The sequence below is a fragment of the Rhineura floridana genome, chromosome 10 (genome assembly GCF_030035675.1).
Source record: "Rhineura floridana isolate rRhiFlo1 chromosome 10, rRhiFlo1.hap2, whole genome shotgun sequence".
Taxonomy (NCBI): domain Eukaryota; kingdom Metazoa; phylum Chordata; class Lepidosauria; order Squamata; family Rhineuridae; genus Rhineura; species Rhineura floridana.
In genome coordinates, this window is record NC_084489.1 from 85,482,697 (window position 1) to 85,554,785 (window position 72,089).

The window sequence follows — 72,089 nt, forward strand, 5'->3', positions numbered from 1 at the left end:
AGCAAGACTACCCCCTTGCCAGTGAATGCATAGGGTCGAGGGTTCTTGCTTTCTCCCTACCCCTGTATCTACACAGAGTCCTTGTATGTCGAATGTTAGCTCACAGGTTACCAACAGCAGTCGTCCAATTTTATTTATCTATTATATTTCTATATCGCCCCATAGCCAAAGCTCTCTGGGCGGTTCACAACATATAACATCCAATATACAATTTAAAAACATATATTAAACTTAAAAATTATACCAAAAATACCTAAACATAATTAAACAATGTGGGTGGAAGATAAAGGAGACCCCACTCAAGAATCCTTGAGTCTTGGGACTTCCGGGAAGGGTGACTTAGCCTGTGCCTGCTTTTGAGACGGGCTCCTGCCTCAAAAGAAGCTTATTCAGATATATCAGTCAGTTTTTTTTTTTTTTTTGACTGATTAAACTTCTCCCGGGTAGGGAGAAACGAAGAGATTAACCTCAAAGCCTATTTTTGTTGGGACGACCAGATCTCATTAATTTATGGGACGAGGTCCAGCCGACGAAGGTGGGACGGATTTTCAACAACAAGCTCTATCTGATAAAGCGAACGTTCATCTTATCTTCTAAGAGAGAACGCACTAACAGGCAAGCACCCTTCTTTCTATATTTTTCTTTTACTTGACTTAAATTGTTGCTGTTTAAAAGAGATTTGCCAGATTGATCGGTTTTTGACATCTCACTGGGGAGCCATAACTTCTCTCTGCTACTCACTAATTAATAGCTTATCTCTGTTTTTGTTGCAAAAAGCTGTCCTGGATTTGCATTCTAAAGATATACACAGAAGAGGGATTTCTATTCCAGATTTTTATTTTGAAGAATATTATATTGTCTGAGACTACTCTCTTTTTGGTCTATTTTATTTTGACGAATCTGTTTCCTGACGACCGCCATTAATTGTTTCGATCCTGGGAACTGCATTTTGTTTACTTAAGCATGGAGAGATAAGGCTGTCTGCTCTGTTTATACTGTGATGTCACCAAGTTTGGAGTATTAACCCAATTGTTGCTGAAATAAGAAGTGGTTTTCCTATATTTTTCTTTTAAAATGGCAATTAAGAAAGTGGCTGAGAATCTGGAAATAACTATGTTTCAGAAAATAATGGATGAGATTGAGATAACGAAACAAAACCTGCGACAGGGTTGTAAGGAGCTGAAAATTGAATTGAGTAAAATGAAGCAGGAGATTAAAGATATAGGGGTCCCTGTGAGAGAGGTGACCCTGGAAGGGGTCCCTGTGAGAGAGGAGACCCCGGAGATTGGAACAAACGTGGAACAGGAAAAAGATTTGGAGTCTATGGACTTTAGAAACAAAATCTATTGTTTGGAGACACAGGAGATTAAAGACATAGGGGTCCTTGTGAGAGAGGAGACCCTGGAGACTGGAACAGGGGTCCCTGTGAGAGAGGAGACCCTGGAGACTGGAACAGGGGTCCCTGTGAGAGAGGAGATCCCGGAGATTGGAACAAACGTGGAACAGGAACAAGATTTGGAGTCTATGGACTTTAGAAATAAAATCTATTGTTTGGAACTCAATGTTATCTCTGAAGAAATTAATGAAGATTCTAGAGATAAAGTTATCAATGGCATGGATAATCTTCTGGACTGGAATGATGTGATGGAGCCCAATATAGAGAAAATCTATGGAATTAACTGCAGCCATGTGACAATGGAAAAACTTTCAAGAGATGACCCAGTGTATTTTGAAAAAAAGAACAGAGATATGATTTTACAGCAGTATTTCAGCAACCTATTCAGAATGGATGGCAAGAAAATATTTGGGATAGAGGTAATTCCCATCAGACTCTTACTATATGACTATGGCTTTGACAGCAAGATTATTATGGAATACTGATAATGGAAGATTGGATACTGAAATTACTGGACTTAACAAGACTACTGAAGATGGAAGATGGAAAATGGAACTAATAGGGATAATAGAACAATGGCTACTGAAATTACTGAACCTAACAGATTCTGATGTGATGGATTAATTGAAATGTTTATTTTGACTATGGTTATGACAATAAGATTATCATAATTAGTAATGAGATGGATTAATCGATATGCTTATCTGGAAAAAAAATTGATAGATATATTTCTTAAAGAATTGAAACCTCTCTTTGACTTTTTGTGGAAAGAATAAAGTAATGTTTATGAGATTTGATGATTAAGTAAGATAACTACTGGAGGAAAGTGATTTTATAATATGACTTAAGAGACAGGATTGTTATATATTATAGACTTATAACTGATTTGATCTTTGACAAATGGGAAGTCAATATTTTACTCTTTATTTTTTTTTTTTTTCTTTTTTTCTTTTTGTTTAACTATTTTTGATTTTGTTTTTTGTCTTTGAATGTTTTATGATTTCGTCTTGTATGTTTTATGAAAATCTGAATAAAAATTATTGAAAAAAAAAAAAAAAAGAATCCTTGAGTCTTGGGAGGTACCAGAAATTTTCTATTTGGGAGTTAGACTTCAGACAGCAGAACAGTCTTTATAATATATGCTATCCATTCATATCTTGCATGCTACAACTAATAAAATGCATTCTAGGTGGCCTTTGCCCTCATTGCAGAAACAGAAAACAGAAAAACAGAAATATATATATCAGCACAAAAGAAATTGCTGGATATCCATTTAGCATCATAGTATAAAACTCTGAAGGCACATCTTGATTAAAATAAGTTGCAATAGTTGAAGTATTGAGTTAAACAGAGCCAAAGTACAAAGGACGTAGGAATGCATGCCATGATACATCACCCATCTGATGTTATGGATGGAATAGATGGATGGCGCTTCTCCTTTCCTCTAGCAGAGCTGAGGGGCCTTGAGTGCTATGAAACCTGGCTTTTTATGTACTTTCTTTTCTATGGGAAGGCGTGTTCCCATGGTCTTATCTGCTTTTTGCCACTTCTAATGAGGCTCTCATCAGATGCTCCAAAAGAGTATTTCTTTCTCAACTTGTCAGCTTAACTTCACCATATATGGATTTCCTCTTCCTTCATATTAACAGTTCACATGGCACACTGGGTGTCTGCCCAGACCTGTTATCTTGTACTTTTCTGCTTTCTCTGTTTCTCAGGAAAATTATAGCTTTAGCCAGGAGAAGGAGGAAAAAAGGGGGGCAGTTTCAAACTACTCCTGTTTTACTGTTTGGCTCTTATGCATTCAGCAGACTTAATAGACTTTCATTAATTCTTAAGCATCTTCTAAGCAAATTTAAGCATATGTAAATTATTTCAGCACATTATATGCATATTTGAAACTATCATATGGACTTTCCCATTACAAAAGGCATTTCAGTTTGTGTATTGTTTTTGGAAGTGCAAATTGGGCAAGTTCTCATTAACATGCAAACCAAACTGAATTCCCACCCCCCAGTCCCTATGCAGAAAACACCCCTCAGCCACTTCAAAAGGAAGGTAAGGACAACAACAACAACAAAAACCCTCACCCACCTGTAAGAATTTCATCTAAACTTTCTTCTACTTTTGATAATTTTTAACACAATTTCTTTTTTCATTAATTGGTAGAGAACAGTTTTTTTAAAAATCACAGGAGAATTTTTTGGCACAGCTCTAGTGTTAACGTTCCACACAATTAGATGGACTCGTGTAGAAAGGTTTAAACATTACTCTCCTCCACTGCCTGATTCGCCAATATGGGGAAGAGCTTTTGACAGGCAGGCAAAGGCAGTGAGTAGCATCTAAACCAGCCTCCCCCAAACTGGTGCCCTCCAGATGTGTTGGACTACAACTCTCCACAGCCTCAGCCACCGTGGCCAAGGGCCATGCTCATGGTGGGCGTCCAAAAAAATGTTAGGTATTGGTAGGATTTGTGCCTACCAAAACCTTCCGCCTCTGGAGATACAGTAGTGAGATTTTCAACACTGAGACTTAGCTGGGGCTGAACTGCATCTGCTCTACCCAAAGGCTAAAGACCTCAGTGCCTTACAGACAGCTGTATTATGCTAAGGGTTACCAGATTGTTACCCAGAAAAGTCATTGTACATTTATTTTATTATTCTGTTTATAAATATATTTGTAAACGGCTATTTCATTTAAAGACATTCAAGCGGTTTACAAGAAGTTACAAAAACAACTGTACAATAAAGACATGGAAAATACGAGAAAAACAAAGGCCGGCTATCGCGAAAAGACAACTTCATGACTGCCTGCATAAAGTCTGGCGGAACAGAAAGGTTTTCAGCAGGCATTTAAAAGTTAAAACAGAAGGTACCTTCTGAATTAAGCCTAATCTGAATCTAAGGGCCGCATTTCCTTCTGGGGGCCATCTGCCAGTGGTAGGTGCAGCTGAGGAGGGGGTGTGGCCTAGGGAGAGAGGATCTGGATCAACTCTCTCTCTCTCTCTCTCTCTGTGTATGTGTGCAGGAAGTTAACCCTTTCCACTATACAATTATCCTACTGACTCCACCTGCCCTGCGGCAGCTATTTGGTTGTATTCTCAGCAAGAGAATGATATGAGAAGAAGCAGTTAAACCCCCTCCCCACACACACCACACTGTGACCCCAATCTAGATCACTCCCCCTCCAACTGCTGTTTCATTTTTCTTTTTGTATTAAAGGAGAATAATCCCAAGGACAGGATTCAAATATGTGTTTGGCATCCTGTGGTTAGACCCTGAGCACCCCACCTGACACAGAGAGGTGCACTTCCTTCTGCACAGTTGTCTCCACAATCGGCACAAATCTGGATGGATCCCTGCATTGAGCAGGGGGTTGGACTGGATGGCCTTATAGGCCCCTTCCAACTCGACTATTCTCTTCTATGATTCTAGATTATGGTTGCAGAGGCTGGGGGTGGGTTTCCTTGTTGGAGGGTGTGGTTTCTAGATAAGCCCCAGAGCTCCAGCGCCTCCTTGTGTTTCAGAAATAAATCACAGGAAAGAGAGTTCCAGTCTAGCAAACCACAGTTGCCAGATTACAGACATCTGAAGAATAAAACCTGAGGAAAAGAAAGGGGTGGCAGGAAGCCAATTTGCCCAGATCCAAGTAGCATTGCTGGCAAGGAGAGAATCTTGAATATTGCAGAGGTATACAGTCCTTCCTTCTTCCATATATGGCTTCTGGGTGAATAATTGTTTGAAGGACAAAAGTAACAGTGGAAGATCACTGCTTCTGCCTTCAGTCACAGCAGATCTCCAGCCAGGTTCACACACACAGGTTCATCACCAAGCAGCAACCTGCATGTGTGAATGAGTCTTTGCAGATATGACACCAGAGACAGATCTCCTTGCATGGCTTCTAGGGCAATGCTTTTCTATTAGAGGCAGCTCCATCCCCCCTTCCTACAATTGATTCTTTATCTCATTTTTCCTCCAAGGACAAATATAATGGCAAGTTCAGAAGTGTGTGTGGAGGGTCCCTTCGTGATAGGCACAGCCACACCCCCTCCTCCTTTTTCTCTTTTGCTGCTGGCTTGAGAATGAATTCCTTGTGAATGCCTTCTCCCACAACAACAAACGTCCCTAGGAGCCAATCAGCATGAAAGGGGGAGAGTGTTAGCTACCGAAAAGAGGCTTCTCAGTGGCTGACTCACTTCCTTTCACTCTGATTAGCTCCAATCAGCGGAAAAGGGCAAGGAAGACTCTTCTCAGTGGCCAACAGACTCTCATAGGATGCTGGAGGTATAGGGATCCTGCTCCACTTGGACACCAAGTAATTGCTTTTGCTGTTCTTGTCCTAGATTTGAGGGTAGTTTTATTTTAAAGATCTTTTGCAAGCTGCATTGAGAGACCCTTGAGGCTATAAAGCAGGATATTTATTTTTATGAATTTCTTTATTAAATTTCTATCCTGCCCTTCCTCCCAAAGGAGCCAAGGGTGGCAAAGATCAAAATATTAAAGCAATACAATTAAAAATAAAATAAGAACATTTAAAAACGGTTAAGAACCTCCCAAAACAATTTAAAAGAACAACATACGCTCACAGCTAATAATTTTGAGGTGAGCCAGAAACAGTCTCTTTCAGCCATCAAAGGAGACACGAGCAGGGATTTGAACTCACAGATTCTGGACTCTCAGCCAGGCTCTCCTCCCCACTGTGCTATATCAGCTGTCCCAGTGAGACTTAAGACTTAGTAAACTAAGAAAAGCTACTTTATTTATAGAAATACATAGTAGATAGAAAGGCATACCTAGTTCTAACTAACTAAGTTGGAGGCACAATGCTCAGACGTGGGTATTGCCCTCATGGCTCAGGAGAGAGTGAGAGCAGAGACAAAAGTGTCTCCTCTCTCTCGGACAGTCGAAGAAGAGAAAAAGGGACAGGGCGGAAGGAGGAGGGGCAGATAAGCTTCCCTAAGCATATCAGTCTGCGACGGAAGGAAGTCAGTCACAGCATCACAGGTAAAGGTAGTCAAGCCTGTCCATCTGGAGGACCCTAACTCTATCTCCCTTCTGGAACATAAAACAAAAGAACAAAACAGGAGTTGCTCTTGCCCCACTTCCAACATCTTTCTCTTGTGATAGGTTCAGTGGCTCCCTGTCAAGTCCCTTGGCTTGAATGCTTCCACAGGTAGAGAGACAGGAAAATCTGGAGGAGATGAGGTGGGCACTTGCCTGGTGACACAGATTACCAAGCTTGTGGGTTTCCTTCGCGACAATCTGCCCAAGCCAAAGGAACACAGCAGACCTTGAAGCAGGCCGAGCATGAGAGGGAGGGCACTCTGGAGCATTTTCTGCGTTCCTGGGGCTTCAGAAGAGCTTTCTAGTCTGACATCCTCAGCCTTGAATCACCCCATCCTTCATCCATTCCCTTGTGGGCTGCCCATTACAGCACCACCACCAAGCAAGCCCACTCAGGAATGGGTGATGGGGACAGCGTGGGCAATGCGCTCTCCTAATGCGCTGCTATCAGGTAAGTCCTCTTGCATGGGGGAGAAGGACCCAAGTGGCCACAGGCTCTGGGGAGGGGGCTGGTTGGCACTGTGGGCTCATTGAAGGCAGTCTGCCCAGGGCTCTCCAAAAACTGGAGCCCAGTCTGTCTTGGAGCTTTACAGCAGGTAGCGACATGCATTTTGCTCTCTGGAACTACATACTTTTTAGACCAAGAGGATTGTGGTCTGTAGTTTTAGCATCCTGGCTTGAACTGCTGGATGGGTGAAAGAAGGAGTTGGTGCTTGACCCACAGTGCTTCTCATCTAAGCCTGGCGATGCCTTCATTGAATCTTGGCTTTCGGAAAGTTACCTCTGTTTGGGAAGCCCATGGCTTGGTACCTGAGTACCTAAGGAACTGCCTTGTGTATGTGCCCCCTTCCCCCATGTGCTCTGGCCGACATCAGAGGCTTTGCCCTGGGTGGCACTGCGAGTAGGTATTGACAGCCTTATCCTCCATGAATTTGTCTAATGCCTTTTTAAAGCCATCCAACTTGGCCGCCATCGCTACATTTTCTGGGAGCGAATGCCATAGTTTAACTACGCGCTGTGTGAAGAAGCACTTTCTTCCATCTCTCCTGAATCGTCCAACGTTCAGATTACAGCCTCAGGGGCCAAGAACAGTGCAGGCAAAAAGTTCTGTGGTGTTTCAGAGGAGCAGGCGGCAAGCTAGAAGCGTGCTGGGGGCCAGATCTGTGTGGTCATTGTGGGCGAACTGGGCGAACTCTGTCTCAGTTCCCCTGAAAAAAAATTGTCTTGGGGTTTTAAGCCCACTCTCCCGCCATTTAACAGATTAAAACAGGGATATACTAAGGGTAAACTGCCTGAATCCCACCCTCCAATCCTCTACACATTGCTGAAGGCTCTCCTCTGACTCTTGTGTGTTGTATTGCTTTACGGTGCTGTAGCCAGTGTGGTGTAGTGGTTAAGGTGTTCGACTATGTGATGTTCCTATATTAATGTATATATGGTAAGTGTTGTTGTTTTAGAAGATACATGGTAAGTGGAGTGAAAGAGGGGGAGTGAATGGGCAGTAGAATGCGAGATGATTGGCTGCGTGTTTAAAATGGCTGAATGTATAAAAGGAAGAGTGAGAGTGGAATCTGGGGGGGAGAAGAGAAAGAGTGGATTGCTTGGTGGGGTTTGAGAGAGTTGTTTGCCAGGAGAGCGTGGAGAAGGAGGGAGGTGGAGTTCGGATTAGTATTGAGTAAAACCATATGCTTATGTGCCTTAAGAAGAAATCTTGTTTATCTTGTTCGCTTTGTTATCTGTAATAAATACTTAATTTGGTTTACCAAAGGCCTGATCCTTGGCTGGGGTTTCACAGACCAGAAGGGAGGGTAAGGTAATGACCAAGGCTGAAGGGGAACAGTAACAAATGGTGGCAGCGGTGAAGAGAATAACAATACCAGTATTCAGAGTCTCTGGGAATACTAGTATTGGGACGTTACTGGTGGTTGCCTAGCAGGGGGATCTGTTGAGATCTGTGCTAGAGCGGATAGGTAAACCATAAGAGAGTGCGGTCCGGACTGGTGGAGTCCCTGGTGGTGCCTAGAGACAGGCAGTAACCACGAGCAGGTAGGAACCTGACAGGGAGAGCCAGGGAAGGACACATCACATGTGGTGGTAGCGGTGGGATACGAACAACAGAGAATCCAGATACGAACCAAAAGGAGACTACGTCACAGGTGTTGGCTGTAGCAGTGAGATACGAATACTGGAGAATCCCTAACAGTGGTGTGGCAAACAGAAATAACAAAACAAGATTACTTGTGAGAGTGACTGGCAAAGAGTGTGTGGCAAAGAGTGAGTGAACTCAAACACCATGGCTGAATATATAAAAATGAAAAGAGAGGAGCTGGTGGAGAAGTGCATAACATTCAATTTACCTCACGAGGGTAAAGGGGTAGATGAATTGAGGGTAGCACTTATAGGATTTGCAACTGCCCAGCAAAAACAACCTGTCAGGGAAGAGACCCCAGAAGGATATTTAAGCAATCCCGCTTATATAGAGTACTTGAGAGAGAAGTTAAGATGGGAGGCTGAGGAAAAAGACAAGCAGAGGGAGTTGGAAGCTGAGAGATTGAGGATGGAAGCTGATGGGAAAGACAAGCAGAGGGAGTTGGAAGCTGAGAGATTGAGGATGGAAGGTGCAGAGAAGGAAAAACAGAGGGAGTTGGAATTTGAGAGAATGAGAGTGGATGCGGAATTACAGGCAGAAAAGTTAAAATTTGAAAGAGAGAAGTTTCATTCTGATGAGACAAGGAAAGACAGAGATGGAGCAAAAATAAAAATTACTCCAAAGGACTTTGCTGTCTATGAGCCTGGTCAAGATCCTCAAATTTACCTCAGCACCTTTGAAAAAGCAGCTCAGTTGTGGGGGCTACCTGAAGATAAATACATGCAGTATTTATCAAACCTGATTAAAGGGGAATTGGCTGAGGTATACCAATATTTCCCCTCAGACAGGCCCGTCACCTATGCTGAATTCAAAGAAGCAGTGTTTAAAAGATTCAGACTGGGGCCTGATTATTTTAGAAAGCTTTTCAGAAACTGCCAGATACAGACAGGGAGGTCTTTTGTGGAACTGGGGGCAAAACTGATGGACATATTTGGGAAATGGCTGACAAGTGCAAAAGCTCAGTCTGTGGAGGAGGTGAAAAACCTCATGATATTGGATCAATTATACCATCAGTTACCACCAGAAATAAGGCTCCTGGTCAAAGACCGTTCCCCTACATCTGTGCAGGAGGCCGCAGAGATGGCGGATCACTTCGCCTCCAATAGAACTGGCTGGGTGGGGAAAACATCAAGAGAGTTTAAACCCAGACCATATAGTGCTGGCAGAAGGGATGTGGTACCACAGCGAGTGAGTCCTCCATTAAAATCTGAAGGGCACAGGACACCCCAGAGTGGATCTGTGTACCCTAAAAGTGAGGAGAAATTATGCTACAAATGTGGTAGACCGGGGCACCTACATTTTCAATGTGAGGTTGCCAACCCCATTAGTAATCCTGCTCAGACAAGGGCAGTGAAAACAGAGCCCAAGGCTTTAGAAACAGCGAAAAAGGTTCAGTTCTGCCAGATAAACTGGACAAAAGTAACAGACTTGGATTCGAGTCTAAGAGAGGAAGTGTGTGTTCAAGGGGCAAATTATTGGGCATTGCTTGATACTGGTGCCGCTCAGACATTACTGAGGCCAGATTTAATAAAATCTGAGGTAATATTACCTCAGGAAACTGTGACTATCCAAGGAGTGAGGGGTCAACCAGAAAGTTTGCCTGTGGCCCTGGTGGATATGACTTGGAGAGGCCGAGAGGGCCGATATAAAGTAGGCATTAATGCCCAGCAACAAGAACCAGTAATACTGGGAAGGGATGTAATGGGCGCCCAAGGAAAGATCTATGTAGTGACCAGACAGCAAATTGGCAGAGAAAAAGAAGCCATATTAAGGGGGGCTGAAACAAACAGGGTGGAATCTGTTAACCAGCCTCAGGTCACCATAGCAACCACTAGCAGGCCTGCTGAAGAAGACAAACTGTATCAAGTGGTCTCTGGGGAAGAAGCAGATCAATTCAGGGAAGAGCTGCATAAAGATATAAGTTTGAAGCAGATAAAGGAACAAGCCCTGACCCAACAGATTCCTTTCACTGACAAACTGAGGAATCAAGTTGTGTGTGAGAATGGGATTTTATATAGACTGTGGTTGCCTGCTGAAAGAAAGGATGAATGTGAACCAGTGAAGCAATTGATAGTACCTAGCAAATACAGAACCAGATTTAATGGAGTTTTGAAGGGCATGATGGGATGCTTCTTATTTGCATACAGAGAAGTCCCTCAGGAGTCAACAGGCTTCTCACCTTTTGAACTAATGTTTACTAGAAAAGTGAGGGGACCTTTGGAACTGCTAAAAAATTCATGGGAAGGAACTCTGGGAGAGTACAAAACTTCTGTAGTAGATTTTGTATTGGAATTCTGCAATAAATTAACATCAATGATGGAAGTAGTGAAAGAGAATTTGAGTCATGCACAGGAGAAGCAAAGTTACTGGTATGACAGAACGGCCAGAGAACGTGTGTATGATGTGGGAGATATGGTTATGGCGTTCATACCCAGGAAACATGACAAATTACAGGCTAACTGGGAAGGACCATATACCATCAGAGAAAGGCTTGACACAGTGACGTATGTAATCACCACAGACCAATTAAACAAAAGCAAAGTGGTTCATGTAAATATGTTAAAGCTTTACCATACCAGGGATGCAAAGGTGTTGCAAGTTACCTTATTCCCTGAGGGAAGTGGGCCTGAACTTCCAGATTTGGTACAGGAAAGCAAAGACAAAGGAGGGGTAGATCAAGTGGAATGGTCAGAGGAGGTGAAGGAGGAAGTAAAAGAGGAGATTCTGAGAGTTTTGAAAACCTATAGGAATCTCTTTAGCAACAAACCTGGCCGAACCAGTATAGTTATACATTCCATTGATACTGGAGATCATGCCCCAATCAGATCTGTTCCGTACCGTGTGAATGGGAAAGTTTTGAATGAGATCAAAAAGGAGGTGGAAGATATGCTGGAATTAGGAGTAATCAGGGAATCCATCAGTCCCTGGGCCTCAAGTATTGTCCTGGTTCCAAAAAAAGATGGAACGACAAGGTTTTGCATTGATTATTGGCTAATCAATAAAATTACTGTCCCAGATGCGTATCCTATGCCTAAGGTAGACGCAATGTTAGAGTTATTGGGGGCAGCAACCATTATCTCTACATTAGATCTCTGTAAAGGATTTTGGCAAATGGAACTAGACGAGCAATCCAGAGCCAAAACTGCCTTCAGTACACCAGATGGGTTATATGAGTTTGTGACCTTACCCATGGGACTAAGGAACTCACCAAGTTCATTTCAGAGGCTAATCAATACTGTGTTGCGAGGCATGTCAGATTTTGCAGTGGCCTATATCGATGACGTGGCCATTTTTAGCAAGTCGGTGCCTGAACATGTCCAACACCTGACAACAGTATTGGAGACCTTAAGAAAAGCAGGCCTCACAATAAAAGCTAAGAAATGCCAGTTTGGACTAAAGGAAGTAATCTATTTAGGACATAAGGTGGGGAGTGGGAAAATCACCCCGTTATGGAGCAAGGTGGAGGCAATACAAGCGTGGCCGATCCCCTTAACCAAAAAACAAGTAAGGGCATTTCTGGGTGTGGCTGGATTTTATAGGAAGTTTGTGAGAAATTTTGGGGAAATAGCAACCCCCTTGCATGAATTAACAAAGAAGAAGTGTTCTGAGCATGTGGTATGGACGGATGAATGTCAGAAGGCTTTTGATCTACTGAAGCAAGCCTTGTGCCAAGGACCCATATTAATAGCACCAGACTATGAGCAACCATTCATCGTGGCTACAGATGCGTCGGACCTGGCGCTGGGAGTCGTCTTGCTACAGGAGAGAGAAGGCACCAGACATCCAGTGGCGTACCTGAGTCGCAAGCTGACGCCGAGGGAGAAAAACTATTTGTCGGTCCAGAAGGAGTGCCTAGCAGTCGTGTGGGGACTGAACAAGTTGCGCCCATACGTGTGGGGACGAAGATTCACAGTGACTACGGATCATCGGGCCTTGTTATGGTTGCAGACTATGAAAAACCATAACACTATGCTGCAGAGGTGGTCCTGGGCCCTACAGGACTATCAAGTGGACTTCCAGTTCATAAAAGGCAAGGACAATGTACTGGCCGATGGACTTTCCAGGCAAGTGGCTGGGACTGCAGTGACGTGACCAGACAGAGGAACAAAGAAAGACATTTTCCCCATAGAGACTTTTATTTGTTAACGCGACGTATAAATCCTGGAACAGGAATAATACTCTGCTGTTGTTTAAGGGGGGGGAAATGTGATGTTCCTATATTAATGTATATATGGTAAGTGTTGTTTTAGAAGATACATGGTAAGTGGAGTGAAAGAGGGGGAGTGAATGGGCAGTAGAATGCGAGATGATTGGCTGAGTGTTTAAAATGGCTGAATGTATAAAAGGAAGAGTGAGAGTGGAATCTGGGGGGGAGAAGAGAAAGAGTGGATTGCTTGGTGGGGTTTGAGAGAGTTGTTTGCCAGGAGAGCGTGGAGAAGGAGGGAGGTGGAGTTCGGATTAGTATTGAGTAAAACCATATGCTTATGTGCCTTAAGAAGAAATCTTGTTAATCTTGTTAGCTTTGTTATATTTAATAAATACTTAATCTGGTTTACCAAAGGCCTGATCCTTGGCTGGGGTTTCACAGACCAGAAGGGAGGGTAAGGTAATGACCAAGGCTGAAGGGGAACTGTAACAAATGGTGGCAGCGGTGAAGAGAATAACAATACCAGTATTCAGAGTCTCTGGGAATACTAGTATTGGGACGTTACTGGTGGTTGCCTAGCAGGGGGATCTGTTGAGATCTGTGCTAGAGCGGATAGGTAAACCATAAGAGAGTGCGGTCCGGACTGGTGGAGTCCCTGGTGGTGCCCAGAGACAGGCAGTAACCACGAGCAGGTAGGAACCTGACAGGGAGAGCCAGGGAAGGATGCATCACAGACTACGGCCTGGGAGACCAGGGTTCGAATCCTCACATAGCCATGAAGCTCACTGGGTGACCTTGGGCCAGTCACTGCCTCTCAGCCTCATGAAAACCCTCTTCATAGGGTCGCCATAAGTCGGAATCGGCTTGAAGGCAGTGCATTTATATTAGCCTACCCCACAGGGAAGGGTACCACAGCTCAGTGGCAGAGAACACCTGCTTTGTATGTAGAAGGTCACAGGTTCAGTCCCTGGCATCACTAGTTCAAAGGATTGATTAGAAGGAGATGGGGAAGAGCTGTCCCTGCAAGAAACCTTGGGAAGCAGCTGCCAGTCAGAGTGGCCAATGCTGGGCAAGATGGAGCTTGGAAAAGTTACTTTTTTGAACTACAACTCCCATCAGCCCAATCCAGTGACCATGATTGCCGGGGCTGATGGGAGTTGTAATTTAAAAAAGTACCTTTTCCAAGCTCTGGTTCAAGATGGGCAAAGAGTCTAACTTGGTATAAGGTGGTTTCTCATGTTCACCCATAACACAATGCACATTGTGAAAGTCTATAGTAAATGAATAGTAAGCGAAATGAAAGCTTTTTTTAAAAAAAAGTTTTTAAGGATGTTTTGTTTAAATTTTGAAGTATTTTAAAGTCTGTTTTAATGATGTTTTGGGTTGTTTTTGGTGCTTTTGTTTGCCGTCCTGGGCTCCTGCTGGGAGGAAAGGCGGGATATAAATGGACCCTGTGAATAGGGTTTTCATGGTAAGCGGTATTCAGAGGTGGTTTTACCATTGCCTTCCTCTGAGGCTGAGAGGCAGTGCCTGGCCCCAGGTCACCCAGTGAGCTTCATGGCTGTGTGGGGATTCAAACACTGGTCTCCTAGGGCGTAGACTGACATTCTAACCACTACATCACAAATCAAACAATTGTTGTTGTTATGTGCCTTTAAGTCGACTACGACTTATGGCGACCCTATGAATCAATGACCTCCAACAGCATCTGTCATGAACCACCCTGTTCAGATACTGGATTTGGATTGGGGACACCATTGCTCAGCGGTAGAGCACATGCTTTTCATGCAGAACGTTCCATGTTTATTTTCTGACATCTCCAGGTAAAAGGATCAGGTGGCTGGTAATGGGAAATGCCTTTCTCCACCCAGAGACCTGCCATCAATCAAAGCAGAGTAGACAAACAGGCTAATCTTTCGGGTGTTCTGGTGTTCTTTCAGTTCAAGATATGCTACAAATACATGGTGGTTTATAGAAGCCTTCCAGATAGTTTGGACTACATCTCCCATCAGCCCCTCCCAGCACGGCCAATGAAGGTTGGTTTATATGACAGCATGTGTAGTGGGAAGCTGTACATTACAGGACACTTCAAAAATGTCCGTCTGCGCGCATTTTATATGTGCATGAATTAGAGACAACAAGAGGCATTGTCCATCCCCCAGCTCAAGAGGTTAGACTTCTCCAGAGCTGGTGGAAGAGGCTGGACCTTAAGGAATGGCAATTCTAGCAGCTCCTACTAACAAAAAAAATCAACAAGGCATATGCAAAAGGCAAAAATAAGTAGACAATAAGCAGGAGCAAATACAAGAGAATGGAAACTTCTCCGGGTAAATAGGGATATGCTGGAGGATCCCCACTTTGTGCTCATCTCACTGGGTTTTATCACATGCTGATTTTTTTACTGTGCCGAAACCCAAGGGCTAGAAACATCAGATCATTACGGGAATATTGTCACTGGCATCCTACGCTAGCAGCGTGGCAAGGCGCTTCTTAAAATGTATTTTCCTTTGGCGTTTTTGTTTGCCTGTCTTTGTCTGAAGCGCAAGGCTGCTGGCGAAGGGGCTTGTGGCGTGTTTTCAACACTAGGTGGAGCAACAGGCCTAAAGAAGAGGAATCAGGAATACTGTCCCTGCACGGTGAGCACTTTTTCTGTGTGCAGACCAGCAGTGTAGTGGCAAATTCAGAAGTGCAGGGGTCCCTTCATATTAGTCACAGCCTTGCCCACTCCCCCCTTTTTGAGGGGCTGAGAATAAGATCCTTGTTAATGCCTTCTCCGTTAACAACAGACATCCCTGGGATCCAATCAGCATGAAAGAGGAGAGTCTTCTCAGTGGCTGTCTCACTTCCTTTCACTCAGATTGGCTGCAATCAGCAGGAAAGGACAAGGAAGCATGCTAGAAGACTCTTCTCAGTGGCTAACCTCTTTCATACTGAGACATAAGGACCCTGCTGAAGACATAAGGACCCTGCCAGGACCCTTCTCCTAAAAAAGTAAGGGGTCTAAGACACACACACCCAGGACGACTACACCCCTGATGCAGAGCCTTACTAAAAAAGGAACACCAGAACATCTGCCCTTGGGCTTATCATGAAATCTTGTGAGAGCCGCTACCACTAAGAATAGGCCACATGAGGCTAGATGGACCAATGATCCGCCTAGCAAATCCCTAGGAGTCTGCAGAAAGGCCCCATAGCAACTGCTGGCCCTGTTGCAATAGGTCTTCCCTCCCCACCCCACCCTGGCAATGTGAGCCTTGCATTTGCCCATCGGAGGCTGTAGCAACTGCTTCTGAAATTCACAGGAGCACTGCTGCACTGCCTCAGATGGACCACTGTCAGGATCCGGCAAGCTTCACACCAGGAAATGTCTGGCATGCGGATTGCCTGCTGCCCCTTGCAGGGGGCCCCTTGGAGCTGCAGAGTGGCGAGTGAAAGGGCAGTGTGTGACTCTTCCAAGCCTCCAATCCAAGGACCCCTTTGGTTTCTCAAGTATTTGTTTATTACCTTTATATCCCGCTTTTCCACCAAAGAGCCCAAGGTGGACAAGTACATGGTTCTCCTCCTCTCCATATCAACACAACAACCCTGCAGGCCAGACAGTTGGTCCATCTAACTCACTATTGTCTACACTGACCGGCAGCAGCTCTCTGGGGTTTTCAGGCAGGAACATTTCCCAGATGGACCTGGGGAAACCAGGAATTGCACCTGGGACTTTCTGCACGCAAGGCGGGTGCTCTGCCACTGAGCTACGGCCCTTCCCCATCGCATTTTCATATTTTATTGCCTCCTTGGTTTTTCTGGCAAGGACCCAAGACCTGGAGAATTCTCCTGCTCTTGAACATTCCACAGAGAGCTCAACTGCCAAAACTTCGCCATCCTGCTCTTTGAAGGACCATGTCCTGCATACCTGGCTCTGCATAGGCTTGGTGCCTATGGGACACTGGATGTGAGCAATACCTCTACTTTGAGCTTGGGAAGGGCCATAGCTCAGTGGCAGAACATCTGCTTTGCATTCAGAAGGTCCCTCGTTCAATCCCTGGCGTCTCCAGGTGGGGCTGGGAATGTTCCCTGTTTGAAACCCCGGAGAGCTGCTGCCAGCCAGGGCTAGCAATACTGAGCTAGATGGACTGAGGTTCTGACTCAGCATCAGGCAGCTTCCTAACTGCTGCCTTCCCATCGCTGCTGTCACAGAACTGCTCTTGGTGCTTTGTTGTCATCGAGTGGGCCGTTTCCCCTTTCTGGCTTCTCGAGGGTGGTAATAGCTTCTTTAGCCTTAGTGGCCACAGTGGTGTTGGAGGAGACGGTGGGATTAACCTCTGCTCAAAGAGCTGTGCTTGCTCTCGGATGTCGCTAGGCCCCAGGGCTGGCGATTCCCACCCCCTCCCCAAGATAAATCGATTCAGGCCCAAATGAGTCACAAGGATCAGGAAAGCTCAAGATCCATTGCCTTGTCGCCCTGACATGTGAACGCCTGCCTCTCTGCACAACAAGGCTGTGGCCAAAGGTCAAGAACTGGGGATTAGAGACACAAGTGGCGTTGGAGACCAACGCATGCATGAAGCTGCTTTATCAGGCCACTGGTCTATCCAGCCCAGCTCTGGCTTGTCTTGGACGTGGCTTTCCAGGATCTCCAGCAAGGGGTCTACCAGAGTCCCTTGAAGCTGAAGATGCCATGGACTTAAGCAGGGACCTTCCACATGGAAAGCCTGCTCTTCTACCACAAAGCCATGGAGCTGCCGTGAGAGTTTGGCAATGGCCAGAAAAGGATGACTGACAATTCCTTCTGCATCAGGAAGGGTGCAGCTACACACTACAAATTCAAACCAGCTTCAAACCCCGTTGAATTGCTATAGCTCCTAACTCGGTGCTGGGGATCAGTCCTTTCCAGACTGCCAACTTGAGTCTCTTCGGATACGGAGCAAAGGCAGCAGGACCCTCCAGCGGATCTCCCCACTGCCAGTGACCCTGAGGAGCCGTCACAACACGCACACTTTCTCTCAGGACTGCAGGAGAGGGTGAGCCAGCCAGGAACTTCCAAGCTGCCACTGAAGTGCCCAGTTAGCTGCACATGAGGCTACTCAGGAGGAGAGGGAAGCGCATGGAAACACCTGCATGGATCGCGGCCTGACTGGGAGCTGGGAAGGGGTGGAGCCTCCAGCCCCTTATGCATGCTGCCAAGCTTAGGGCCCCTCCAGCTGTCGTTGTTATTGATGAATCCTGTAACTTTTCAATGTTCCAGAGGGTGTTTTTTGTTGTCCCTCTTTTCTCGCACTAGAGTACAATGCTACTCCTCTAGATGGCAATGATGTAGTAACACCGGAATGATGTGAGGATGGTCCCGTTCAAATCCACCACTAGCGCGCTATATTGCATAAATGACATGTTGCAGAATGTGTAAAGACAAAACAAGCACACAACCTAGTCTGGTTGCTGAAGCATCCTGGGGAAATGGATCCTCTGAAGTCCTACAAACGGAAGTTCTGTAAATGGGGATCTCTAGGAAAGTGTTTTCAGTGCATTCATGAAGTTACAGACACAAATTTCTGGTTTAAATTTGTAGGGTAGATCTGCCCTTGTGGACTAACTGGACATTAGATGTGTGCAACTAACTCCTGATAGTTCTCTGCTCTAAATTTTTTCTTCCAAGAGGGCTGTCATTTTAACAAGGGCTGTCACATTTTTAACTGGTTATTTCCCCCTTAAACCCTTAGAATTGTAGGGTTATAAGATACCTTGGGGGATATTCAGTGTTAGTCCTACTCAGAGTAGACCAACGGAAAAGAATGGCCGTGACTTACTTAGGTCCATCAATTTCAATGGGTCTACTCTGAGGTAGTTGAGTACAGCCCTCTAAATGTATCTCTGCCATCGCTTTCTGCAACAGCGTATCTGCCTGCTATCTCCGCGGAGGTCAGTGAATGCAATCCAGACCACAGTAAGCTGGACAGAGATACTGCAGCAAACTTTCTTGCCGCCTGTCTGCTTTCTTCTTCTGGCATGCCATGGAGATGCTTACAGCACTGATTAGACATTTTGTTTTTAAGATGTTTTATGTGTTTTTAGTGCTTTAGTGCTTGTTTGTCACCCTGGGCTCCTTTTGGGAGGAAGAGCAGGATGTAAATAAATAGATGACTTGTGTAAGTGAGCCAAGGCACAGATTGCAGAGGAAGGTAAAACAACTCCAGAGGATAGTGTTCTAATATTGAGGGGACATTCTTTTCTGGCCCCAGAAATTTGAACCAGGTTTTATCTATCTAGCTAGCTAGCTAGCTAGCTAGCTAGCTAATCTAATCAAGCCACAAAACCCTGCTCATTTGTTTTTTAAATAACAAAATGCAAAACCCTGCTCATATCATTAGGAAGAAGACAGATTTGAGCACAACATTCTCCAGACATGCTAGTTTTCTGTGTGCAGTTTTTTGCTGAAACACCTTGGACAGCCCCTTGAAATTCAGACTAAAACCCGGAGTGGATTCCTCTGCTCCACTGTCTTGGAGCCACCAGCCACCACTGCTTTCCTGTTACAGAGTCACATAACAATGTTAGCTCTATGGAGCCATATTATTAATATTAATGAATGACTTGGAGCAGGGATAGTCAATGTGGTGCCTTCCAGATATTTTGGACAACAATTCCCATCATCCTTGACCACTGGCCATGTTGACTTGGGCTTTTAGGAGATGTACTTCCCAAATCTGGAGGCCCTTGTCTTGGCTATCCCTGGCTTAGGGTAACCTGAAAGCTGGAAATAAATCCAGTCTTAGTAGGTGTTATCCATAAAGGGGTGACTATCAATGGGGGTGGGTGCAGTTGTGGCAACTGTACAGCTTTTCCCCTATATTTTAAATGTGTTTATTGATTTCAGAATAAAATACAGAAAAATAAGCCACTTTCTTCCCCACCCTATCCCCAGATGAGTACCTGTTAACAAAAGAAAGTGAAACAAGGCGTGTGGCATGACATCCAACAGATAAAAGTATCCCTTCATAATTTGCTGTGAGTTGCTGGCACCCCACCCTTGCTCTTTAATTGTAATATAAGCAATACAAACACTCCAAACTAAATAAAACTTGTCCTATTCCTTATGTGTCCTGCACTCTCAGATAGCAGCAGTTAGTTTTTCCAGAAGAGGAAGATCCCAAATCTCTCGCAGCCAAACGTCCATCAAATTTGCACACAAAGAGCACCAAAATCTGGCTACAGTCAAGCGAGCGGAAGTCATAATGTGTATAAGAGGAGTTTTATGGTTCAGATCCTAGGCTTCATCATGAAAAATAGAAAGTAAAGTGATCCTCAGGTCCCCAGGTACAGACTGACCTGTTATAAGTTCTCTTCAACGAAGACCCCTGAATTGTTGCATTTTGGGGCGGGCCTACCACATGTGATATATAAGGCGCCAAATCCCCAACAATCTCTCCAATAAGAAGCATTTGAGTTTGTATTCCTGCTGAACAATGCAGGATGCATATACCAATGGTGGAATGTTTTCAGGGCATTTTTGCATATTCTGGCCCATATGGAATAGAATGAGGCTTTGCCAGAATCCTGGTTCCAGTGACCCTCATCAAACGTTAGATCCAAATCTTGTTCCTAATGGAGCTTTAAAGCAGATGATGGTTTGGTGGAAAAGTGAATCAAAATATTTTACATCTGTGAGAGGATACCATTATCCAAGTCGCTCATAGAATAAATCAAATGTTCAAATTGAGTTAAGGGGCAGGTGACATCCGTCAAAACTTTTGGTTGACTTATAAAATGCAAACCCCAGTGAATGAGTGTACAATTATGTGGAATCCCTGTCAATTTGTTGTAACTCAGGTCCGGTTAGTGACTTTAAATTCTTACAGAAATCTATTGTCCAATGTAGACCAACTCTTTTGCAACTTTTCAACTGTTGTAATCTATCCATGTTATAAATTTGAGGGCAAAAAATGAATGGGGTAAGAGGAGAATTGCTAGAAATCAATTCTGAGCACCAGGCTTTCGAAACTAAAATATCTGACAGGGTCAGACACATTGCATAGAAGTTTTTTTCAAATGAATTAACTGGAATGGGAGGCCACGTAAGTGAGGACAGCATTTTTTTCTATTTATTATATTGCACAATGTTGAGAAACTGATCGGTTTTCGTTAGAAAGCAATGTTTGCTGCAGCCCTAAGCACCCATCCTTGACAGCAAGTCCTATTAAAACCAAATGGGAACTGATTTTGTTGTTGGTTGTTTTATAACTGACTGAGAGTTTGTGACCTTGGGGTCCCATTGGTGGAGAGAAAGATATGGTGGAATTATTTTAATAAACGAATAAAAGCAGGCAAACAAAAGCAAGAAGGCTGCATTTATAAATTGGTGCCAGTTGCATCAATGTTCATTGTGAGGTTAATTGTTGGCTGAGACCCCCTCTGAACAGGGGCTGCCACCCCCTTAACACCCCAGCAGTCGCTGCTAAGGCTGACCATTTTGGAGATGCCACAACTGGGCTCCTGCTGGGAGGAAGGGCGGGATGAAAATAAAAAATAATAAAAAACTTTAGATGTTGAGCTGGCCAAAACCTCTGCTCCTTCAGAGGTCATTATCTTGGCATGGGATCTTGGACTATTCAGCGTGGGTTGCCATAAATCCCACAAAGAGCCACAATTTGTTGAGAGCATTGTTCCATTCTGGGCCCCATGTGTACTGAGCTTCTCCATGCAATCTGTATTGAAATGATGATGCATTCCAGATAAATGCTGCTTGAGGAAGTTCAGGGAATTATTTGGGCCTCGGGCGATATCTTTTATACATTTTCTCCTCCAGGACTTTTATCTCGGTTTATGCAAATATCAATAGTCATGCAAGAGCATGAGTTTGTGTCATGCTTTCCTACAAGAAAATGTTTGATTGCACTATGCAGTGAATGTAGTGTTGAGGATTTCCCACCCCCTTCCTGGGCTGCTATATTTACAGTGCGGCAGAACGGATAGGACTCTGACCCCCTGCAGTGTTTCCGTATTTTCCATGTTATCTACTCAACTGCAGGCAGGAAGAAGATGTGTGATGCTCTTTTGCATGTAGATTGAATTTAGCACCCTTTTTCAAAACGTTCAAGATTAACTATTTCCCTATCACTGTTTAAAATGATGTTCTTTTTACGGCCCCTGCTTCAGACTGCTGCTGGCCTGAATCCATCAAGCCATTTTTAAATAGTTGTGTGTCCAAATGGACACCCAGTCCTAGCTTTTGGAGAGACAGTGGACACAAATGGGCACGTACCATTTAATCAATAAACCAAGAACACAAGGTCAGATTGGAAGCCACTGAAACACTGGCTAGAGGTATGAAATTTTAGCAAAATTAAATAGAAACCGTAGAACGCAGGGGCACATTGCATAATAATTCTTCGGGTTATTACAAACCACCAGTGTTTCTGAAAAACCTCATAACAAAATATCTCTCCCTGTACGCTGTGATGTCTGGTTTCCTGTATCTTCACTCTTCCGCCCCCCCCCCCCTAAAAATTCTGCTATAGCAGGGTGTGGATCACAAGCAACACAAATTTAATTTGCATTTTAAATTCATGTATTTATTGGGGGATGGGCAGGCTAGTAAGGATTTTGCTAGGCTAGGAACTTGTGTAAGTGCATTTGCAAGGCTCTCTCCCTGCCCCTTGTTTTGAACCACTTTCACCTCAGTCCAAATGTTAGGGCTTGCACATGGTAGAGAGGCTTCCACATGCAAGCCATCTGAATGAAAAAAAAAAGGGACACCCAGGGGTGTAGTCATCCAGGGTCTCAGGGGGTCTTAGACCCCTTACTTTTTTGGGAGCAGGGTTCCAGCAGGGTCCCTATGTCTCCAATGTCCCATGAGCCAATCAGTATGAAAGGAGAGTGTGTTAGCCACTGAGAAGAGTCTTCTAACATGCTTCCTTGTCCTTTCCTGCTGATTGGAGCCAATCAAAGTGAAAGAAGGTGAGTCAGCCACTGAGAAGACCTTTCTCAATAGCTAACACTCTCCGCTTTCATGCTTATTGGCTCCAAAGGACGTCTGATGTTGTGGGAGAAGGCATTAACAGGGATCTCATTCTCAACTGCACATGGACAAGGTCCAGTAGGGAACATAGGAAGGTGCCTTGTAGTGAGTCAGACCATTGGTCTATCAAGCTCAGTCTTGTCTATGTTGATCAGTCATGACTTGTGAGGGTTTCAGACAGGTGGCTTTCCCAGCCCTATGTGGAGATACACCAGGGATACTTCTGCATGCAAAGCATGTGCTTCACCATGAAGATACGGTCGTTCTTCTCTTGGTAGGTTAGGGGAGAAACGTACCGCTGTGATAGTCCTCCACAAAGGGGTATAGTCATCCAGAGTCTCAGGGCTGTGTGCCTTAGACCCCTTACCTTTTTGGAGCAGGGCCCCTATGTCTCCAGCATCCTACTAGCCAATCAATATGAAAGGGGAGTGTGTTGGCCACTGAGAAGAGTCTTCTAACATGCTTCCTTGTCCTTTCCTGTTGAAAGGAGGTAAGTCAGCCACTGAGAAGGCTCTTCTCAGTAGCTAACACTCTCCCCTTTTATGCTTATTAGCTGCTAGGGATGTGTGTGTTTTATGGGGGAAGGCATTAACAGGGATTTCATTCTCAACCTGTAGCAAAGCGGGGAGGGGGACATGGCTATGACTAACACGAAGAGACCCTGCACTTCTGAATTTGCCACTACACTGCTGTGGACGCCCAATAACAATTCCTTAAAAAAGTGACCTGGAATCCATGGCAGAGCAACCAGTTTTCCCTTCCACTAGAGCACCAAAAGTTGGCTTATTGACTCATTTAGATGATGTATATGCAGCCCTTTGCACAATCCACAGGGTGGCTTACAACGCAATCAGACAGGATAAAAAGAACCCATAAAAGACACAACACTTAAAAACAGCAGCACTACAACTCATAACACTCTTTCAACAAGCCTTTTAAGTGGAGACCTATCCCAGTCTGCGTCTGTGCTGGAATTGCTTTTTAATATGTTCTTAAACCTTTTTAAAATGTTTTTAATCTTAGATGTTTTGAAAGCTTTTTTAAAGTAACATTTTTGAAGATTTTTTTTTAATGTGTTTTAAAGTTTGTTTTTATGATGTTTTAATGTTTTTGGTGCTTTTGTCTGCCGCCCTGGGCTCCTGCTGGGAGGAGGGGCAGGATATAAATCAAATTAACAACAACAACAATAGTAATAATAATAATAATAATAATAAACATCACTAACAGCAGTTTAGTAATAGCAGAAGCAACAACTGATCCATTTGTCTGATCTCTCCCCCTCCAAAAGCCAGCCGAAAAAGCTCTCCGTTAACCAGCCAAGGGAGGGAGTTCCACACGTGAGGAGATGCCACTGAAAAGGCCCTTCCATGGCCCCCACACCATGTACTTCAGTCACGAGAGCCTCATCTGTTGAGGGAAGAAATCACGGCTTTCATTTCTTGGGGCAGCATCATTTCCCCAAAACGAAAGCAAGTAACAGTGCAGGCTGATGCATTAGGGCAGAAAGGGCACTGCCCTTTCATTTCCTCAAGATCATTGCCTCAAGATCTGTTTGATAGCAAGCGGTTTATAAATGACGTAAATCTTAACCTCATTCTGTCCTCTCAGAGCCCCCACCTGTCTGCCTTCTTACTTCCCGGGAGGTGGTCCCAGCTGTCATCTTCTGCCTCCGTCTCCGTTAGAGATCGAAGGATCTGTTGGTTTCAGTCCGCTCAGTTTCTCATTTTCCCAGTCTTAATTAAATTCAGTTTCTGCAGCATGAACATTCTTTAGCGTTGTATTCTCCTGTATGCAGTCTTGACTAACGCACACATTTTTGTAAGCAATTTCGCCTAATATAATGTATTTTTGTTATGTTATTTTCAGCAATATGTTCATTTTTACACACACTTTCCCATAATAGGTTAATTTTTGTAACTATTGTTTGGTTGGAGAACTGCACTGAAAATTCAGATAAGTGCAGATTTCGAAGGACGGCTGTCTTTCGGTTCTCATGTCGTTTCGGAAAGTGTGAGTTTTGTGAATTTGGCTTTAAATGTGAACCAAATTGAACCCCCCGCCCCCGCCATCCTTACCTGGAGCCCAGGGGCCAGAGGTCCCTCAACCCTTATTTTACAGAAAACGTTTAAAGAGATAGAGATGCACACACACGCACATCTCAGTCGTCAAATAGAGGCTTAAGCCCAACATTTCACAGGAATTGGTTTGAAAGCACAAAAGTTGAAGGCACAGGAAAGCAAACTCGCTGATTGCTGCAACAGGCTCACTCAGCGCTTAGGTTGGGAAAGTAATATTTTGCATCTCTCAACGTACCATGTGGGAGCATTAAGGGATTTTCGTCTCCCAGTCTTGGAAGGACAAGTACGTGTTCTATGCCACACAAGCCCAAATATTCCCTGGGGCATCAGACATTTCAGCTGGTGGCAGGGGTGGGGTGGGGAGGGAGAGCAACCCTTCCCCCAGGAACTCCCTCTCTCCAGTTGCCTGAGGGAGATGGGATTCTATTGTCTTGTGTGCAGGAGGCTTGCTTGACTTGGCAGAATTCTTGGCACTGGCAAATATCCCTCAGTTCTGACCACTTTTAGAATATCTGGAGTCATGATTCAGAGGACAGCGTGCCTAAATGAAGCAGCAAGCTGGGAGGTAGACAAGGGTATGCTTGTAAGAAGATTACTTGCTGTCTGCACGCAACAAGACAGAAGTTAGACCTGGCAGTCTTCAGGCCTCCTTCTCACCTCACCAGCCCCATGGCATCTGGCCTAGCCGCTGGCAGGCAGGAGCTGCTCCTGGGACCTATAAAAAGATCCTGGCTGACAGCCTAACGTTCCCTATTTGCCCGTGGTGGTGGGTGGCTGGATGTCTGTGGGGCAGTGGAATCAGAGTTGAAGCCTGAACTTTCAAGGAGCTATCCAAGGCGAAGGTTCGGACTAAAACCCGGAGCGGATTCCACTGCCCCACTGACATGGAGTCACCAGCTGCCACTGCTGTTTACTGAGGAAAATCCAAACTGAGAGAATATGTGCAGAGAGGAATTTGTCCCTCCCCCACCTCATGTCACTCATCATTCAGAAGTATAGCTTCCAAATCGCGTGAAGTATTAGTTCCCCTCTATTCAGCACTGGTTAGGCCTCATCTTGAGTGCTGTGTCCAGTTCTGGTCTCCGCACTTCAAGAAGGATGCAGACAAACTGGAACTGGTTCAGAGGAGGGCAACAAAGATGGTCAGGGGACTGGAAACAAAGCCCTATGAGGAGAGACTGAAGGAACTGGGCATGTTTAGCCTGGAGAAGAGAAGACTGAGGGGAGATAAGATAGCACTCTTCAAGTACATGAAAGGTTGTCACATAGAGGAGGGCCGGGATCTCTTCTCAATCGTCCCAGAGTGCAAGACACGGAATAATGGGCTCAAGTTGCAGGAAGCCAGATTTCGACTGGACATCAGGAAAAACTTCCTAACTGTTAGAGCCATACGACAATGGAACCAATTACCTAGAGAGGTAGTGGGCTCTCCGACACTGGAGGCCTTCCAGAGGCAGCTGGACAGCCATCTGTGGGGAATGCTTTGATTTGGATTCCTGCATTGAGCAGGGGGTTGGACTTGATGGCCTTATAGGCCCCTTCCAACTCTACTGTTCTATGATTCTATGAAACCTGTGGCCTTCTAGGTTCCATCAGTCCCAGCCAGCATGGTGAGACAACATAGTCCACAAGTGGAGAACCTGAGGCCTGGGGCCTGAATGTGGCTCTCCAGGTCTCCCCGTCTGGCCCTCGGGAGCACTCTCCAAGCCACCCCAACTCTCTCCAGGCATCACCCCTAACTCACCCAGCTTTGCAACCCAAGCGCTTTGCCTGGCTGCAGTGTATGTCCTTGAACTTCTCTGCCGGGAAGGAGGTTGGAGAGAGGTGTGTGAGCGGGAACCACCCCAGTAGCCTACTGTACAAAGGAAAAAAATTAATTTGTCGCTCCACCCACTTTTGCCTTGGTCCCCGCGCACCCCTGGCACTTGGCCCCTGGAAGGTTGTCCAGAAAGGAATGTGGCCCTTGGGCTCTAAAAATGTTCTCCCCCCCTGCTCAAAGTGATGGCTTGTATCTCTCTGTCCATTCCCCAGGCCACATCCCCTGCACAGCCTCACCGGCCTTGCTTTGTATCCTCCCCAAACCCTACCTGGAGATGCCACTGGGGCTTGAACCTGTGACCGTCTGCATGCAAAACAGATGCTCTCCCACTGAGCTATGGCCTTTCCATAGCGTGTATGCAGCATGATGTACATTCACGTGCAGCTTAGCAGCCAGAACTGAACAGGGATTTTAATTCCGCTCCCCACCCACTTTGCCTGCTCTCATTTTTGGCCTCATCTTCAGGTAACAAATGCACCTTGCTCATAGTTGCCAAAGTACCAATTCCATCCAGCAGGCAAGCACAGCTCGAAGCCTCCAAGGACTTGCACAACTAGCACGGAATGTCTCTTATCTTCGCCTTGGGGTTTCCCAGCTTCCTCGTGCCACATTCTGGCCAAGGGAGGTGGGCGGATTGTCAGTGGTCAACCGCATTTAAGTAAAGAGTGTTATCAGCCCGGCCCTGCAATAAGTTTCATATCTGCAGATCAAGTGGATTTGTACAACGCTGGTCAAACACAGAAGCTGTGGCCGTCATGAGCAGCAATCTCAGTAATGTGTGCCATGGAATGTGCCTTATCTGATTCACCATCTGCATTCTCTCCCTCCTGCCTTTATTCCTTGCAGTAGGCAGCCTGAACCTAGGGCCCTTCCAGAATGGGGTTCAGGGTTCAAATCCCTGGTTGGCCATAAAGCTCAGTCACTGTCTCTCAGCCTAACCTACCTCATAGGGTTGCTGTGAGGATAAAAATCAGGACAGGGAGAACCCTGTTTGCATGCTACTTTGAGCTCCTTGGAGAAAAGGTGGGATAGAAATGTAATAATAAAATAAACATAAAATATTATTGAAAAAGGGATAAAAACCTCTATCTACTTTCTCCACACCATGCATATATTTATAAACAGTGCTCATGTCTCTCTCCTCTACTTCTGTCTTCCCCCACTAAACTAAAACACCCAAACAATTTAGCATTTCCTCCTAGGGAAATAAACCCCACTTTTGAAACACACCTGCCCCAAAAATGAATGGCAATAGAGGTGAACTGAGAGTCATCTAGGGCAGGGACCTCTCTTCTGTGCGGTGAGCAAAGCTCGCGTGGAATGCAGCAAGCCCGTCCTTTCTGTGAATGAGCTGAGTCTCACCCCTGGCCTTAATCTTAAAGTGCACATTTTCAGGCTCTTTGCAAAGCAAATTTACTTTTCCAGAGCGCAGAGGTGAGCTATGCGGCAGCCACAGACTGACTCACCACAGAGATGTTTTCTCCCAAAGCAATGGATTGTGAACAGCTACCAGACTCACAAACCCATCAGCAAACAGGTTAAGACAAAGCAATTTGGGCAGAAGGCAGCTTGTCGTACTGCTCTCTTCTCGTCAACTGAATAGACAAGCCCAGCTCTTGGGCAGAAGGGATATGTATCCAAGCCACAAGAAACTGCAGGGAGCATCAATCAGGGTTGCCAGGCTGTGGGCTGCAGAAGATCTTGGACCATTAAGAATTGGCCTCCTCATCTTCTTATACCCACCACCATTGCAGAGGGCGTGGGAAGATCATTGAGGAGACAGCCAAGCTCAGTGCCTTCCGTGTGAATCCTGCACCTGCGCAAAGTTAACCAGCGGCCTGCACAAGCAGAAATGTCATACATTGCCTGGGCTATTAGATACTGCTGAACAGGCAATGGGTTCTAAAAGAAAGAACTGGACTCTGGTGCCTCCTTGCTTGACTGGCTAGCTCTGCTGGTCAGAGCTTGGGGCTAATAAAGCCATTCAGTGGAGACTGGAGGCTCTAATGTCAGTGGGGCAGTGAATCCGCTCTGGGTTTTCGTCTGAACTTTCAAGGAGCTTTCCATGGTGCTTTCAGACATCAACCTCCCAATCTGTTGTCTTTCTTCAACAGCTGAGAGAAACCACTAGGTTTCCCTATGTTACCACGCTACCACTTCTGCCTTACTACGGCCAGCATGCAGTGGAGGCTGGTGGCTCCAATGTCATTGGGGCAGTGAATCCGCTCCAGGTTTTAATCTGAACTTTTAAGGAGCTATCCAAGGTGCTCACTGACATCAGGGCCACCAGTCTGCACTGCTGCCATTGGGTTGAGCCATGCAGGCAATGTGGCTTCTCCGTATATGAGGGACTATAGGTCAGCAGTTGAACAGATGCTTTGCATGCGCAAGGTCCCAGGTTCAGTCTCTGACATCGCAAGCTTAAAAGATCTTAAGTCAAAAGTTGTTCTCAGGAAATCTTATAGACGGCTTTAAAAGAGAACCAGGGAAATTCATGGAGTGAATCATCTGGAGAAGATCTGGACCCTGGGAAGGGTAGGAACAGAGCCTGGAAAAGTTACTTTTTTGAACTACAACTCCCATCAGCCCAATCCAGTGGCCATGCTGGCTGGGGCTGATGGGAGTTGTAGTTCAAAAAAGTAACTTTTCCAAGCTTTGGATTCCGTATGTATGATAGTCAGTTCCAGCTTGGACATTCTCACCATCAGCCATAATTCTACTGCCTCCATAGCCAGAAGCAGTATGCTTCCAAATACCAGTTGCTGGAAACTGCAGGAAGGACGAGTGCTTGAAGGCTTCCCATAGGCATCTGGTTGGCCACTGTGAGAATTAGAATTAGGTGCAGTGGCGGCTGGTGGCTCCATGTCAGTGAAATCCACTCTGGGTTTTAGTCCAAACTTTCAAGGAGCACCTTGGACAGATCCTTGGAAGTTCAGACTAAAACCCAGAGTGGATTCCACTGCCCCACTGACATGGAGTCACCAGCCGCCACTGTATTAGAAGAACATGTCTTGGGAAGAAAAATCAACAATGCCAAGGTCAAGTCCAGTCTCACTCACCTTTTAATGTTCTTTGAGAATGTTAATAAGCATGTGGCTAGTGATCTGGTAGAGATGGCGTATTTGGACTTTCAAAAGGCTTTTGACAAAGTCCCTTACCAAAGGCTCATGAGTAAACTTAGCAGTCATGGGATAAGAGGATAGATAGTAGGAGCTTTTGTTGTTATGTGCCTTCAAGTCGATTACAACTTATGGCGATCCTATGAATCAGCAACCTCCAATAGCATCTGTCATAAACCACCCTGTTCAATTCTTGTATGTTCAGGTCCGTGGCTTCCTTTATGGAATCAATCCATCTCTTGTTTGGCCTTCCTCTTTTTCTGCTCCCTTCTGTTTTCCCCAGCATGATTGTCTTTTCTAGTGAATCATGTCTTCTCATGATGTGTCCAAAGTATGATAGATACATAGCAGAGGGCTGATTATAAACATAGCATGGCAGTAATTGAGATTTAAGTTCGCATAAGTAGAGTGACTGGAAAGTTACAAAACAGGAGGAACTTGAGGATGCACAAAATCTAGGAGAGTACAACAATAGGCTGTCTGTTAGCTAACTGGGCCAAGTTAAAGCCTTAAACAGGATACCTAGCAGACTGCCTCCCTCAGTGAAGCCCAAGATGGTCTTTAAGGTCTTCCGAAGAGATCCTGTTGTCCATTCCATGGCCAGCGGATTGACAGCTTCTACGCCTTCTTGGCAATAGCATTCGTCTTCTGGAATGCCCTCCCTCGGGTAATTCATGAAATGATGAACATATATGTTTACCTAAGCTTTCCTGGACTCTGACTCTTAATTTCTAACATTTATTTTGTTTTTTCTACTCTGCTCAGTTTTATTTCTGATAGATAGTTGTGTTTTGCTTTGATCTCATTTTGAAGATTTTTTAAAATTGAATGTTGTTGCCTTTTTATTGTTTTTATGTGAACCGCTTTGAGATTTTCATCGTATTAAGCAGTATAAGTTTTAAAAAATAAATAAAAAATAACTAGACAACAGGAATGTATGACCAAAAAATGGTGTGGTAATAGTGTAAGGTTCCTGGGAAATTGAGAGGGAAGGGGTACAACTGATGTAGGAATGGCCAGATGGGAAAAGTCAGGAATAAAGCTGGCATTTGTGACCAATCAGTAACCAGAACAGGCACTATGAGCACGTTTGGCAGTTGGGAACACTAAGGACTGGTTCACACAACGACTTACTGTGAGATTGGTGCTACTTGCATCCCCATTTAATTTGCATGGTTCACATGACGTTGCAGGCAATCAGCTGCTATCTCACAGTTTTCCCGTATCAAACCAATCCAATTTTAATGCAAAAAGGAAAGGAAAAACCATCTCAGGTTCGCTGTGCTCCTCCATGTAGGCACTTTGCCTCAGTGTTTTTTCAGTGGGCAGGCTCTCTTATGCCCCATCGCCAGCTCCTTTCTTCTCATCTGCCAGCAAACGCTGCCTTTCACTCACTCCCCCCTCTGTTCAGTTTCCTACAGTTTTGTGTCAATTGCATCCCCAAGCTCTTCCTGGAGAGGCCTGCAATTGACAAGAAACAATGAAATTGACAAAACACCCTCCCTTTCTCCATTAGTGATATCTGTACTCTGGAGGGAGTAAGCATGTAAAATTTGGGGTGGGGCCACAAGGAAACAGCGATACTAAACTTTTCTAGAGGAATGCCTACTTGTGTGAAAGGAAAACAGCGGATTTGAAGGTAGGAAGTGTGAACCTTGCAAATAGGGTTGCCAGGTTCAGGGCCTGAGACTGATCCTGTATCTTTAGGAGAAGAGAAAGTCAGCCAAGTGCAGGTGTTCTTGCAACCCTGTAATGGGAAAAACCAACCTGGCAACCCTACTTGCAAATCTATCACAATGGTAAAAGCTGCATCTTTACTGCGAAGTTTAGCTCCCGTGTGAAAGAGCCCTAAGGCTAAGACATAGTTGTGGTGGTACTGATTTCAGGGCATCTCCACCTCTGTTTTCTGAAACTGGGGGTGCACAACATTAGTCAAACTCTGCCCCAGTTTACTCCAAAACCTGCGAAATTGGAGATCGAGAGCATTTTACCTTGAAGTCACCTTCACACAGACTTCACAACTGATTGGCCATCAACCCTGTTGCCATTCCAGGTGTGTCCAATGGCAATGCTTTGCTTTAGGCTCACGCAGAGACAGTGCTTAGCCCAAAACTTTGCTGTGGGCGGTCCTCATCAGCAATGGGGAAAGATGATGTGTTCAGCCATGGGCAAATCCATTTCAAACTGTAGCCAGACAAAACGGTCTCACTGCTTTTGAAACAACTGGTATGCAGCACATAGCCTACATTAAGGAATGAAAGCTGAAAGGCGGTGTCTCTCCTAACATCTGGAAATTTGGGGATGGGATCCACCACTGTTGCTAGTAACTGCAATTCCATATATTGTGAGAATATATATCCTCCGATGTTTTCTGAGGGAGTATGTAGCTTTCATCAGTCCTGCATATTTTTACTCATAAAATGACTGTGCTGTTTATATCAAAAGATAGGCGGTATACCTCAGATCAGGTTCTCCCCTGTGAGTGAAGATTGTAGGATTTGTCAGCAACAGGGCCTGTGTGTATTTGAAAGCCTCTGGCTGTAATATATCAATATGGCCAGAATTAATTCCGACAGGCCAGGCCCTCTTTTGGATCAGGCTACAGAACAGAAGCAGAAAGAAAGAATACATAGGCAGTTCTCACAATGGAGGGATGCAAGAAGGTTGCCTTTTAATTTTTTCATAAATGACCCAGGAATTGGGCTAAGCAGGGAGGTGGCCAAATTTCCTGAAGATTCCAAATTGTTCAGGATGGTCAAAAAGGGGTGGGGGTTGTACAAAACTCCTGAGAATCCCTCCAGACTAGATTAATGGTCAATAAAATGGCAAGTGTGGTTCAGCCAAAGTAAATGTAACGTAGGAGTTGACAATGTGGTGCCCTCCAGATGCCCTGCCTCTTAGCCTCTGCCCTGACTATTGGCCATGCTGGCTGGGACTGATGGGAGTTGTAGGCCAGAACCAGTGGAGGGCATGATGTTGGCTACCAGTGGTATGAAGAGATGCACACTGGGCAACACCCCCTCCCAAACTTCACATATACAATGATATAGTTTGATTTGGCACTGACTGACCAGGAAAGAGATCTTGGGGTCATGGTGGAACGAAAGCCCAATGTAAACAGCAACCTGGTGAGTGGCAGCGTAAACAAAGCATGAGTTCCATGCTAGGGATCATAAGGATCTATGGTGTGTCCACACTTGGAATACTGTGTACCGTTCTGGTTTCTGCACCTTAGAAAGGATATTATGGAGCTGGAACAATTACAGAAGAGGCAGCTGAAGTGATCAGGAGCATGGATCAATTCTCCTGTGAGGAAAGGTTATAGTTTTGGGCCCTTTTTAATTTAAAAAGAGTATGATTAATTGGAAGAGAGGCATGATTATGCATAGTGACTCTGGAGACAGTGGATAGGAAGACATTCTTCCACCTCTGTTATAATGCTAGAACCCAATGGGATCACTGAATGAAGCTGAATGCTGGGAAGATTCAGGACAGATAAAAGACTCCCCCCCCCACATAGCATATAGTTAAACTGTGGAATTCACTTCCACAAGATGTGGCAGTGGCAACCAATCTGCATGGCTTTCAAAGGGGATTAGACAAATCCAGACAGCAAGGTTTCCCAAATAGGGTTGCCAGGTTCCAGGCCTCCGAGAGGTCTTCTGTATCTTTAAAAGTAGTGCAGGGGGAAGGGAGAATTCCACCTAGTGGTTTTTCCCATTACAGTGTTGCAAGAACACCTGCACTTGGCTGACTTTCTCTTCTCCTAAAGATACAGGCCCTGAGCCTGGCAACCCCATTCCCAAACTATTCCCCCCACTTGAAAATTGCTGAGGGTCTTGGCAGACCACTTAATGATCCCCCCCTGCTTATTGTAGCAATTGTAATGCACTGTACTAGATGCTGTTTGATTTTTCATTGTATCTTTACAGGCACGCTGTGGACCACCTGAATGAAGCTCATGGACCACTGGTTTGGGAACCCCTGTCACAGAGGATAAGGGTGTCAGTGGCTACTAGCCATGATGTTCTAGCCCCAGCGCCAGAAGCAGGGTGCTGGAGAACAGCAGTGGGAGAGCAGGATCTGACTTTTGGCTGTGCGCACGCTAATCGCCTACAGCAAAGAGTTTCCATCAATGACATGTGGCGGGGCAATGGGTTGATCTGCCGAATAGTTACAAAATCTCTTTAAAGCGAATGGGGAAAAAAGCTCATTCAAGCTGATCCCACCAGGTTTTACAGTAAAAAGGGGTGGGGTTTGAGTAGCATAGAGTGCCCCCATTTTCAGAAGAGAAGTGGGAAGATGCACCGGAACTGGCAGAACAGTGACTGTGTCTCTACCCTTTGTGTTGCAGCAAACAGGGAAGTCACTGCCATCTGGTTTCGTGTTCTTTCTGCTGCACGCAGATGCTTGCGGGTGAAGGCTTGAAGGAGCCTCTCAGTGGGTGGCGGTAGTAGCCCTCAGAACTGTAACAGGAACCCAGAGGCTTCTGACCAGGCAGAGGCTCTGTTTAAGGTGCCCACTTGAACTGGGGCTAAAGTGGATTAGAATTCCAACTTCACCCATAACTATGCCTTAAAAGGGTGGGGGAAAAAACCCCACTCTAAATCACGTGCATCTTGAGCATGACGGTGGGGTTTAAGGATGGTTGGGGAGAACTAATCTGCGTTATGGAATCTGCAGCAGTTCGTGATCGTCTTGGGGTTTATGCTTTTCCCTAAAGAGCCTGTCTTCAAGGCATCAAGCTAAGGAGATATTCAATTTAAACCTAGGAGTGTGCCTAGTAAGGGAGCTCGCCATGACTGTTTGAGCTGTCACATTTTCCATCCTCTGTGCGGCTGTCCTCATGCTGGAGCATCCGTGCCAAATGGGATGTGACATTTCATTTAAAATCTGCTGATTCTCTGGACGACTTTGCTTTGCTACGGTGAAAGGAGCGGAACAGCAGGCCCTCAACTCCTCTTGCGTAGGCTCTTAGCAGCAAGAATGGACCAGAAGGGCTTAATTCTCTCCTAGTTACTTAATAATACACAGCAATCCACCCCTGAGACAACATTCCACCCAGAGTGATGCCTATTCTGAAAGCCAATATTTTTCTTTGAAAAATAATATCTGAAATCCCGCCAACTTAGGGAAGGGCACTCCTCCTATCCAGGGAGCAAGGTGACTTTTTTTTGTTTGCAGACACACCTTGGAGAAACTATGGCAGCCTGAGTCACCTGCCCTCCCTCTTACATCCTAAATTTTCTGAGGGATGGAGGGGGCATTGAAAGAACATGCCCTAGGATTGCGAGAAACACCACTCCAATATTCAGGATGTCTGAAAGAGTTCAGAGTAATTTCTAGGTCAGCCAGAAGCAACACTCAGCTGTTACTACTTAAACACACACACAATTTTTGGCAACACTGAGATTAAAAAAAACTCCCTTTTTGGCAATTCGTAGCTTGCCTTACAAAAAATGTTTATTTGTTGACGCTTCATGCATCTTTTGACATGGGCTCCAGTCCAGGAATTCTATGCCATAATAAATCTGTTGTCTTTAAAGGGCCACAAGCCTGTAACAGATTAAGAGGCTGCCCCTCTGGAAATATTCATTTAAATTGCCCTCACTTACCTCCCCTCTGAAATTGCCCTCAGTTGCCCTCAGTGACATCATCATATAACCAAATTTGATGAGGTATGATTTTAATTACTATTGGTCAAGGATATCATAACATCAAGATACATAGCAACACGATGTCACCCTGTTCATTACAGGATCCCCGATTGGCTGGGATCACGGAAGTAATTAATTCAGGAAGGAAGAAGAAGCAAATAGGAGGGAAAATGGCATCAGATAAATCTGGGATAAATTAAATATGCACACACATGTAAGTTGAGTATACAACACATATTTAAAGCACACCCACACACCCCTCACACAAAGAGTCCTGGAAACTGTAGTTTGTTAAGGGTGCTGGGAATTGTCAGGAGTAAACTACAGTTCCCAGGATTTTACAGTTCTCAGGGGAGGGGAAGAAAATGCCCTTTAAATGTATGGTATGTACTCAGCTACGCACATAAGTGCACATGCACACAGTTTAAATCCTTTTGGGGAATGATTTCCGCCTGGCCAATTTTTTAAATCCGAACATTAAAACTGGTGACAACTCAGTTCAGCTTTAGTCAGGAACATTTTGTGAGCGTTACTGGTCCTGCTGTGAGCACAGACCTCCACAGCAAGACCGGCAAGGTTAAACTGCCTCATGTAGGCTAAGTGCTGTGGGACAGCAGAGCTTACATTGAATCATAGAATAGTGCTGTTGTGCATAGTGCCTTAGCAACGCTTACTGAACAGAACTTTAGACTGCGCTCCTGTAGAGGAGCAGCACTTCTGTCCCGGTTACAAGCTCTGCCTTTATTGACAGGCACCTCTTTAGTTAAGGGGCCCAGTTCACTTCAGCAGAATTTTACTCCCATGGAGCAGGGAAAACTCTGGTCGTCCTGGGGTTTCTGCGATGGAGACCTCTGAGTCAGAGAATGGCAATGTGTCATCCTCAGGCCAGAAGGGTGCTGGCGCCACAGGCTCGCCTTGCAGAAATACAATACAGATGAGGCAGGTCCATCCCATCTTTTACCACATACCCTTCCCCCTTGCGAGTTCAGGCCGAACCTTTGAACATTTAGCTTAAGTCAAATTAAAACTAGGGGCACGCTGCACTCCTTGCATCCCAGGCCTTCTCTGCGAGTTTGAAGGCAAAGCGGGGGGGAACCTCAGGCTTGGGGGTTAAATGTGGCCTCCGGGGCCTGTTTGGCCCTGAGGAATCTCCCAAGGCCACGCCCCCTCCCTAGACCACACCCCTCTCTCAAGGACACGCCCCTCACAGGCCTTGCTGTGCACCATCCTCGATGGTGTTTGCCTGGCTAGGATGTGTCCTTCAGCTGTGATAACGCCTCTTGCTAGTCTGGGTAGAGGTTGGGAGGATGTGCGTATGCAGGGCAGGAATGGAAGGATCTGTCAGTTTCGGTTCTTCTCGCAGTTCTCATTTTTCCAATCTTAAATTCATTTTCCACATTTCTGCAGTAATTTGCGGTTGTTTTTTTTAAATCCTCCTGAAAATTCTCCAACATTTTAGTGCAAATCTCTCCTAACAAACACATTTGTGTAGGCAGTTTTTACTAATGTACACATTTTTGCAATTTCCCATCATATGACACATTTTTGTATGTTGTTTTCCAGAGCTTGGCAAAGTTACTTTTTTGAACTACAACTCCCATCAGCCCAATCCAGTGGCCATGCTGGCTGCGGCTGATGGGAGTTGTAGTTCAAAAAAGGAACTTTTCCAAGCTCTGGAACTTAACTCATGCATTCATTTTTATGTGCACTTTCCCCTAACATATGCATTCTCGTAAACATTGTTCGGTTGAACAGCATTACAAAATTCAAACTTCGGAGCTGTTCTCGGTTCTCATACTGTTTCGGGAAGTGTGAATTTGACAGATGTGGGTTGACATGCGAACTCAGTTGAAATTCTCACCCATCCCTAATGCTGAAACCTCTGACTTTGTGCAGCTAGAAGGTATCCTACTGTGCAGGGGTGAGAGTCACATCTATTGCTCCACTGACTTTTGCCTCTGGCCAGGCCCACCACTGGCATGCGGCCCTTGGAAGGTCGCTCACAAGATAATGTGGCCCTTGGGCTGAAAAAGGTTCCCTAGTCCCACTGTAAGGGCAAGGATGATCTGCCTCCATGGAAACCCATTGCTGCCATTGTTGCTTCTGCTCTTTCGAAGGAACATAGGAAGTTGCCTTATACTGAGTAGCAACTGGTAGCTGCGTGTCAGCAGCAGAGCTTGGAAAAGTTACTTTTTTGAACTACAACTCCCATCAGCCCTAGGCAACATGACCACTGGATTAGGCTGATGGGAGCTGTAGTTCAAAAAAGTAACTTTTCCAAGCTCTGCAGGGCAGTGGAATCTGCTCTGGGTTTTAATCCAAACTTTCAAGGAGCCACCAGCCACCACTGGTCAGACCCATCGGTCCATCTATCTTAATACTGTCTACACTGACCGGCAGCGGCTCTCTAGGGTTTCAAGCAGGAGAATCTCCCAGCCGTACCTGGAGATGCTATTGAGGGTTGCACCTGGGAACTTCTGCATGCAAAGCAGGTGACTTGCCACTGAGCTATGGCTGTTAATTTTCTGGAATGCAGAAGATGGCCACCCCTGTTCTAGAACAACGGCTAACAACGAACCCCGCTCACTTTCCCCAGATCTTTGCCCTTCCTGTCTGCACCAGGCCCGTTTCAAACTCGCAGTCCTGCTTTGCTCGGCAGCGTGCAACAGCCCCTGCCTCGAAACCATCCTGCTGACGTGGATTTTCATCGCTATGAACTCGGGCAGTCAGCAGCTGGTGCTGTGTAATGAAGGGAGAGGAGGGGGACCCCCTCTTCGCCTGGGCGATGCTTATCGCCTGCTGGTCATAGTCCTTCCATTGTCTGCTCCCTTTTCTCACCCAACCCGGCTGGCAGGTCCTTACGTTCCTTACACTTGCTTTAATTTTTGCTTGTCCCCCCCCCCCAAATGAACAGAGGAAGCAGCAGCACGTGCAGGACTGTGTCTCAGAGGCTACGGCAGGCCTGATGATTAGATCTGGCACAAGGGGATCCAGAGTTAGTGGGTGATGACAAGCTGATTGGCCACAGCATGACCCTGAACTCGAAGCATCTGTTCTTCAGCAGCCATGCTCAGGGACTGTAAATACAAGGGAGTGGGGTGATTTTTTTTTAAAGGGGGGGCTGCTATATGAACCTTTGGGCCCCTTCAGACCCTCACAATGTGTGGGTGGGATTCAATCACATACCAGCATAGGGGAAAAAAAAGGAATCTACCTTATACTGAGTCAGAGCATTGGTCCATTTAGCTCAGTACTGCCTACACTGACTGGCAGCAGCTCTCCAGGGGTTCAGGCAGAGAATCCTTCCCAGCCTTACCTAGAAATGCATATATCAAACCTGGGTTCTTCTGCATGCAAATCCAGGTTGCCCAATTAAAGTTGATTTGGTTCTCCTGCACGACAAATCTGTTTCCCCTCCTAAAATCAGAGTTTTTGCGTTAAGGCTATCAGTGGCTACTAGCCATGATGGCTATATTCTATGTCCACTGCCAGAGGCAGTATGCATCTGTATAGCAGTTGCTGGGAATCACAGGCGGGGAGGGAGCTGTTGCATTCAGCCCCTGCTTGCAGACTTCCCATGGGCATCTGGCTGGCCACTGGGAGACCAGTCTGCTGGACTCGATGGGCCTTTGGCCTGATCCAGCAGCCAGGCTCTTCTTGTGTTCTTAAACTCACTGGGTGACCCCAGGTCATTCACTTTTTCTCAGCCTATGTTACCTCTCAGGGCTGTTGTGAGCAATAAGTAGGATAACCCCCATTCCAGTACACCACTCTGACCTCAGTGGAAGGAGAGTGGGATGCAACTGTAAATAATAATAATAATAATAATAATAATAATAACAAAATCTCCCCTCAAAAGTGCTGCACCAGTAAACAGGTGGTAATCCAGCAAAATCTGAACATAATCTTATGTTCTTAAGGAAAGGGACAGGAAAATGCACTGAAAAATGTGAAATAACACTTGCCTAATGCATCGGTGTCTAACCTCCCTGAAAACAAAACAGAATAAATGCTCAATAAATAGCTGACATTGTTTAACCTCAAACTTTGGGCAAGGAAATCAGGATGACAACTAAATAAAGCAGTTGTCTAGTTGCAACTGTATTTGCCTAGGTGTATTTGTGTGTTCCTGTTGGGGCAAGGTGGTGTGTTGGCCAGTTGGCCACTGAATCTGTGGGGTTTCTGATCTCAAGGCTCTACAAAGAATGTGGTTGAATATGCCCCAAGTGCCATATTTACTGGGTACAGCACCTATTTTCTGGCATCTGTTCCTGGAAAATGGTCACCCTTATTTTGTCTTTTGGGGGAGATTTTGGCTCAACAGTCTTATTCATTTATTATTGCATTTCTATCCACCTTTCCTTCAAGGAGCTCGAGAGGTGCACATGGTTCTCCACCTCTCCATATTATGATCACAACAACCCTGTGGGGTAGGGTAGGCTGGATACAGAATGTAGCCATTGGCCAGAGAAGGAGCAGCTTTAGGGAGCTTGCTTTCTCCCCACCCTGCCAGAAAGAATGCTCAGCTAGGGTGGTCAGTTATGCATTGCCAAAAAAAGGGAAAAAAGAGGAGTTACATCCCCCCCCCCAAAGAGGACAAAATAGGTCACGAATTTGCACAAACTTTGCAATGGCTATTTATTTATTAATTAAATAAATGTATTGCATATTTGTAGGAAGGTTGAAAATGGAACTGGACTGCCTTCAAGTCGATCCCAACTTATGGTGACCCTATGAATAGGGTTTTCATGGTAAGCGGTATTCAGAGGGGGTTTCCCATTGCCTTCCTCTGAGGCTGAGAGGCAGTGACTGGCCCAAGGTCACCCAGTGAGCTTCATGGCTGTGTGGGCATTCGAACCCCGGCCTCCCAGGTCGTAGTCCAACACTGTAACCACTACACCACACTGGGTTACTTACATAAAAAAGAAACATGAAAATTACAGAATGTTTAACTATAGAGACAAATTAAAAAACTGAAATCCAAAAATCCAGTTATTTATACATCTATTTAGCCTCGTATTTCAAGAAGAAAGTGGGATTTTATCATAATTTGTCTCTGGGGGTTTCACAATTCAGATAATTATGAACTTATAATTCTTAATATTCCTCATAACTGAATCAGGTCCAGTAATACATATGGCAATTTACGTATTGGTGCAAATGTAGAAACAAGTGCAAATAAATACAAGCTGTCCAGCGGCTCCTAACTGTGGGCAGCTTCAAGGTTCCTACTCTCCCTTTTTGTGTTTTTTAAACATCTTTAAACAAGGCTTGGACTGAGCAGCCCTCGAATAGTGGATACCTTAGAAACATAGGAAGGTATCTTATACTGAATGAAGGCATTGGTCCACCTAGCTCAGTATTGTCCACTCTGACTGGCAGCAGCTCTTCAGAGTTTCCAGACAGGATTCTCTCCCAGCCCTACCTGGAGATGCTGGGGATGGAACCTGGGACCTTCTGCATGCAAGGCAGGTGTTCCACTGAGCTATGGCCCTTCAAATGGAGTCCTCTAACAGTGTGGTGTAGTGGTTAAGGTGCTGGACTATGACCTGGGAGGCCAGGGTTTGAATCCCCACACAGCCATGAAGCTCACTGGGTGACCTTGGGCCAGTCACTGCCTCTCAGCCTCATGAAAACCCTAATTGGAATCGACTTGAAGGCAGTACATTTACATTTTTTAATAGCCTTTCAAAATAGGGGACTGTCCTCTGTAAGGATGGGCATGTGGCCACCCCACACTCAACTCCAACACCCAGTTGCCCTGGCACTGCTGAAGCAAGGGGGCAAGGACATTCTGGCCCCCTCTGTGAGTCAAAGGTTGAAGGTCCACTAACTGCTATTTGAGCAAGAAAGCTGGCAAGGAAAGATCAGCCTCAGCCCTGACTGGATAGAAATGCTTGCTTATAGCTCTCCACTTCATCTGGCTTTGAAGAATGACTCTCTCATAAGAAGAGCACTGCAGCTGGACTGGGCCAGAGGCCCATCTGGACCAGCGCCCTGTTCTCACAGAGGCCAGCCAGATGCCCCAACAGGACGCCTGTAAGCAGGATCTGAGTGCAACCACAGCACTGTCCTCAATTTATGATTCCCAGCAACTGATATTTCGAGGCGTCTTGCCTCTGGCAGTGAAGGAAGAATGTAGCCATCGTGGCTAGTAGCCATGGGGGGTCTGCACGACTTTTTGGGGGGTGTCAAACACTGAAAGGGGGGAAGCAGACTAGTTTCTCACAAAAAAATTTGAGAAGAACAGTGTGTGTACATTTTGCCTCGTATCTTAGGTTCTACAAATGTACTTTTTAAAAAAGAAAGCTGGGAATCTGAGGGTTATGGTTCATGGTGGAGGCTGAACTGCCTCCCCTGTAAATGCCAGTGCTAGTGGCCACTGATAGTCTTTTCCTCCATGAATTTGTCTAATCCTCTTTTTAAGCCATCTCAAGCTGTGGGCCATCACTAAATCTTATGGTGGAAGGTCCATCCTCTGCCTTTCTCTTCCACTCCCCTTCCCTTTGTGCGTGTATTTTTAAAATTTGTTTTTCATTTTTCAGACATACTAAACCAAAGCAAACAAAATTAACCTTTCCTGCAGGTTCAAACAAAATCATAGCAGAGTCTAAAATCAGGACTGGTGCCAGAGGAGGGCCAGGTTGGGCCCTGGCCAAGGGGCCCATGAAGGGCCCCTCCTCAGGGTGGGTAGATAGCGCTCCCTTCCACAATCCGTGGCAGCATCAGCTCCTGACCCTGCTGCAGATTGCAGAGAGGGAGCTCCCAGGCACCACCTACTACTGCACAGGCCCGCAACACCCCACCTACCTTTCCCTTGAAGTAAATGCTGGCTGCACTGCAGGCGCTTGCCTGCTATCAACCAACATGGTGGCAGGGGCATTAGCCCCTTAAGGAAGCCTTGGGTGCCATCTTGGTTGATGGCAGGCATGCGCGCACAGTGTGGCCAGCATTCACTTCAAGGGAAAGGTAGGTGGGATGTGCGTCCGGGTGCCAGGGCCCAGGGCAGGCTGGTGTCCAAGGGCCCTGGCATGCCTGGCACCCAAGGGCCCTGGCATGCCTGGCACCAGCCCTGTCTGCAATGCAGGTTGACAAAAGAATTGATCGCATCCCAGATTTATATATAATAGCATATCAAAATATATGTTTGCAAAAGGAGTGTTCCAGTCTCATGTTTTTGGTGATATTGATTCCAATAATTTCCTTTGTATGTCTGATCTTTGTTGTTTTTAAGTCAGGTGGCAGAATATACAGTATCTCTCTCTCTCTCTCTGTCTCTCTTTAAATGATGTAAGCCACTTTGGGAGACAGTAATTTTCTAGAAAATGGGATAAAAAATATAGTCAATAAAATAAATAGAAAATAAATGAGAGGGAAGAATCATAATAGGGGGTCAAGTGATGCATCCTGTTTTCAGCTGTGAAATAGCCCTTTAGGGGTGAATCTGCATCCGTATTAGGCACTTAGCTACCCAGGTCATCTGGACGGAGTGAACTTGGGAATTATTTGCTTATTATTTCTACTTTTGGCTTTTCCCAATACTGTTTTCTTTTTTCCTGGCTGACATGCAAGAAATGTTAGGCCAGGATTTTCTCTCCTCCTCGCCCTCCCCTCTCCTTGCTTCTGACATACAAGAGGTTCATTCATGGGTCTGCCTGAGGCAAATATCCAGACATGTTAGGTTAGCACTACCTGTGTTGTAACAGAGAATGACCAGAGTCTGCTCTCTCTCTCTCTCCCCCCACCCCCAAAATGTCATCTCCTTGAGAAAGATTAAATAGTGACATCTGAACTCAGACGTCTGAGTACACCCCTGCTCCCACGTGAAGGGGTCCCTGGAGCAGAGATTGCTTTGCTGCTAAAGAATATCTGCAAATAAAACATATGCAATTTCTTTTTAAAAACCCTGAATCCATAAAACATTGCATCCCTTGAATATTGCATTTAACTTAAAGATTCAAACTTGGTATGGTGGCATTCGGAACATTATTGCATTATTAATTACAAATGAAATGCCGGTCAGGGCTATCGGTATAGGAAGCCCCTAGTTTTCTTTTGAGGTTTTGATGAGTTCTTTCTTGAGGCTTGTTTTGGTTTATGTGTAGTTTGAAGAGCTGTTTCTTTTGCTTATTTGTAGAATTTGAAGGGACAGCTCCTTGAAAGTTTGAACAAAACCCCTGAGTGGGTTCTACTGCCCCAGTGACATGGGAGTCATCAGCTGCCACTGCCTATTATATGGCCCACTTTCCTTTGGAGCACACAGAGATCTTTACGGCAGACGGCCCAGTAGTTTCCTAGCAAGTGAGTTGATGTGAAAAAAGTAGAACATTTGGCAAAGGAGGAAGCGAAAGTAGTATATTTTTGCAGGGGGCCGATAAGGAGATTTGCTGTTAAGAAAGGAATTCCTTGTTTCCGAAGCATGATGGGAAATAATAAAATATTTTTGGGCACTTTAAGAACTTTCCCCACTCTGATTCATTCCAGAAAATTTGCAAGATCGGACCAGTTCTCTAAGGGCAAATTCTCCTCTCACCTAGTAGACCCTTGTAATTTTTAAAAATGGAAAACTGAATTCATTGTTTTAATTTCAGGAACTCCGTACCGTGTTACATTTTCTTCCCCACCTAATCTGCACTTGCTCTTCACATGTTGATTAAATGGCAAAGAGCATCTATTCCACTGTGGGTGATGTCATGATGAGTTTGTTAAGAGTTTTTGGTAGATACATATTGCAGTGGTGGACTACAGAAATAACTGGTCTGTTAAGACTGGTGGTTGAAAGAATAAAGAAACATTTATTACTACAAAGAGGCAAAGTCTATGCCTTGTTTCTCGCTCCCACTCCTCCCACAGGTTCCTCATTGCTCATCTGCTGTGCCCACTGGCCTGTGTGTGTTGTTTAATGCCAGATCTGTACACAATAAGACCACACTCGTCCATGATTTGATTGTGGATGAAGGTGCCGATTTAGTGTGCATTACTGAGACCTGGGTGGGTGAGCTGGGAGGAGCTGATCTGACCAAGCTTTGCCCACCTGGATACTCGGTACAACACCAGCACAGGGTGCAGGGATGGGGGGGGGAGGAGTTGCTGTGGTCTACAGAACTTCCATCTCTGTCACCAGGAAACCACTCTGTCTTGGAGCTGGCTGTGAGGGCCTGCACCTGGTGTCGGGCCAAGGAGACAGTAAACTAGGGTTGCTGCTGGTGTACCATCCACCCTGCTGCCCAGCAGCTTCTCTGACTGAGCTGGCGGAGTTCATCTCGGCTGCGGTATTGGAGGAGCCCGGAACAATTGTCCTGGGTGATCTCAATGTCCATGCTGAGGCTGTCTCTAGTGTTCCAGCTCAGGACTTCATGATGACCATGGGCCTGTCTCAAATTGTTGCTGGCCCATCGCATATGTCAAGGCACACCCTTGACTTGGTTTTTGCTCCAGATGAAGGAAGGGATCTGGAGACGGGGGGTGGGTTGATGTCACTCCATTGTTATGGTCATACCACTTCTAGTGAAGTTTAGACTTATGGCTCTGATCCTCCCCTGCAGGGGTAGCGGACAGATTAAGATGATCCGCCCCCAGAGACTAATGGAATCCACTGGATTCCTGAATGCCCTGGGGGAGTTCCCAGTAGACAGAGTGGGTGACCCTGTTGAAGCCCTTGTCACCTTGTGGAACAGTGAGGTGCATCAGGCTTTTAACATAGTTGCCCCTGAGCACCTTTTCTGGCATTGTGATGCCCGGCTTGCACCTTGGTACACCAGTGAGCTAAGGGCAATGAAACAGTCTGGACGATGGCTAGAGCGCAAGTGGCAAAATACATGCTGTGAGGCTGATCGGGCGTGAGTAAAACATCATAACCATGCCTACTGTGTGGCAGTGAGGGTGGTGAAGAAGGCCCACTTCTCTGCCTCCATCACATTCTCAAGTAGCCGTCCAGTGGAGCTTTTCTGTATTGTCAGGGGTCTGTTGACATCAGCTCCAGCAAATGGAGTTTTAGATCCTTCAGAGGCCCACTGTGAATTGTTTGCAAAGCACTTTGAGGGTAAAGTTGCTTGCCTCCGTAGCAGTCTTGATGCCTCATCCACATTTCCTGTAGTCCCCAGTGAGGTGTCTAGTGCAATGTCTGCTGTAACCTCTTGGGAGCAGGATCAGTTGATGTGGACTGGTGATGTGGACAAAGTGCTTACGACAATGCAACCAACAACGTGTCCTCTCGATGCTTGCCTTTCTTGGCTTATTAAAGCTTGCTGAGGGGGTTTGACTGTGTAGATCCAGGGTGTGGTCAATGCATTGTTGCAGGAGGGAGTGGTTCCAGCTGCCCTGAAAGAAGCAGTGATCTGACAGCTCCTGAAAAAGTCCACCCTGGACACATTGGTTTGTGACAACTACCACCCGGTCTCAAATACCTCCTTTTTAGGGAAGGTGATTGAGAGGGTTGTGGCACAGCAATTGCAAGTACTCTTGGATGAAACAGATTATCTTGACCCATTCCAGTCTGGGTTCAGGCCTGGTTATGGGACTGAATGGGCCTTGGTTGCCCTGATGGATGACCTTTATCAGGAGAAGGACAGGAGGAATGCGACCCTGTTATTCTTACTTGATCTCTCAGCAGCTTTTGATACCATTGGCCATGGTATCCTTCTGGGCCGACTTGGTGAGATGGGTATTGGAGGCACTGTTTTACAGTGGTTCCTATCCTACCTCCAGGGTTGTTTTCAGAGAATAGCATTGGGTTATTGTCTTTCGGCCTCCTGGCAGTTGTGCTGTGAGATGCCGCAGGGTACTATCTTGTCCCCCATGCTGTTTAACATCTACTTTAAGCTCTTAGGAGTCATCAGGAGATTTGGGGAAAGGTGTCAGCAGTATGCTGATGATACCCAGCTCTATTTCTCTGCAACATCTGAATCGGGAGAGGCTGTGCAAGCCCTGGACCACTGCCTGGATTCAGTGGTGGGCTGGCTGAGGGCCAATAAACTGACTCAATCCCAGCAAGATGGAGGCGCTGTGGGTTGGTGATCCCAAGTTCAGATAATTGGTCAATTACCTGCTTTGGATGGGGTTGTACTTCCTCTGAAAGAGCAAGTCTGTAGTCTGGGGGTGCTCTTGGATCCATCTTTGTCTCTAGAGGCCCAGGTGACCTCGGTGGCTAGGAGTACCTTTTACCAGCTTCAGCTGGTAAGTCAGCTGCGGCTGTTTCTGGACCGGGATAGCTTGACCACTGTTGTCCATGCATTTCTAACCTCCAGGCTGGATTACTGTAATGCGCTCTATGTGGGGTTGCCCTTCAGGTTGGCCTGGAAGCTACAGCTGGTGCAAAATGTGGTGATGCGACTGCTCACTGGGGCTGGGTATTGCCAACATGTTACTCCACTCTGAAAGAATTGCACTGGCTGCCTATTAGCTATCGGGCTAGGCTCAAGGTTCTGGTTTTAATGTATAAAGCCCTATACAATTTGGGACCAGGATATCTGAAACATCGTCTCACCCCTTATATACCTAGTCAGTCACTATGCTCTGCAGGTGAGGGCCTCTAGCAGAAACCATCTTATCAGGAGGTCCATTCCATACAACATTGGAAGTGGACCTTTAGTGCTGTGGCACCGACGCTTTGGAATTCCCTCCCTTTAAATATTAGACAGGTGCCATCTGTGTTATCTTTTTGGTGCCTATTGAAGACCTTCCTCTTTCAACAAGCCTTTTAAGTAGAGACCTTATCCCAGTCTGCGTTTGTGTCAGAATTGCTTTTTAAGATGTTTTTAAAGCTTTCCCCCCCCGAAATGTTTTTAAAGATGTTTTGTTTTAATATATTTGTAAAAATGTTTCATTTTAACTGGGAGGAAGGGCTGGATATATATCTAATAATTAATTAAATACATATTGTAAAGTCTGTTTTTAGAGTGTTTTTAGTGTTTCTGTTTGCCGCCCTGGGCTCCTACTAGGAGGAAGGGTGGGATAAAAATAAATAAAGTCATACATGTTGAAGCAACCATGCAGCCTGCACTCAGGGAGCCATCGCTAACTAATATGTCTGTTTTGGAATGGCTTTTAAGGATGTTTTTAAAGACTTTTTTTAAAAAAGAAGTTTTTAAGCTTCTTAAAAATATGTTCTTAAGATGTTTTGTTTTTAAGATGTTTTTAGTGTTTAGTCCCTTGTTTTCTGCCCTGGGCTCCTTCTGGGAGGAGGGGCAGGATAGAAGTTTAATTGCTAATAGTAGTAATATTTACTACTACTACTACTACTACTAAAGCCGGGGGAAGGAGAACCATGTATCCATGTTTAGCTCCTTGGAGGAAAGGTGTCATATAAATGTACCAATAAATAAATAAATAGATCAATGAATGTCACAAAGTGCAGGGAGGGGTCCAAACAAGAGAGATTTGAAATCACCAGCCAAATTACAGTTCAGCTGCAGCTGATGGAGAATTATATATATGTATTCAAACAATAAGCAAAATATTATATATATATATATATATATATATATATATATATAATATTTTATATATAATATTATATATATATATATATATATATATATATATATATATATATATAATATTTTATATATAATATATTTATTTTATAGAAAGGAATATATTTTGCTTATTATTTGAATATATAAAATTCTCCATCACAGCAGCAGGCTTCAAGTGAGTTACAAAATTCTTCAGTATGGCATGAAGAGACTGAAGCATCGAACGCTGCGGCCTCTGTATTGGAACAAGTTGAAATTATTAATTGCTTAGTGAAGCTGCGCACGGTAAGGGTGATTTGGAACTCGCTTGTGGCTGATTGCCATCTCCCTTTGTATCATTGACCCTCGAGTAGCGACTAGGTAGGGTTGCCAGGCTCAGGGCCTGAGAATGATTCTGTATCTTTAAGAGAAGAGAAAATTCAGCCAAGTGCAGGTGTTCTTGCAACCCTGTAATGGGAAAAACCACAAGGTGGAATTCTCCCTTCCCCCTGCACAACTTTTAAAGATACAGAAGACCTCTTGGAGGCCGGGTGATTGCTGTTTCTCTGCATGATTTCCTGCTCCAAAATTGCCTGTTTCCAATCAGTTTATTTGGGGGCATTATGCTGCTTTGGGTCTGAACCGTCTATTCAATCACCCTTTGTTGTAGACACAACAATTTTACCTGTCCTGAGAGGAGTTTTCCTACCGCATCTCTGCATGAGTCAGTCAGTCAGTTCGCCAGTCAGTTCGCCAGTCAGTTCACCAGTTAGTCAGTTCGCCAGTCAGTTCACCAGTCAGTCAGTTAGTTAGTTAGTCAGTTAGTTAGTTAGTTAGTTAGTTAGTTAGTTAGTTAGTTAGTTAGTTAGTCAGTTAGTCAGTTAGTTAGTCAGTTAGTTAGTCAGTTAGTTAGTTAGTTAGTTAGTTAGTTAGTTAGTTAGTTAGTTAGTTAGTTAGTTAGTTAGTTAGTTAGTTAGTTAGTTTCTTTCTTTCTTTCTTTCTTTCTTTCTTTCTTTCTTTCTTTCTTTCTTTCTTTCTATGATTTATATACTACCCTTTGCATAAACCACAGAGCAGTTTACAACAATGTCAATAAGGTAAAAAGAAAACATAAAATCCTTAAAATAACACAGTCCTGAAAATATACAATACAGCATCTCATAACAACTCCCAAACAACCTCTGCCACATCCCCGATCTGATGAGTTTCTGCCGGGCCTTGAAGACCTGGCTTTTCAGGCAGGCTTTTGGGGAGGGTTAGGTTTTATTATTATTGGTTGAGATTTTATTGTTTTAATGTATTTGTATGTTTTTCTTTTGTATATCGCCCAGAGTGACTAGGAATTCAGCCAGATGGGTGACAATAATAATAATAATAATAATAATAATAATAATAATAATAACTCACCACATAGCAATTTGCTAGTAGCGGGCGATGGCAAATAATCCGTTGATCTAATCAGGTCTCTCCTCCTCTAAATGCCTGCCAAAAAAGGTGCGTCTTAACCAGCCACCTAAAGCTGTAAAGAGATGGAGCCTGATGTACCTCAGTAGGGAGCAAGTTCTAAATGTGTGAAACCTCCATTGGAAAGAACCTTTCCACATCACACTCTTCATCCTGCATAGGGACCACTAAGAGGGCCTCATCTGCAGATGCTTCCAACATGGAGGTATGCTCAGGAGATATGGAAGATAGACTTCTCTGATTTATTCTTACAGTCTCCCAAGTAAACCTTTTGGGGGTATAAGAGTAAATTGTGCCTCCCTCTTTAATAAGGTGTGTATGCATGAGTGCTGTAGGCTTGGGAACCAAGATCCTAAAAGAGCACCTTCCCCTGTATCAACCATGACTGGCAGAGGAAGCCCTGTTGGTGGTGCTGCCCAGTTGGCAATGACCCATGACGGGGCCTTCTTGGTGATGGTTCCTTATTTGGGGAATACACTCCCGTCCCTGGTAAGGCTTATCTCTCTCCCTCATTGTTAAATGTCAGGAGGAACTTAAAAATGTTCTCATTTACCCAGGCATTTGATAGGTGAAAGATAGAACGGTATTCCCAGCCAACCTTGATGTTATTAGCTGTGAAGGTGTGTGATTGTTTTACATGTTTTAGTTATTTTCTGAGGTTATCCTAATTTGGACACATCATGGGAAGACATGATTCACTAGAAAAAGCAATCATCCTGGGAAAAACAGAAGGGAGTAGAAAAAGAGGAAAGCCAAACAAGAGATGGATTGATTGCATCAAGGAAGCCACAGACCTGAACTTACAAGATCTGAACAGGGTGGTTCATGACAGATGCTCTTGGAGGTCACTGATTCATAGGGTCACCATAAGTCGTAGTCGACTTGAAGGTGCATAACAACAACAAAACCTTTTAAGTAAGTCTTTGTTTTATTTTTAATTGCATTGTTTTATTCCTTTGCGTTCGCCACCCTGGGCTCCTTTGGGAGGACGTGTGGGATAGAAATGTAGTAAATAAAAATAACAAGTAGCTATCAGGTGAGTGTGCTGATGCTTCAGAAAAGAGGCATGCAAACAGGTGCCCTCTCCCCCCTTGAGTCCAGCTGCAGTTATGCGGAGATGCTCCCGATCCTCTCGACTGTCAAGCGGGTTTTCATTACGATTCAATCAAGGCGTTTGACATTCTTTCGGCGCTCCGGTTAGCACTGGCTGGCTAAGGAACAGATGACTGCCAGCTAGGGGAGTACTTGATTTAGACCCAAGATAGACAGGTGTGATCAGGGACAGGAAAATATACAAGCAGAGTCCTTTCAGTAGCAATACAGGTGTCTGCTCCAATAAGGTTTCATTTTCCCCCCTCTGAGCACACAATAAAAGTGTACTGCAGATCTAGGGAGTGAGGTAAGGAAACTGATCAGGGGACTGCAAACAAAGCCGTATGAGGAGAGACTGAAAGAACTGGGCATGTTTAGCTTGGAGAAGAGAAGACTGAGGGGAGATGCCAGCACATCTCCTTCAGCTCCAATAATGCATCTCGCGTGCCTGGATGGAGGGTAGAGAGGGATAGAGAAGGAGTCTCCGGCCTCTGACCCTGCACACCACAGAATCATAGAATAGTAGAGTTAGAAGGGGCCTATCAGGCCATCAAGTCCAACCCCCTGCTCAATGCAGGAATCCAAATCAAAGCATTCCCCACAGATGGCTGTCCAGCTGCCTCTTGAATGCCTCCAGTGTCGGAGAGCCCACTACCTCTCTAGGTAATTAGTTCCATTGTCGTATGGCTCTAACAGTTAGGAAGTTTTTCCTGATGTCCAGTCGAAATCTGGCTTCCTGCAACTTGAGCCCATTATTCCATGTCCTGCACTCTGGGATGATCGAGAAGAGATCCCGGCCCTCCTCTGTGTGACAACCTTTCATGTACTTGGAAGAGTGCTATCATGCTTCTATGTACTTGAAGAGTGCTATCATAAGAGTGCTATCACTGGCATGCGGCACCGGGAAGATTAACCCAGAAGGGAGTGCAGCTGTCAGGTTGAAAAAGTTCCCAACTCCTGGCCTACACTCATCGGCAGCAGCTCTCCAGGATTTCCAGCACAGAACTTTCCCAGTCCTACCTGGAGATGCCATTGGAGATTGAACCTGGCTCATTCTTCATGCAAAGCAGATGCTCTGTCACTGAGCTATGGCCCTTCCCCTATAAGAACAGGGGAAGCAGTTTTATAGCAAGTCATAAGAGCATAAGCAGAGCCTGGCTGGTGGATCAGGCCAAATGGCCCATCCAGTCCAGTATCCTGTTATCGCATTGGCCAACCAGATACCTGCGGAAAGCTGGTAAGCAGGACCTGAACACAAGTGCACTCTGCCCCCCTGTGGTTTCCAGCAACTGGCATTTAGAAACATACTACCTCCAACCATGGAGGCGGGGCATGGCCATCATGGCTAGTAGCCATTATAATAGCCTTATCCTTTTGTCTAATCTTCTTTTAAAGCCATCTAGGTTGGTGGCCATCACTTCCTCCTGCGGGAGAGAAATGCACAGTTTGATGTGCTGCATCCAGAAGGACTTTCTTTTGTCTGCCCTGAATCTTCCAACATTGGATGTCCACAAGTTCTAGTGTGATGAGAGGGAGAACAAGTTTTCTGTCTGCTTTCTCCATACCATGCATAATTTTATACACTTCTATCATGTTGCCTCTGGCTTGCCTTTTCTTTAAGATAAAGCCCCAAATGCTGCAACCTTTCCTCATAGGGGAGTCGCTCCATCCCCTTGATCATTTTGGTTGCTCTTTTCTGAATCTTTTCCAACTCTACAGTATCTTTGTTGAGGTGAGTTGACCAGAACTCTACACAGTATTCCAAATGTGGCCGCACCATAGATTTGTATAACGGCATTATGATATCGGCAGTTTTATTTTCAATACCTTTCCTAATGTTCCCTAGCGTGAAAGTTGCCTTTTTCACAGTTGCCTTGCACTGGGTCAACATCTTCGTTGCAAAGTCTCATTCCCGCTTAGTCATTGCCATTTCAGACCCCATGAGCATATATGTGAAAGTAAGGGGCTTTTGCCCCGACGTGCATCATTTTACTTTTGTTTACATTGAATTGCATTTGCCATTTCACCAGCCCCTCACTGAGTTTGGAGATGGCCTGGACACCATGCACAGCAGGATTGTGGATGTGGTGGTGGCCTCATCGCTCTGTTCAGCCTCACCAGGGCTAGGATTGCCCACTAACTTTCTCATAGGTGTGATGGAGGGGTGAGAGATGGAACTGGACACAAGGCTTCCATTTTTGGTGGCAGCCATGCACTCGGTGTCACGTCTAGGTTAACCTGTAAGTCTACCACAGATTTTGGCAGCTGAAAGCCTGCTCCACGAGCTAGAGGGAGCCCCAGCTGATGAAGCGTCAAGGCCCCAGCTGACAAAACATCAAGGCGAGTTAAGCAGCAGAGTGAAAAGAGGGTAAGTAGCTCCCATTTATTCCATTATTTAATTGAAGTAAAACAGCTCAGAGCAATAAGTAATAAGGGCAGCACAAGGTCACCCTGAGCTAGGAGCCAAATCCTGAAAGAACCTATATCTTAGGAGACAGATCCTAGGAGAAGGAAGCCTATAGAAAGCTAGTTTTCAACACCACCCTAGCAGGAAAGCTTCAGGGGACACTGTAAACAAGGCTAAATTCCAGTCGGAGAGAAGGGGGAAAAGGAAACTCCACCGATACATACAGGGAGAGAGTCAGCTCAGTCCTTGCTAAAAAGGGCAGCTTTAGCCATCCTGAAACACAACCACAAGCTCTGTTTCCCTAGGTTAAAGAAAGGTCAGGCTGTTCTAGGTGGGAAAACATCAAACAAAAAAGACTGGCCTGGAAGTCGCAGCCCCTTGCTTAGATTAAAAGCAGCCAAAAGCGTAAACAGCCCCACCCCTCGCTCAGGAAGGAAGCCTGCCTTCCTGCCTTCAAAGGAAGGAAGCCTGAGATAATCCTAAAGAGTTAAGCCCCAGCTGATAGTTGAGCCATCAGCCTCAAGTAACACATCATTGGCTGGCAGCAGTAGCTGGGAGGAACCAGCCACACATATAAAGTCAGAGCACCCTAGCGAGGGAGCCTGCTCCATGAGCTAGAGGGAGCCCCAGCTGACGAACTGTCAAGGCGAGTTAAGCAGCAGAGCGAGTTCGGCAGCAGGGCGAGGAGGCCAGGGCCCCCCACTCTGCCCGTCTGTTCCCTGACCTCAACTAAACCGCAGTCTCCAACCCATTGACGTAATAAACCTTAAACAAAACTATGCAGGTAAGAAGCCAGCAGGGGTGTGGGGGCTTTCCAGTGTTTTGCACCGCCTGCAGCATGTATGACTATCTGCATGTTGGACAGAAGTCGTGGGTATGCTCTCGGTGCAATGAGCTCCTGGCTCTCCGGGAACGACTTCATTTCCTTGAGGCCAAGGTGGCAGACCTGGAAAAGCGGATGGAGGCAGAGAGGTGTGTGGAGGAGGCTTTCAGGGACGTTATAGCTGTGTCCCACTCCAACGATGATAGCTCTCCTGCTATCATGGAGAACAATGGTCTCGGGGAAGGAGAGCATCCAGCTGAGGAAGAGGGAAACGATCCCTTAGAAGGGACCCATTCCTTGGGGGATGAGCAGCTATCCTCTCGTGCCGAGGATATATCTCCAGGGGGTGGAGGGATCCTTGTAGTGGGTGATTCGATCATTAGGAACATAGACAGTGGGGTGTGTGATGGGCGTGTAGACCGCAAGGTGTTTTGCCTGCCTGGTGCGAAGGTTGCGGATGTCGCCCATCATTTAGATAGTTTGGTAGACAGTGCTGGGGAGGAGTCAGTGGTCGTGGTGCACGTTGGCACCAACAACATGGGGAAATGCAGCCGTGAGGTCCTGGAAGCAAAATTTAGGTTGCTAGGTAGGATGCCGAAAGCCAGGACCTCCAAGGTGGCTTTCTCTGAAATGTTACCGGTTCCACGCGCAGGACCAGCCAGACAGGCCCAGCTTTGCAGTCTCAATGCATGGATGAGACGATGGTGTCGGGTGGAAGGGTTTGGATTTGTTAGGCACTGGGGAACATTTTGGGACAAGCCGGGCCTGTACAAAAGGGACGGGCTCCACTTGAACCAGAATGGAACCAGACTGCTGGCACTTAAAATTAAAAAGGTAGCAGAGCAGCTTTTAAACTGACTGAGGGGGGAAACCCGACAGGAGCTGAGGAAGGTCCGGTTCGGAATAAACCCCCCTCCGGGATAAAAACCAAAGAAATGATGAAATTTTAAAAGGGGCAGGCCTAGAAGTAGGCATTGTGAGAGCAGGGGCACAGGATATAAATTCAGAAGGGCAAAATTACCACAGGCCAAACCACAAGTGCCAAAGACACTTGAAGAGAGACACTGCTTACAAGTGCCTGTATGCTAATGCTAGGAGCCTGCGAACCAAGATGGGAGAACTGGAGTGCTTGGTCTTAGAGGAGAGCATTGATATAGTGAGCATAACGGAGACCTGGTGGAATGGAGAAAACCAGTGGGATACGGTTATCCCTGGATATAAACTATATCGGAAGGACAGGGAAGGACGTATTGGTGGCGGAGTCGCTCTATACGTGAAACAAGGCATTGAACCCAGCAAGCTCGAAACCCCCAAAGAGGCGGACTCCTCCACAGAATCGTTGTGGGTGGTGATACCATGCCCCAGGAGGGACTTAATACTGGGAACGATCTATCGTCCCCCTGATCAAAATGCTCAGGGAGACCTTGAGATGAGATATGAAACTGAGGAAGCATCCAAACTAGGAAATGTGGTAGTAATGGGTGACTTCAACTACCTGGACATAGACTGGCCGCATATGTGTTCCAGTCATGACAAAGAAGCAAAGTTTCTAGATATTCTAAATGACTATTCCCTAGACCAGTTGGTCATGGAACCGACCAGAGGGACGGCAACCCTGGACTTAATCCTCAGTGGGGACCGGGACCTGGTGCGAGATGTAAGTGTTGTTGAACTGATTGGGAGCAGTGACCACAGTGCTATTAAATTAAACATACATGTAAATGGCCAATTGCCAAGAAAATCCAACACGGTCACATTTGACTTCAAAAGAGGAAACTTCACAAAAATGAGGGGATTGGTAAAAAGAAAGCTGAAAAACAAAGTCCAGAGGGTCACATCACTCAAAAATGCTTGGAAGTTGTTTAAAAACACTATATTAGAAGCTCAACTGGAGTGCATACCGCAGATCAGAAAAGGTACCGCCAGGGCCAAGAAGATGCCAGCATGGTTAACGAGCAAAGTCAAGGAAGCTCTTAGAGGCAAAAAGTCTTCCTTCAGAAAATGGAAGTCTTGTCCGAATGAAGAAAATAAAAAGGAACACAAACTCTGGCAAAAGAAATGCAAGAAGACAATAAGGGATGCTAAAAAAGAATTTGAGGAGCACATTGCTAAGAACATAAAAACCAACAACAAAAAATTCTATAAATACATTCAAAGCAGGAGACCATCTAGGGAGGCGATTGGACCCTTGGATGATAAGGGAGTCAAAGGTGTACTAAAGAACGATAAGGAGATTGCAGAGAAGCTAAATGAATTCTTTGCATCTGTCTTCACAGTGGAAGATATAGGGCAGATCCCTGAACCTGAACTAACATTTGCAGGAAGGGATTCTGAGGAACTGAGACAAATAGTGGTAACGAGAGAGGAAGTTCTAGGCTTAATGGACAATATAAAAACGGACAAATCACCGGGCCCGGATAGCATCCACCCGAGAGTTCTCAAAGAACTCAGATGTGAAATTGCTGATCTGCTAACTAAAATATGTAACTTGTCCCTCGGGTCCTCCTCCGTGCCTGAGGAGTGGAAAGTGGCAAATGTAACGCCAATATTCCAAAAGGGATCCAGAGGGGATCCCGGAAATTACAGGCCAGTTAGCTTAACTTCTGTCCCTGGAAAACTGGTAGAAAGTATTATTAAAGCTAGATTAACAAAGCACATAGAAGAACAAGCCTTGCTGAAGCAGAGCCAGCATGGCTTCTGCAAGGGAAAGTCCTGTCTCAGTAACCTATTAGAATTCTTTGAGAGTGTCAACAAGCATATAGATAGAGGTGATCCAGTGGACATAGTGTACTTAGACTTTCAAAAAGTGTTTGACAAGGTACCTCACCAAAGACTTCTGAGGAAGCTTAGCAGTCATGGAATAAGAGGAGAGGTCCTCTTGTGGATAAGGAATTGGTTGAGAAGCAGAAAGCAGAGAGTAGGAATAAACGGACAGTTCTCCCAATGGAGGGCTGTAAAAAGTGGAGTCCCTCAAGGATTGGTATTGGGACCTGTACTTTTCAACTTGTTCATTAATGACCTAGAATTAGGAGTGAGCAGTGAAGTGGCCAAGTTTGCTGACGACACTAAATTGTTCAGGGTTGTTAAAACAAAAAGGGATTGTGAAGAGCTCCAAAAAGACCTTTCCAAACTGAGTGAATGGGCGGAAAAATGGCAAATGCAATTCAATATAAACAAGTGTAAAATTATGCATATTGGAGCAAAAAATCTTAATTTCACATATACGCTCATGGGGTCTGAACTGGCGGTGACCGACCAGGAGAGAGACCTCGGGGTTGTAGTGGACAGCACGATGAAAATGTCGACCCAGTGTGCGGCAGCTGTGAAAAAGGCAGATTCCATGCTAGGGATAATTAGGAAAGGTATTGAAAATAAAACAGCCGATATCATAATGCCATTGTATAAATCTATGGTGCGGCCGCATTTGGAATACTGTGTACAGTTGGACTTCCGAAAAGGGTGACTTCGCCTGTGCCTGCTTTTTGAGACGAGCTCTCATCTCAGAAGAAGCTTTTTCAGTTTTAAAATCAGTCAGAACGTTCTGTTTGACTGGTAAAGATTTTCTCCCGGGCAGGGAGAAACGTAGAGATTAACCAGAAAAGCCTGTTTTTGTTGGGAGGACTGGATTTAATTAATTTATGAGAGAAAGTTCAGCCAACCCTAACCGGATGGACTTCCAACAAGCTCTAACTGATTAAGCAACACATTTATTTTTTCTTCAAAGAAAAACAGACTTTAACAGGCAAGCATCCTTCTTTCTATTTTTTTTTCACTTGGTTTAAATTGTTGCAGCAAAAAGAGATTTGTCAATGAATCAGCTATAAAGAATTTCTGGGTGAGTTATAACTCTTCTCTTTTATTCACGAAATTAAGGAGGAAAGAAATTGAAAAAGCCTATCTTTGTTTTTATTGCAAAAAGCTGGCCTGGAAGTGCATTCTAAAGATACAAACGGAAGAGGGATTTCTATTTCGAGGAGGAAAAAAAATAAATAAATTTCATTTATGAACTTTGGAGTATTATATGTCCGGGACTATTTTCTTTTTGGTCTATTTCATTTTGACGAATCTGCTTGTTCACGACACCACTAACTGTTTTGATGCTGGGAACTAAATTTGTTTTGTATTCCTGAACATATAAGAGATAAGGCAGGCTGTACTGTCTACACTGTGATGTCATCAAGCCTGGAATATTAACCCAATTGTGGCTGAAATAATTTTTGTTTTCGTGGTTTTAAGAATGGCAATCAGGAAAGTGGCTGAGACCATGGAAGAAATTATGTTTCAGAAAATAATGGATGAGATTGAGATAACGAAACAAACCCTGAGACAGGGTAGACAGGAGATGAAAATTGAATTTGGCAAAATGACGCAGGAGCTTAAAGAAATAGGGGATCTTGTGAGAGAGGAGATTGATGAGATTAGAGATGAGAAAAGAAAAATTAAAGGGAAGATACAAGCCCTGGAGATTGGAACAAATGTGGAATTGGAAAAAGATCTGGAGTTTATGGATATTAGAAATAAAATTTACTGTTTGGAATTCAACGTTGTCTCTGAAGAAATTAATGAAGATATTACAGATAAAGTTATCAATGTCTTGGATAATTTTCTGGACTGGAATGATGTGATGGAGCTTGACATAGAAAAAATCTATGGAATTAACCACAGATATGTGACAATGGAAAAATTCTCAAGAGATGAGCCAGTGCATTTTGTAAAAAAGAAGAACAGAGATATGACTTTACAACAATATTTCAGCAACATATTCAGAATTGAGGGCAAGGAAATATTTGTGATAAAGGAAATTCCCATCAGACTCTTATTATATGACTATGGCTATGACAGCAAGATTATTATGGGATACTGATAATGGAAGAATGGATACTGAAATTACTGGACTTAACAGGACTATTGAAGATGGAAGATGGAATTAATATTGATAATGGAAGAATGGCTATTGAAATTATTGGACCTAATAGATTTGAACGAGATGGATTAATCGACATGTTTATTTGGTGAAAAATTGAAAGATATATCTCTCAAGGAATTGAAACCTCTCTTTGACTTTTTGTGGAAAGAATAAAGTAATGTTTATGAGATTTGATGATTAATTAAGATAACTACTGGAGGAAAGTGATTTTATAATATAATTTAAGATACAGGATTGTTATATATTGTAGACCTATAACTGATCTGCGACAAATCGGAAGTCAACATTTTATTTTATTGTTTAATTATTTTTGTTTTGTTTTGTTTTGTTTTTTGTCTTTGAAAATTTGAATAAAAATTAATGATAAAAAAAGGAATACTGTGTACAGTTCTGGTCGCCTCATCTCAAAAAGGATATTATAGAGTTGGAAAAGGTTCAGAAGAGGGCAACCAGAATGATCAAGGGGATGGAGCGACTCCCTTACGAGGAAAGGTTGCAGCATTTGGGGCTTTTTAGTTTAGAGAAAAGGTGGGTCAGAGGAGACATGATAGAAGTGTATAAAATTATGCATGGCATTGAGAAAGTGGATAGAGAAAAGTTCTTCTCCCTCTCTCATAATACTAGAACTCGTGGACATTCAAAGAAGCTGAATGTTGGACGATTCAGGACAGACAAAAGGAAGTACTTCTTTACTCAGCGCATAGTTAAACTATGGAATTTGCTCCCACAAGATTCAGTAATGGCCACCAGCTTGGATGGCTTTAAAAGAAGATTAGACAAATTCATGGAGGACAGGGCTATCAATGGCTACTAGCCGTGATGGCTGTGCTCTGCCACCCTAGTCAGAGGCAGCATGCTTCTGAAAACCAGTTGCCGGAAGCCTCAGGAGGGGAGAGTGTTCTTGCACTCGGGTCCTGCTTGCGGGCTTCCCCCAGGCACCTGGTTGGCCACTGTAAGAACAGGATGCTGGACTAGATGAGCCACTGGCCTGATCCAGCAGGCTCTTCTTATGTTCTTAAAGCTCCTTTCAAGCTTCCTGCACACTTCTCCATTTCTTAAGCCCCTGAACAGGTCTGCGAGCACTGTGCTTGTTGTGTGCCTTTTGAAAGCATTCAACATGGCAGGAGAGGAAGTCCTTCAGGTGAGAGGGTGAGTTTTTTCAGGAAGGGGATAAAAGGGTCCTTGTGAGCAGGGCGGGGTGGGGGAGCACTGGAATTTCGTCAGACCTCTTCTCTTTTGTAAACAGTCTCTGATAAGCTCTTGCTACTGATGCTGAGCACAACGCTGTGCTTTCAATCTGGAAGAGCTGGCTAGCTTTGGCTCGAGCTGTTGGACCTTTGTGTCTGGAACTTTTGCAAGTGATGTTGAGGGAGAAGCTAGAATGGGGGTTGTGGTGAACTTCCAAACAAGAGAGGGGACAGGATTTACAGATGGTTGAAGCTGTTTCTGGTACTCTGTCCTTTAATGCCAGAAGCCAATAGGCAAGCTGCGGTCATTCAAGGGAAAGGGGGAGGAATTGGATTCAGTTGACATCGAAAGGTGACTCTATCAAATTTGCCCTTTCCAAAACAGTATGGGAACTGAAACTCAGCCATCCTTCAGAATTCTCACTTACCCGAATCCAACCAAGCAATGTTTACAAAAATGCATATATTAGGGAGAAAGGTGCATAAAATGAATATATTAGTGAAAATAACATACAAAAATACATCATATTAAGAGAAATTGCTTGCAGAAATGTGTGCATTCGTCAGAGCGGCATACAGAAATTTGCTTGTTAGGGAAATATTCACACTAAAATGCTGGGAAATTTTCATGAGGAATTAAAAAATATATAATTTGCTGCAGAAATGTGGAGAATGGGATTTCAAACTCTTAGTATATGTAACAGAGGTGGGGAACCTTGGGCCGAGGAGATCAATGTGGCCCTTCAGGCTTCTCTATCTGGCCCTTGGTACTCTTCCCAGGCCACACCCCTCACCACCCCTGCTCTGGGCACTCCTTGAGTGCTTTTCCCTGGGCGCAATGTGTCCTTGGACTTTAATAATGCTCCTCACGTGCCTGGATGGAGGATGCAGAGATGTGTGAGTGAAACCTCTGGCTTTTGCATGGCTTTAACGTATCCTACTGTAGGAAGGGAAGAATCACATCTGTTGCTCTGCCCACTCTTGCCACTGGCTCAGCCTGCTTTTTGCCTCTGGTTGCCTCTAGCCACACCCACTTTTCAATCTAGCTCCACCCGCATTTGGCATGTAGCCCCTGGGAACGTTGCCCATGAGAGAATGTGGCCCTCAGGTTGGTGCAAAAATGGCAACACATTCCCTCAGCACCCACAGAAATACTGCGGAGATGGCCGCGCTTGGAAAGGCCTCCTTAACTGCCGCTGAGGATAACGATCCCTGCGTGTGATGGAAGAGGACGGTACGCCATGAAAGCTTATGTCCCAATAAATGACCAGGTGTTCACAAGTTATGTACAATGAGTGTGTGATCTACATACCTGTGCACACAAATTGTTGGCCTGTATACTCATACCGTTCAATGGGTGTACATTCTGTGTATCTGTTTATATAACAGTTGAGCTATCCAGCTCAACAAGCATATACTTTTCATGCAAACACTTGTCTATGCTCTGGTTAGACCTCTAGGTTAGACTACTGCAATGCATTATACATTGCGCTGCCTTTGAAGATGGTTCGGAAACTGCAGCTGGTGCAGAATTTGACAGCCAGATTGTTGACCGGGTAAGTCAGTCTCAATATGTAACACCAATTCTGGCATGATTGCACTGGCTACCAATTAGTTTCCAAGCTCAATTCAAAGTGCTGGCTTTGACCTACAAAGCCTTGTGTGAATCAGGACCCCAATACCTCAAGGACTCCCTCTCCCTTTATGAACCAACCCAGACCCTGTGATCATTACTGGAGGCCTTTCTTCAAATGCCCCCTGCACGGGAGTCATGGGGGGGGCAACATGAGAATGGGCCTTTTCAGTGGTGGCCCACGCAGCTGTGGAATGATCTCCCAAGGAAGGCATGCTTGTCACCTTCTTTATCCATCTTTAGTCACCAGACAAAGACCTTCCTCTACAGCCAGGCCTTTGGTCCTTGATGACCTCTTTTAGTGGGACAGGACTCGCATACCTGCTCTTTATTTGCATTGATTGTGCTTGTTTCAATTTGGTTTTTAATTGGTGTTTTTAGGCTTTATGGATTCTGTTGTTTTTAATTGGTTATGTAAGTCACTTTAGGTCACTTGATGAGAAAAGCAACCTAATAAATAATAATAATAATAATAATAATAATAATAATAATAATAATAATAATAATAATGCTTGTACATGTGTAGAAATGTCTTTGACCTGTGTTCAATGTAGCTTGTGAACAGACCTTTGGTTAGTCTTCAAAGTGCCAGAAGGCGCTTTGTTCTCCCTAACTGAGGCAGTTCAGGGCTGCTGTTGGTCACAGGGAGAGGGCCATGGCTCAGTGGAACGCCTGCTTTCCATGCAGAAGGGCCCAGCATCTCCAGTAGGTCTGGGAGAGACTCTCTGCATGAAATCCTGGAGAGCCGCTGCCAGCCAGTGTAGACACAATTGAGCTAGATGGACCAACGGCTTGGCCAAGGGCGTTCCAACAGGAGCATGGGAAACTGTGTCTTATTCAGTTCACACTATTTGCTCATCTAGTGTCGTGCAGGGCATGGGGCAACCTCAGGAACCCCAGGTCTAGGGGTCACAGGCAGCCCCCCAGGCCACACCCATCACTGCCCCTACTTTGCACCCCCAAGTATTTTTGCCTTTCTAGAATGTGTCCTTGAATGCTGATAATGCCTCTTGCTTGTCAGGATGGATGCTAGAGAAATGTGTGTGTGTGTGTGTGTGTTTGTGGGAACGAGCCTACTGTACAAACGTAAAATTTGCATTTGTTACTCCACCCACTTTTGCTTCTGGCCCTGCTCATTACTTGCATATGGCCTCCAGAAGGTTGCCCAGTAGCTAATGCGGCCCTTCGGGTGAAAAAGGTTCTTTTTTTTTTTTTTAATAATTTTTATTCAAATTTTTCCAAAAACAAACAAAACAAAGTCAAAAAGACATAACAATACATCAACAAAAAAATGAAAATAAAATAGTTGACTTCCGATTTGTCGCAGATCAGCTATAAGTATATAATATACATCAAACCTGTCCCTTAATGTATACATACAGAGTCCCTTTTCTCCATAGGCTGTCTTAATTAATCGTCAAATCCCAGTATCATCATTTTATTTTGATCTTTCAACAAAAAGTCTAAGAGAGGTTTCCATTCCTTAAGAAATGTATCTGTCGATTTTTCTCTAAGTAAACATGTCAATTTATCCATTTCTACTAAGTCCATTAATTTCAATAACCATTCTTCCATTGTTGGTGTTGATTCCATTTTCCACTTTTGTGCATATAATAATCTTGCTGCCGTAATCATATATAATATTATTCTTCCATATTTCTTTTCTATTTGTTTATCCATAAAACCCAATAAAAAAAATTCTGGTTTTGACTGAATATTTATCTTTAGAATTTTTTGCATCTTCCTACCTATCTGTGCCCAAAATAATTTCGCCTTTTTACATGACCACCACATATGATAAAAAGATCCTTCTTGTTGTTTACATTTCCAACAAACATTAGAGACATTACTATACATTTTTGACAGCTTTTCTGGAGTCATATACCAACGGTACATCATTTTATAAAAATTTTCTTTAAGATTATAACATAATGTAAATTTCAAGCCTTTTTTCCACATATTTTCCCATTGATCCATTTGTATGTTATGACCAAAATTTTTTGCCCACTTTACCATGCACTCTTTTACTTGTTCTTCCTCCATATCCATTTTCAATAAAAGTTTATACATTTTTGCAATTATGTTTTCATCATTTGTACACAAACCTATTTCAAAATCAGATTTATTTATTTCAAACCCATACATTTTCTTGTCCATTTTATATCTTTCTAACAATTGTAAATATGCAAACCAATGAAAACTATATCCTTCCTTTATCAATTGTTCTCTCTCTTTCATTATGTATTCTCCATGTACATTTTCTAATAGTTCTTGATAAGTTAACCATTTCTCTTTTCCAGACATTTCTCTTCTATAAAACGCTTCTTGACTTGAGACACATAATGGTATTTTCGAATAAAACCTTGGTTTGTATCTATTCCATATTTTCAACAGAGGACGTCTTATAAAATGATTATTAAAGTCTACATTTACTTTTACTTTGTCATACCATAGATATCCATGCCATCCCCACTTCAGATTGTGGCCCTCCAAATCCAATAGTCTTTTATTCCTCAATAAGATCCATTCCTTTATCCAGACTAAACAGCAGGCAGCAAAATAAAGTCTCAAATTTGGTAATCCCAGTCCTCCTCTTTCTTTAGCGTCTTGAAGTAATTTAAATTTAACTCTTGGTTTTTTTCCTTGCCATACAAATTTAGAAATATCTTTTTGCCATTGTTTAAAAGGTAAATCAGAGGATATTACAGGTATTGTTTGAAACAAAAACATCATTCTCGGTAATACATTCATTTTTATCACAGATATTCTACCCATTAATGACAGTTGTAGTTTATCCCATCTTAGCAAGTCTTTCTTAATCTCTGTCCATAATTTTTCGTAATTATTGTGAAACAACTTTGAGTTTTTATTTGTCATAATAATGCCTAGATATTTCAACTTTTTTTCTATTGTAAAATCTGTCTTGTCCATTAACTCTTTCTGTTCCCTTAAAGTTAAATTTTTCACCAACATCTTTGTTTTTTGATTGTTGATCTTAAATCCTGCTAAAGGTCCAAATTCTTTTAATTTGTCCATCAGTATATGAATTCCTTCCAAAGGGTTTTCTAGTACAATTATCAAATCATCAGCAAATGCTCTCAATTTATATTCTTCTTTTTTTATTTTTAATCCCGAAATCCTTTTATCTTGCCTTATATCTCTAAGCAACACTTCTAAAACCAGAATAAATAAAAGGGGAGATAATGGACATCCCTGTCTTGTACCCTTTTGTATTTCACATGAGTCCGTTAAGTCTCCATTAACAATTATCTGGGCCTTCTGTGATGTATAGATCGATCTAATCCATTTTATAAAGTTGTCTCCAAAGTCCATTTGCTCCAAAACCTGGAACATAAATTTCCAATTCAAATTATCAAATGCTTTTTCAGCATCTAAAAAAATCAGAGCTGCTTGTTTATCATTTCGTTGTTCTAAATATTCCAACACATTCAAAACATTCCTGACGTTGTCACGTAATTGTCTTTTAGGTAAAAACCCTGATTGATCTTCCTGAATAAATTGTTGCAATATTATTTTCAATCTTTCAGCCAAAATCATTGTAAAAATTTTATAGTCATTATTCAGTAGAGATATTGGCCGATAATTTTTTGTTTTAGTTAAATCTTGGTCCTCTTTAGGTATTAATGTTATATTAGCATTTTTCCAACTATCCGGTATCTTTCCCTCTTGCAAAATAGAATTCATTGTAGACTGTAAAGGTAGCAGGAGTTCTTCCTCCAAACATTTATAATACATTGCAGATAGCCCATCTGGTCCTGGTGCCTTTCCTAATTTAATTTTATTTATAGCTTCAGATATCTCTCTTGACGTAATAGGGCCATTAATAACTTGTCTCTGAAAATCTGTAATTTTAGGCAAATTCTGTTTAAATAAATACTCTTCTATTTTTTCAGATGGAATTTCTTGACACTTATACAATGTTGAGTAATATTGATGAAAGATCTTTTTGATTTTTACATTGTCTGTCAGCGTCTCATCTCCTTCTTGTATCTTTAAAATAATATTTTTTTGACGTTCTTTTCTTAATTTATATGCTAACCATTTCCCAGGTTTATTTGCAAATTCAAAAGTCCTTTGTTTAGCAAAATTTAATTTCCTTTCAATTTCTCTAACTGTCAACATTGATACTTGCTTCTGTAACATTTTAATTTGATTTACAATAGAAACTTTAGCTGGATTCTTTTTCAATTCTTCCTCTTTTTGTTTTATTTCTTCCAAAATTAATTGCATTTTCTGTTGTTTCTTTTTTTTTAATTCAGAATTACATTTAATAAAGTATCCCCTCATAAATGCCTTACTTGTATCCCAAACAATATTTTCACTTGTTCCTTTATGTAAATTATATTCAAAGAACTCCTTTAATTTCTTCTTACATTCTTGTACTACTTTATCATTCTGTAATAAAGATTCATTTAGTCTCCATCTAAATCCAAGATTTTTTTTTTTTAAAGTTAATATCACAGGATTATGGTCCGAAAAAGTTTTTGGTAATATATCCATTTTAAAAATATCCTTCGCTAAAATTTTTGACATCCAAATCATATCAATCCTCGAAAATGTTTTATGTCTTTCTGAAAAATAAGTAAATTCCTTTGCATTATCATTTATATATCTCCAGGTATCCACCAATTCTAGAAGTTCCATGAGTTCAAAACAAATCTTCGGTAATTTACCTTGTGTCTCTTTGATATTTTTTTCAGAAAGCCTATCAATTTTTGGTGAGATTACCCCATTCCAGTCCCCCATGACACACCAATGCTCATATGAAAACTCTGACAATTTTTCCATAAGTCCTGTATAAAACCTTGTTTTATCTTCATTGGGGGCATAAATACCCACTATCAAAATGTTTGTACCTTGTAAAGTAATTTCAACCCCCACAAATCTACCACTATCGTCCAATAATACCAATTTAGGAAGCAATTGTGGGTTAATATAGAGAACAACTCCATTTTTTTTTTTTGGTCCAGCTGAAATAAATTCTTCACCCAAATTTTTACAAATCAAATATTTAGAATCTTTCTTCTGAATATGAGTTTCTTGTAGACAAATTATATCCAATTTTAATTTTTTCAAATAATGAAACACTTTCTTTCTCTTCTGCGCCGTGTTGGCTCCATTTATATTCCAAGTTAGGTATTTGTAATCCATCGTTAAGCATGTATTTTAAAATTTGCCTGATGCTCCTTTTGATCCATCATCTTCCTTCCCCTCCTCTGCGTATCCTTGTTGACTTTGTTTCCCAGGAACTGTATCCATATCTTTGCGTTTATCTTCTTCCATATCCTTTGAAGCTTTTCTCAAGAAGTCCCTTGCTTTTTGAACAGTATTCAGTCTGTATTTCTGTTGTCTGAATGTAAAAATCACTCCTTCTGGAACGTCCCACCTAAATTGAATTTTGCATTGCTTAAGTTTTTCTGTAAGGAAAGCATATTCTTTTCTCTTACGTAAAAGTCTAATAGGAATTTCCTTCATCACCAGTATTTCCTTACCATCAATTTTAAAGGTATATTTAAAGTGTTGCTGTAAAACCATATCTCTGGTCGTCTTCTTTACGAAATGAACAAGCACATCTCTTGGAATTTTTTTCATTGTTGCATATCTGGAGTTAATTCTATAAACTTTGTCTATTTCAAATTCCATCCTATCTTCATTCAAGTCCAGAAATTTTACTAAAGCATTGACAATTTTGTCTCTAATGTCTTCACCTGTTTCCTCAGGGATTGCACGGAATCTCAAACAATGCTCTTTATTTCTCATTTCAGTCATAGCTAAATAGTCCAAATTTTTTTCTAGTTCCAGATTTAGTATATCTGTTCTATTCTCCAAGGTTTGTACCTTTTCTTTAGTATTTTTTGCATCCTCCTTTATTTGCCCAATTGTCCCTTTAATCTCATCCACTTGTGTTTTAATATAGTCTTTTATATCTGTCAATTCAATTTTCATTTCCTGTTTAATTTCCTGTTTTATAGCATTAATCCCTTCCATTATTTTTTGAAACATTTCTGGGGGTATATCCTCTTCCTGTGTATCAATAGAACCTCTTCGCCCCTGGGCCTTAGTTGTTTTTTTAGTTGTCATTTTCAAAAAGAGGCCTTTAATTTCTAAAATTAATCACTATTTCAGAACCTAAGGGCAGTCTATTTCTTCTTTTTTTCCCTCCACCAAAAAGAAGAGTTAATATTCCAGGCCTGTAATTGGAATCCAGCCAGCACAACACAGTCCTTATCTGCATCCAAGAATGCAAAACAATTCTGGTTGCCAAGACTAAACAATTAGTAGCATATACGAGCAGCGGATTCATCCAACAAGAAATAGTCCAAAGAGAAAAATAGTCCAAAATATAATAATTACCTCTCATCCGTTTTTAAACTTTAAAAGTCCAAATTCAAGCCAGCTTTTTGTCGTAGAAAAGTAAATAAGTTGTTTATATTTTCTTTCTTCCTTAATTATATTTAAAAGAGAAAAAGTATGACTCACCCAGGTTTCTCAATTGCTGATTCATAAACAAATCCCTTTTATTGCAGTAATTTAAGCCAAATGATAAGGTTTAGGCAGAAGTGGGCTCGCTGGTTAAGAACGTTTTTTTTTTAAGAAAAGAAAAAACGCTTCGCTTCATTCCAGTCCAGCTTGCGTGAAAATCCTGACTCCGTCTTCAGCCGATCGGCTTGCCTTCTTATCTCAGGAATTTCCTGATCAATTCCAGCCGCCGACAGCTCAACGAAGTCTTGTGGAAGATCTGATCGGTTCTCCTGTACCTTGGAGAACATTTAAGCCAGTCCAAGATTCCTCTTGGCTGACTTTTAACCTGAAAAAAGCTTCCTCTGAGGCAGAGCTCCCTCAGAGACAACCACCAGCCAGCACCACTTCCCGGAAGTCCGGGTGAAAAAGGTTCTGAACCCCATGTCAACTGTGACTGGTAGCAGCTCTCCAGGGTCCCATGCACAGAAGGGTCTTTCCTATCACCAGGTCTACTTCTAAGCTCTGGTTCCCCACAGGATAGCACAGTGGCGAGGACAGCCTGGCTGGGAGTCCAGAGTCTGTGAGTTCAAATCCCCGCTCGTGTCTCCTGGGTGTCAAGGGCCAGCTGAAGATCACCCCACAGTGAGTGGCTCAGGAGTTACGTGCCCTGCCACCTGTGCAGCCATGGGCAAGCTGCAGAGTCCCAAGGAGCCCAGTTGCCCCCCAGCTGGCAGTTGTGGACAAGGAAGGGGCTGTGGCAAGCTGAGCAGGCCCTAGCCAGCTGGGGAGGGCCAGCCTCAGAGGGAGGCAATGGGAAACCCCCTCTGAATACCACTTACCATGAAATCCCTATTCGTAGCATAGCCATAAGTCAGGATAGAATTGAAGGCAGTCCAGGTGCCTCATAGGAGATCAGACCATTTAGCCTACTCCTGTCACCTCTGTTGTGCCAGCACTCTGAAGCATAAAAGTCCCATTTTACAGCTGGGGAACATGGAGGCTCTGCAATACACAACTTGCCCTTAGACCAGACAAGTAAGCATACATAGGACTGTTGCTGATATCATTAAAACATCCAGGACTCTCACGGTGCTCTTGATGGATGTTTACTACAGGAAAGATCAATGCTCTCCTCACGCATGCAAGTTTTTTTTTTATGTAGTTGGCATCAAAATGATGGCCCATATTTTCACTCCTATTTAACCTGCATTTACCCTTTTCAGGGAAAATCTGATAAGCAACCCCCTGCCCAAAAAACCCCTGTTGGCCTGTCTGCGATTTCTATTCTCAAAAGTCCATTTGCAGATTAAGCCCCCCCCTCCGTCTGAAAGCACCCAGAAACCTTTGCTGACCTACAGCAAATCACTCTGAGAGATCTCCCAGTAGATGCCAATCTTCCTTCTGCCTGATCAGTCGTTGTAGGACAATCCGAATCAGTAATGTAAGTGTGTATAGGATTGCAGCCTCAGGTTTCTTGTAATACACCATTAACCAAAGAAACAAGCACCCTCTTGGCTTTAACATCAACGGGGAGAGAGGCTATTGCTGAGTTGGTGAATATAGCAAGAGCAATAGATCCTTTGACCTATGTGACATCAGGTGTGAGGGTTGTTGTCTTATTACTCTCTGGAAGCGGTGCTGGGGCATTCCTTGGTATGAGAACGGAGGTGTTATAAAATTCAGAGGTTATCGTTAACAGTGGTCACTTTGCTAGTAGATCATAGTCAGCCAGGCATTTTGCATATTCCTAGTCCCTAATCTCACCCTTCAAATGCAAGGTATTGCGATAGAAGTCACATGTGAAGGCTACTGAGCTCAGGGAGGGAGGGTGGAAGGGAGGGGAAAATTAAAATTGGTGGGCAAAACTGATGAGGCTTTGATCCTTGATCTGATGTCAGCAGAGATGAAAAGAGAATATTGAGGCTTTTACCCCCTTAGAAGAAGAAAAAAACCCAGCTGCCACTTGAAACAGAATAATTGGATAATTAAAAGGCCTTCCCTTATGTTAAGTTTCATTTTGATGCCTTGACTCAGCACTGTCACACAGAGGGTTTCTGAAGAACATTTACCTTTAAAAATCTTGCGGGAAAAACCTGCAGGATCAGTCCCTTCCAAAAGGGGGGGAAAAAGCAGCTCTGTGGCTTCTGCAGCATGGAGAGATTTTTTTGTTGGGGTACATGTCAGTAAACCGATATACCTGGTCATGTTTGCAATCACTAAAAGCCATTCTGGGCCCTTCTGGACTGGTGGATGGGGGGGGCATTGCGGGTTTATTATGCAACATGGAACTGACACAAGAATAGTGCGTTAGTGGTGGATTTATAGTGGATTGTCCGCACATCATTCCGCTTGATTAGTTGTTCTGCAATGCTTCCCCAGGGTTACTGCATTATTGCTGTCTCGAGGGGAACTCTTGTGCTGCAGCGCAACAAACCCAAACCAGAAGGCCTACTCTATATCCTACCAGTTAAAGCAGCTAGACTGGCGAGGACTAGGGCGAGAGCCTTTTCAGTTGTGGCCCCCACCTTATGGAACTCTTTACCAATTGACCTTCGCCAGGCCCCCTCCCTGTTGTGCTTTCGCTGGGCCTTGAAGACTTGGCTCTTCAGTCAGGCTGTCGAGGTAGGTTAGGTTTCACAGGTTTTGCAGTTATTAGTTGTGATTTTAGTTTCTGTGTATATGCTTTTATACTGAGCGTATTATATATGTTTACTGTACGTCGCCCAGAGGCGGGACAACCTGCCAGATGGGCATCTAACAAATCCAATAAATAAATAAATAAACTTTTGTGGTGTGCAAAACAGAGGATTTCAGAAGGAAGTTACGTATCTCTGGCCTGAAATCTTTGCAGGTGCACAGAGTACTGAAAGTGGGATTGCGTATAACCACCCTGATGCCACCCTGAGCACAAATCACCATAAATGCTCAATCAAAGGGATGCCTAGAGGGGCTCTAATTTTGCCTTGGAGCAGAGAAGTGATGAGGCCCAGGAAGGATGCAGTAGGCTGCAACTTTTCCTGCTGTATTTATTTATTTTATTTATTTTATTCAATTTCTATACCGCCCACAGCCAACGGCTCACTGGGCGGTGTACAACATAAATATAAAAATACAGTAATATAATAAAATCACATAGTAAATACAAACATACCACAAAAATTCCCCAGAGCTAAAAACATATTGCACAATTTAAATTTAGAATACCAGAATGTGCTAAATATGCTAAAATATGCTAAAATATGTTAAAATGCCTGGGAAAAGAAGGTTTTAACCTGGCGCCGAAAGGATAACAAAGTTGGTGCCAGGAGCACCTCGTCAGTAAGACTATTCCATAGTTCGGGGGCTACCACTGAGAAGGCCCTAGTTCTTGTTGTCATCCTCTGGGCCTCTTTATGAGTCGGTACCCGGAGGAGGGCCTTCGATGTTGCACGTAGTGTATGGGTAGGTTCATATCGGGAGAGGTGTTCCACCAGGTATTGCAGACCCATGCCGTGTAAGGCTTTATAGGTCAAAACCAACACTTTGAATCTTGCCCGGAAACGTATAGGCAACCAGTGCAAACGGGCCAGAACAGGTGTTATATGTTCTGATCGTTTGGTCCTTGTCAACAGTCGAGCTGCTGCATTTTGCACCAGTTGCAGTTTCCGAACCGTCTTCAAAGGCAGCCCCACGTAAAGCGCATTGCAATAGTCCAATCTTGAGGTTACCAGAGCATGGATAACTGAGGCGAGGTCGTCACTGCCCAGATAGGGACGTAGCTGGGCTACCAACCGAAGTTGGTAGAACACACTTCATGCCACCGAGGCTACCTGGGCCTCAAGTGACAACGAAGGATCTAAAAGAACTCCCAGACTACGAACCTGCTCCTTCAGGGGGAGTGTAACCCGGTCCAGAACAGGTTGAGTATCCACCATCTGATCAGAGAAGCCACTCACTAACAGCATCTCAGTCTTGTCAGGATTGAGTCTCAGTTTATTAGCTCTCATCCAGTCCATTATCGCGGCCAGGCAACGGTTTAGTACATTGACAGCCTCACCTGAAGAAGATGAAAAGGAGAAGTAGAGCTGCGTGTCATCAGCATACTGATGACTACGCACTCCAAAACTCCTGATGACCGCACCCAGCGGCTTCATGTAGATGTTAAAAAGCATGGGGGACAGAACTGACCCCTGCGGGACCCCATA